Source organism: Staurois parvus, unplaced genomic scaffold (assembly GCF_062004578.1).
Source record: "Staurois parvus isolate SC_StPar_1 unplaced genomic scaffold, SC_StPar_1.0 ptg001003l, whole genome shotgun sequence".
NCBI lineage: Eukaryota > Metazoa > Chordata > Amphibia > Anura > Ranidae > Staurois > Staurois parvus.
The window spans coordinates 647,571-719,659 of record NW_028318799.1 but is presented as its reverse complement, the minus strand read 5'-3'; the positions used below and the strand labels follow the sequence as shown (position 1 = coordinate 719,659).

The 72,089-nt window shown below is 42.4% G+C and overlaps 2 protein-coding genes across 2 annotated transcripts; both read left to right on the top strand.

The window, feature by feature from the left end:
• The first annotated feature begins 1,623 nt into the window (after nucleotides 1-1,623).
• On the top strand, nucleotides 1,624-12,421 carry TPGS1 (tubulin polyglutamylase complex subunit 1). Its single transcript, XM_089657461.1, has 2 exons — nucleotides 1,624-1,958; nucleotides 11,461-12,421. Exons 1-2 carry the CDS (start codon nucleotides 1,630-1,632, stop codon nucleotides 11,984-11,986), a joined length of 855 nt encoding a protein of 284 aa, XP_089513587.1. The 5' UTR covers nucleotides 1,624-1,629; the 3' UTR covers nucleotides 11,987-12,421.
• A 22,069-nt stretch (nucleotides 12,422-34,490) lies between these two features.
• Nucleotides 34,491-58,645, top strand: CDC34 (cell division cycle 34, ubiquitin conjugating enzyme). The gene is made up of 5 exons (XM_089657460.1): nucleotides 34,491-34,820; nucleotides 42,160-42,246; nucleotides 43,321-43,418; nucleotides 46,951-47,085; nucleotides 57,847-58,645. The coding sequence occupies exons 1-5, from the start codon at nucleotides 34,494-34,496 to the stop codon at nucleotides 58,055-58,057; spliced, it is 858 nt and encodes a 285-aa protein (XP_089513586.1). The 5' UTR covers nucleotides 34,491-34,493; the 3' UTR covers nucleotides 58,058-58,645.
• The last annotated feature ends 13,444 nt before the right edge of the window (nucleotides 58,646-72,089 follow it).

The window sequence follows — 72,089 nt, the reverse complement described above, 5'->3', positions numbered from 1 at the left end:
TAGGGGGAACCCCATGCACTTTTCTTTTATTTTGTACCATGGGGTCCCTCCTAATATTCCTACCAGACTTAAATGGACTGGTAAGAATTGGGGGGGGCACCCCCACACTGTTTTTTTTAAATAAAAATATAATTTAAAACAAAAAAAAAGGTCAGTCCTGCTGCAGCAGGTTCTATACATTGTACAGATGTGCAACTTTGCAGGTAGCTTAAGGGGACCCCCGGACATGATATTTAAAGGAATTTTTTAATTTACTTTAAGCAATGAAAAATGACTGCCCCTTTAAAAACTGTACTTTTTGAGAAAAATTTTCACTGATTCATGTGACTCAGGGCAGTACCCGAGTCCCCATGCTTCTTTTATGGCTAATAACGTTCATATAAGTCTTCAAAATAAGCACTTTGCAATTTACAAGTACGAGTCCCATAGACTTACATTAAAGTGTTACTAAACCCACAATAGTAAAATCAGTCTGTATACGCAGTAAAGCATGCTTGTTATACTCAATGTGGGACCTAAGGGGTTATTCCTCCGCACTGTGTAAAAAGGATGTTTGATCTTGACTTCTCTGATCCTCCCCTTCTTCCTGTGTCTCCTAAATATCTCCTGATAGAACAGAGGCTTGGGGGCAAGCTGCACATGCTCAGTTTGGTGTGCATTGCTAGAGGGTTTTTTTTTACTTGGGAGAGTGCATGTGATCAGCACAGGGCCAATCAGCACTGTCCAGAGGTCAGGAATCCTGCAGCTTCCTACAGGAGAATGAAAACTCCAGCTCTGCTGGACACTGATAGAAGTCAGAAGACAGCTCTAACTGCTGATGAGAAAATGTATTTAGCAGTTTAAATTTATGGGCAACACAGTGGCTAAATGGTTAGCACTTCTGCATGGCAGTACTAGGCTCGTTGGTTTGAATCCCCACCATGGCACCACCTGCCTGGAGTTTGCATGTTGTGCCTGTGTGGGTTTCCTCTGGGTACTTCAGTTTCCCCCCACACTCCAAAGACATGCTGGTAGGTTAATTGGATCCTGTCTAAATTGGCCCTAGTATGTGTATGTATGAATGTGAGTTAGAGACCTTAGATTGTACACCCCTTGAGGGTCTGATGTGAACGTAAATATATATGTACAATTTTTGTTTTTGTTTTCATTCATATCGCAAAAAATAAAATCCACAGTGGTGATCAAAAGAAAGTTCTACTTCTGTGAAAACAAAGATTATAAATTTAGTTTGGATACAGTGTTGCATGACCATGCAATTAGCAGTTAAGGTAGCACAGTGCTAAACAGCAAAAAAATGGCCTGGTCATGAAGGGGTAAAATCTTCCAGAGCTCAGGTGGTTAAAGGATTTCTCATTGCTGCATTACCTATCAGCATATGTACATTAGTGGTGCTCAGAAACTAAACTACTTGTACTTGTGAAGTGACAGCTAATACAATGTAATCAATAGAAACAAGGTTGTAATAATGACAGCTCCTTTGTATGGTCCTTCTCTGGGTCACTGTCATGGTATGTGAATCGCGATTCCATCTGGCGTCCTTAGTCGTCATGGCCACCATATTTTTCCATAACTAAACATGGCTGAGGCGTTACCTTGCTGTGGGATGTAATAGCGTTGTCCTAGCTAAAGATGGCGCCTGACCGGCTTCATACGAACCCGGCTATGGCAGACAGGAGACGTGCTGCAGGTAGCTCCCCGGTCCCCCGGCCTCCTCAGAGGCAGACCAGCGAGGCAGATTTCTTGGTGCAGGCTGGAGTGCGGACTATGATGCGGGAAGCTGTCCTCAAATTGCTGGAAGCCAGGCCGGAGGATCCAGTGGCCTTTCTGGCAGATTACTTTGGGAAGCTCGGCCCGGGCCCTGCAGGTGGAGCTGCGGCTGATCACGGTCCGCTGTTACCAGGACAACAGCGCCTGGCTCGTGCCCTGTGGTACCTCAAGCTGGCTCATCACTCACAAAGGTGTGCGTCGTGTGTATGGTGACATGGAATGCGGATGAGTACAGAGGGAAGGGAGGGCTTCTAGATGCTAGGAGATTTCAGTGAGAGCTATGCTAGGGAGACCACCTTATGTTGGTTAAAGGCACAGGCCACCATTTGTAAAAATTAAATAAATGCAAGCACTTTGATCAATTAAAATGTACAGAGCATTGCAATCACGATCAAGGATGCAACACACAGGCTCCTGCCATGTGTACCCCCAGCCCCGGAGTCTGTCCCCGCAGGGGCGGATCATGAAATCGATGGGCCCTTGTGCAAGATCAAAAGTGGGCACTTGGCAGCGATAAAAATGTGAAGTGCGCCGCAGCAAAGAATGGGCGTGAGTTACATTGTGCTTAAAATTTGGGTGTGACTTAAAAGGGGTGTGGTTAAATAGTGTGTGAGAACTTGCATAGTGCAGAATGTGGTAATGTTAACTACTTGCCTACCGGGCCTTTTACCCCCTGCCTGCCCAGACCAATTTTCAGCTTTCAGCGCTCTCATGTTTTTGAATGGCAATTGCACGGTCATGCAATACTGCACCCAAACTAAATTGTTTTATCTTTTTTTTTTTTAGACAAATAGCACTTTCTTTTGGTGGTATTTGTCCACCACTGGAGTTTTTATTTTTTGCTAAACAAACTAAAAAAGTACAAAATTTTCGAAAAGAAAAAAAAAAGTTTTTCTTAGTTTCGGTTATAAAGTTTTGTAAATAAGTAATTTTCTCCTTCACGGATGGGTGGCACTGATGGGCACTGTTAGGTGGCACTGATGGGCACTGGGCAGCACTGATGGGGGCACTAATGAGCATTGATAGGCTGCACTGATGCGTGGCACTGATAAGCATTGATTGCCAGCACAGATGGGCACTGATGGACACTATTGGCCACACTGATGAGGCTACACTGATCACCAGTGTAGATGTTCCCCTGCGCAATGCCTCTTACAGGCTCTCCTCTCCTCACGCGCTGTCAGTGTGAGGAGAGGACTGCCGATACCCGGCATTTCCCATTTACCCAGTGATCAGCTGTGATTGGAAACAGCTAGTCATATGGTAAAAGCGACTGTGATTGGCCCGTTCCGTAGCCATGTGATCAGTTGCGTCCAAAGGACACAGTGATCACAGATCGCGTGCAGGGGGCGTGGTTCTGGGAGGACATCCATGGACACCCTCCCAGAACTAGCCGACTGCGCTGTAGCAGTCTTTCGGCTATAGTGCAGTCGGGAACAGGTTAAATAGGAAATGTAGAGTGTATGGCGGTGGGTAGTATGTACAGGGAAAGGGGTGCGGAGCGTATGGCGGTGGGTAGTATGTACAGGGAAAGGGGTGCGGAGCGTATGGCGGTGGGTAGTATGTACAGGGAAAGGGGTGCGGAGCGTATGGCGGTGGGTAGTATGTACAGGGAAAGGGGTGCGGAGCGTATGGCGGTGGGTAGTATGTACAGGGAAAGGGGTGCGGAGCGTATGGCGGTGGGTAGTATGTACAGGGAAAGGGGTGCGGAGCGTGTGACGGTAGGTAGTATGTACAGGGAAAGGGGTGCGGAGCGTGTGGCGGTGGGTAGTATGTACATCGAAAGGAGTGCGGAGTGTATGGCGGGGGGTAGTATGTGCAGGATGGTGTCAGTAGTTCTTTATTTTTATTATTGCGCTTTTTTTTTTTTACAATTTTATTATTTTTTTACAATTTAATGTTTTATTATTTTTATAATTTTTTTCAAAATGCTTCTGGGTGGCCAGTGGATGGTGTCAGTAGGGAGTGAACAGGGAGCACTAGTATATATTGGGCTGTCATTAGATTGGGATGAATAAACATAACTTGTACCCCCTTATATCATGAGTCCCTCTCACAGTCTCCCTTACATCAGATGTCCGCACATGGGGCCAACTACTACCATAGGTTGATGACACAAAACTAAACTTCTTTGGCTGTACTCATACATGCTATTGCAGGAGCACAAAATAAGAAGAGGGAGGAAGGAAAGGGAGGGAGGAAGAAGAGGGAGGGAGGGAGGAAGAAGAGGGAGGGAGGGAGAAGAGGAAGAAAAGGGAGGGAATGGATGGAGGAAGGAAGAAAAGGGAGGGGAGGAAAGAAAGAAGGGAGGAAGGGGATGGAGGAAGGAAGGGAATGGATAGATGAAGGGGACGAAGGGGGGGAGAAGAGAGGGAATAGGGAGAGGAACAAAGGAAGGGAAAAAAAGGGAGGGAATAGATGGAGGAAGGAAGGAAGGAGGGAGGGAATGAAGGGAGGAAGGAAAAAAGGGAGGGAATGGATGGAGAAAGGTGGGGAGGGAATGGATGGAGGAAGAAAGGAGGGGAGGGAATGGATGGAGAGGAAGGAAAGAAGGGAGGGTGGATGGAATGGAAACGAAACAAAGAAAATTGAGGGAGGGAATGGATGAAGAAAAGGAGGAAGGGGGAGGGCAAAAAAGAAGGGAGGGAGGGGATAGAGGAAGGAAGGAAGAAAGGGGAGGCAGAGAATGGATGTAGGAGGGAAGAAAGGGTGGAAGGAAAAAAAGAAGAGAGAAAATGGAGGGAGATAATGGAGGAAGGAAAAAAGGTAAACGGGTGATGGAGGAAAGAAGGAAGGGAGGTAGTAGAGGAAAAAAGTGAGGGAAGGTATGGCTGGAGGGAGGGAATGGTTGGAGGAAGGAATGGATGGATGAAGGGAGGGGAAGGAATGGAAGGGAATGGGAAAAGAAGGGAGGGGAGGGAATAGATGGAGGAAGGAATGAAAGAAGGGAGGGGAAGGAATGGATGGAGGAAGGAAGAAAAGGGAGGAAGTGGATAGAGAAAGAATAGGGAAGGAATGGATGGATGGAGGAAGGAAGAAAAGGGAAGGAATGGATGGATGGAGGAAGGAAGAAAAGGGAGGGGATGGATGGAGGAAGGAAAAAGGGAGGGGGAATGGCTGGAGGAAGGAAGGAAAGAAAGGGAGTTGATGAAGGAAGGAAGATAAGGGAGGCAATGAAGGAGGGAGGGAATGGATGGAGGGAGGTAGGAAGGGAAGGAAAGGAGGGGAGGAAGGAAGGAAGGGAAGAAAAGGGAGGGAGGGGATGGAGGAAGGGAGGGGAAGGAATGGATGGAGGAGGGGAGGGAATAGATGAAGGAAGAAAAGGGAGAAAAGAGAGGGAATGGATGAAGGGAGAAAAAGGAATGGATTGAGAAAGGGAAGGAATAAATGGAAGGAAAGAAAGGGAGAAAGGAAACTAAGAAAAGGGAGGGAATGGATGAAGAAAGGAGGGGAGGGGGGGGGGGGGAGAAGGCAGGGAGGCAGAGAATGGAGGAAGGAAGGAAGAAAGAGTGGAAGGAAAAAAGGAAGAAAGAAAATGGCGGGATGGATGGAGGAGAGGGAGGAAAGAAGGGAGGGAATGGAAGGAGGAAAGAAGAAAAGGGAGGGAGTGGTTAGAGGAAGGAAGGAAGGAAAGAAAGGAGGAATGGAGGGGATGGAGGAAGGAACAAAGGAAAGGAGTGAAGGAAGGAAGAAAAGGAGGGGAGGGAATAGATGGAAGAAGGAAGGAAGGAAGAAAAGGGAGGAAAGCTAGAAGGGAGGGAGTGCATGAACAAAGGGATGGAATGGATGAAGGAAGGGGATGGATGGAGGAAGGAAGGAAGAAAAGGGAGGGAATGGAGGAAGGGGGTGTAAAAGAAAGCAAGGTAATAGATGAAGGGAAGGGAGGGAGGAAAAAAGAAAGGAAGAAAAGGGAGGCAAAGAATGGATGGAGGAAGGAAAAATAAGAAAATGGAGGGAGGGAATGGATGGATGAAGGAAGAAAGGAAAGGAGGGGAGGGAGGAAAGAAGGAAGGGAGGGGATAGAGGGAAAGAAAAAAGGAAGGTTGAAAAGGGAGGGAGGGAATGTATGGAGGAAAGAAGAAAAGGGAGAGAATGGTTGAAGGAAAGAAGGGAGGGGAGGGAATGGATGAAGGAAGGGAGAGGAGGAAGGAAGAAAAGGGAGGGAAGAAAGATGGAAGGGAGTGGATGGAGAAAGGAAAGAAAGAAAAAGGGAGGAAATGGATGGAGCAAGGAAGGAAAGAAAGAGAGAAAAGGGAGGGAATTGATGGAGGAGGGAAGGAAGGAAGAAAAAAGGTAGAGGGGGGATGGAGGAAGGAAGGAAGAAAGGGAGGGAGTGGCTGGAGGAAGGAAGGAAGATAAGGGAGAGAATGGATGGAGGTAGGAGGGAAGGAAAGAAAGGGAATGGAGGAAGGAAGAAAAGGGAATGAAGGAAGGGAAGGAGGGGAGGGAATAGATGGAAGAAGGAAGAAAGAAAAGAGGACAGGGAGGAAAGAAAGAAGGGAGGGAGTGGATGAAGGAAGGGAGGGAATGGATGGAGGAAGGAAGGGGATGGATGAAGGAAGAAAAGGGAGGGAGGGGGTGGATGAAGGAAGGAAGGGGGGTGTAAAAGGAAGGAAGGGAATAGATGAAGGGAGGGGAGGGAGGAAAGAAGGGAGGCAAAGAATGGATGGAGGAAGGAAGGAAAAAGTAATAAAATGGAGGGAGGGGATGGATGAAGGAAGAAAGGAGGAGAGGGAGGAAGGAAGGGAGGGGATAGAGAAAAAAAAGGAAGGAAAGAAAAAAGGAAGGTAGAAAAGGGAAGGAGGGAATGTATGGAGGAAAGAAGAAAAGGAAGGGAATGGTTGAAGGAAGGAAAGAAAGAGGGGAGGGAATGGATGGAGGGAGGAAGAAAAGGGAAGGAAGAAAGATGGAAAGGGAGTGGATGCAGAAAGGAAAGGAAAAAAAGGGAGGGAATGGATGGCGCAAGGAAGGAAAAGAGAAAAGGGAAGGAATTGATGGAGGAGGGAAGGAAGGAAGAAAAAAGGTAAGGGGGGGATGGAGGAAGGAAAAAAAGGAGGGTGTGGCTAGTGGAAGGAAGGAAGATAAGGGAGAGAATGGATGGAGGTAGGAGGGAAGGAAAGAAAGGGAATGGAGGAAGGAAAGGAGGGGAGGGAGGATGGAAAAAGGGGGGAAGAAGGATGGAAGGAAGGACTCACATGGATGGTTCCTGGCTCACTGTCACATTCAGAAGTATCACACAGCTGCCAACTGCTCTGTACACAATTTCCCGCCCACTCATCCTCTTCTCAGAAGCTGCACAGACTGGAGTGTGGGTGGGGACGGGGAGGCAGAGCAGATTCAGCCTTTCTCCTCTGATCTGCCATTGCTGTGGAGGATGGGGGGAGGGGCTGGGCACTGTGTCAGAGAGAAGACGGGGCATCAGAGATCTGGGGGGGGGGCTTGAGCACACGGAGGGCCCAGAAAGGGAATCTGATGCCCAGTCAGGGGTGATCAGTGCAGCAGTGGGGATAGGTACAAGCATGGCTTTCAATGAAGCAGCTGGAAGCTGCAACTCCTCCTCTCCCTCCTGCAGCTTTCAGCTGTTTCATTGAAATCCTTACAGGGAGATTGCTGCTTGTAACTGTCCCCACCGCTGCACTGATATCCCTGGCTGTGCTTCTGATACATTTCATCCATGGGTGCTGGGTGTTCAGAGCAGAGAGGGCCCCCCCAATCCTCAGGGTCCGTGTGCAGTGAACACCCTGCACCCATGGATGATATGCCACAGTGTGACTTGTCGTGATTTGATAGTTTAAAATAGCATTACAAGTCACACCCTATTGTCCATAATGGAATCAGTCAAATTGGTGCAACTCCTAAGGAGTTGCACCGATTTTGAAAGTAGTTCATGTACTACTTTTTACAAGTTCAGGAGTGACTTGCATAGACACCTGTGCATGAAGTCGAACAGATGTCTTCCAAGTCGCGCTAACATCCAACTTAGAAATCATGTGACTTCAGGTTAGAATTCCGTATGACCGAAGAATTACTCATTCTGGGGCTGGAGGAAGTAAACTGCACCCCTGCCGCAGTGCCAGAAGGGACCTGTAATCTTCCCATTCATAGGTCCCTAGGAATGGATGTGGCAGCGATATGGGCAAAGCCATGCACAGCCAAAATCTGAAGGCTGTAGGGAGAGGCTCCCTGTGATTCAGGTAGGGAGTGCAAGGAGAGTGGAGGCTGGGGAATGCAACCATTCTTAATATTACACGCTAAGTCCTGGTTCACACCTATGCAGTTTGCTTTTGACCCATTTCTGCAGTGCTTTTTGCGGTGTGTTTTGCATTTTTGTACAAGTGTTTTGTGATGCATTTTCTTTTTAATGTTTTTATTTGAGACAATTTGTTGTTGGGCAGAATAAAAAAGACAAAACATACTACACTTTTCTTCAGCGTCTCTATTAAACTCTTTGGAACCAAAAATGCACCGTTTTGTGTTTCATAAAGTCCCTGACCCTTTCCAAACCCGAAGAGGCTGAAAAAAGCATAGATGTGAACGTGTGCCATAGGAAACAATGTTAAATGGACTGTAGTGCGTTTCTACAAAAAGCATAGGTGTGAACCAGGCCTGAGGGTTGGTTCACACCATAGAAACACAGCCTGGATGCATTTCTGCTTGTGCATTTTTGATGTGTTCCCGATGCTTTTTTCCCTGCTTTTTTGGGTCATTTGGGATTTAGTGTGTTTTTGATGCATTTTACCATGATCCAGTACAATTCTGTGTAGGAAAAATGCAGCATGTTCTACTAGAACGCATGTAGTGTGAACTAGCCCTGAGCCCTGGCGTTCACGCCACAAAAACACACTCCAGATGCGATTTTGCTTACAGTTCATACCACACTCTGTTCCGGTGCTTTTTTAAAGCGTTTTACTGTTTTCCAGTACAGTTCTATGCAGAAAAAATGTAATGTTCTACTTTTTTTTTTCTGTGCCTGGAACTGACTGCATTGGTGTGAACTAGTGCCATTGGAATACATGGAAAACTCTGTGCATGCAGTTTTGATGCAGAAAAAAAAGTACTGGACTGCATCTGGTGTGAACCAGCCCTAAGAGCAGCTTCACACTGCCTTGCTGAGCTTTTGCTAAAGTGCGGCTAACCCATTATTTTTATGGGGGATAACTGTGACAGAACAATGTCTGTTGTTGGACATTGTTCTGAAATGCGTTGGTTATTCCAACTGAAGAAATATTCCTTCTCCTTTTTTTCAGCCAGTTGAAGTAGAAGGATTCACATTCATATAAAGCTTGTATAACCTATTCAGCCACTTTATATGCAGTGCCTTGAAAAAGTATTCATACCCCTTGAAATAACCAAAAACGTAAATGTACTTTATTGGGATTTTATGTGATAGACCAACACAAAGTGGCACAGAATTGTGAAGTGGAAGGAAAATACTTTGCAGAACCACCTTTCGCTGCAATTACAGGTGCAAGTCTTTTTGGGTATGTTTCTGCCAGCTTTGCACATCTAGAGTGAAATTTTTGCCCATTCTTCTTTGTAAAATATCTCAAGCTCTGTCAGATTGGATGGAGAGCGTCTGTGAACAGCAATTCTCAAGTCTTGCCACAGATTCTCAATTGGAATACGTCTGTACTTTGACTGGGCCAATCCTAGCACATGAATACGCTTTGATCTAAACCATCCAATTGTAGCTCTGGCTTTATGTTCAGGGTCGCTGTTCTGATGGAAGGTGTACCCCCATTCCAGTCTCAAGTCTTTTGCAAGCTCTAACCGGTTTTCTTCTAAGATTGCCCTGTATTTGGCTCCATCCATCTTCCCATCAACTCTGACCAGCTTCCCTGTCCCTGCTGAAGAAAAGCATCCCCACAGCATGATGCTGCCACCAACATGTTTCACGGTGGGGATGGTACCTTCAGGGTGATGTGCGGTGTTAGTTTTCCGCCACACATGGCATTTTGCTGTTAGACCAAAAAGTTCAGTTTTGGTCTCATCTGACCAGAGCAGCTTTTTCCACATGTTTGCTGTGTCCCCCACATGGCTTCTCGCAAACAGCAAACAGGACTTCTTATGGATTTCTTTCAACAATGGCTTTCTTTTCGCCACTCTTCTATAAAGGCCAGATTTTTGGAATTCACGACTAATAGTTGTCCTGTGGACAGATTCTCCCACCTGAGCTGTGGATCTCTGCAGCTCCTCCAGAGTTACCATGGGCCTCTTGGCTGCTTCTCTGAATAATGATCTCCTTGCCCGGTCTGTCAGTTTAGGTGGACGGCAATGTCTTGGTAGGTTTGCAGTTGTGCCATACTCTTCCCATTTTGGGATGATGGATTGAACAATGCTCTGTGCTATGTTCAAAGTTTGGGATATTTTTTTTATGACCTAACCCTGCTTTTAACTTCAGCACAACTTTATCCCTAACCTGTCTGGTGTGTTCCTTGGTCTTTATGATGCTGTTTGTTCACTAATGTCCTCTAACAAACCTCTGAGAGCTTCACAGAACAGCTGTATTTATACTGAGATTAAATTACACACAAGTGGACTTTATTTACTAATTAGGTGACTTCTGAAAGCAATTCGTTCCACTAGATTTTGGTTAGGGGTATCAGAGTAAAGGGGACTGAATACAAATGCACGCCACACTTTTCAGATATTTATTTGTAGAAAAAAATTTGAAAACCATTTATACTTTTCTTCCACTTCACAATTATGTGCCACTTTGTGTTGGTCCATCCCATAAAACCCCAATAAAATACATTTACGTTATTGGTTGTAACATGACAAAATGTGGTAAATTTCAAGGGGTATGAATACTTTTTCAAGGCACTGTACATTATATTGTTTTTAACTGTATATGTTCTGTGTGATGGCTTAATGCCTTTTACTGTTCTGTAATAAAAATGTTATTCTTTTTACTTTGGGTTTTGTTGCCTTAAAAGTCCCATTATTTGGTGAAAAATCTTTGTCTACTTTTCTTGAGTAGCATGGCTAGCACATTGCATTTGCCTGCACAGCGGTAGCAGAACGTTTGTAGCTGGTAAAGGTAATTGACCATATGCCGTTTTTGGCTGCAGGGTTGAGAAGGGGATCTGTGGAAAGCATTAAAAAAACTTGATATTATGGAATTGTCAATCACTACTTTAATCACTTGTACAACAAAGAACCAGTACTGTTTCTCTGTACTTTTACATGTTACTGTATTTGTTGAAAAACTAGAATAAAAAATATTTGAATATAAAAACAAAACTTGATATGGGTTTTAAAAGAAAAGTATGGCCTAAGCTCTTTTGGCCATACTTGTCATGTGAGTCAGGCTAAATCCCACTTTCGGCTGACATCACAGAGCCAGTCCAAACTCTGGATGTTCCAACAATAATGTTGGGATCCTCCTAGATTCCTTACAGGCAGATGGCTTGGCCTCTCAGTACACCAATGAGAGCCTGAGCCAGCCGCTCCCACTCCTTCTCCTGCCCCGCGCTCCAGTGAGTGCTGGAAGGGCAGAATAGAGAGAGGTGACTGACAGTCACTGCTCTCTGCTCAGAGCGGAGGGGAGAATTTAGTGACCACTCAGTTCTTGTGCTTAGAGCCGGCAGGGGGCAGCTTGCTGCATCAGATCAATGAAGCAGCAGGTAGGTAAGTGTGTATCTTTGTTTCCCACACTTCTCCTTTTACTAACACATTTATTTTTATGTATAGGACTGCCTTTAACAACAATCTGAGTGTTGCTTATGACTGTCTCAGTGCTGGAGGAAAGAAAAAAAAGCCAGGTTTAAATGGCAAGACTCACACTGACTTACTGACCAAAATTTGTCAAGATGGTGATCTACCTAAAGAGACTTTGGCTGCTCTCCTTAAGAAGATACAGTGCCGAGACCATGAAGCTGTGCCATTTGATGTTTTCCGTTATGGAGTAGTGACCTGCTTTGTATTGATAGAGTTCAGATCCAAAGTGGACACTTTGTATAATATTCTAGATGATGATAGCAAGTCGGACCAAAAAGTTTGTCAAACAGTACTGGACACTTTGGAAGAAGCTTTGGTTGCCAGTGGCTTATCAGTCCCTGCTAGTTATTTGGAAGCTGGTTCAAAACTAGGACCTGATTGTTTGGCCGTTGCCATGCACCGTGCTCTTTTAGGTAAAACGGGTATCCCTATGAACCGCAGTGAATTTTTAAAGGCAGCATGTTCCCTCTTTCTTGATAAAGTCAAACCAATGCATTGAATGACCTCTGATCTTCTGTGTTCTTTATTCTCAATAATATGCTGCTTTCATAATTTCTACACTCCAGCAGCAAATAAGCTTTGTAGGAATAAAAAACAGAGAGATTGTTCCCTCTGTACAGAGCCCTGTGTAGACTGTCAACACAGTGCTGTTGGCTGTGATTGGACACAGCAGTTCCCAGCCATGAATCATTGTCCAAGACCTGCTGACAGATTCCCGCTGTGTACAGCCACAGCAGGTGTTGACAGGGAGGAGCCTAAACCCAGACGCAGTCAGCAACATACCAGTACATCACTTTGCCTGCACAGGCTGCCTATCTGCAGTATATTGCGGGTGGGCGGTCCTTCAGTTGATATTTAAATTCTCATGTAATGCATCAGTAAATGTAATGTTGCACACTGTCCTTTTTCCATGAAAATATAATTTATTTTGAAAGTCTTGTGTTTAAGGCCTGCTTTTGTCTTGTGCCCTGTAATATTGCCTGTTCATACAGCAGTGCGAAAAGGTTATGCAGTCTTGCCCTTCACTTGTGTCTGCATGAAACACAATCTCCTGCTTATGTTGCTATAGAAGCTGTTGCATTGCAAGAGCTTCTGAAGCTGCCAGAAGAGGGATCATTGGTTTTAATGAGAATGAGAAGAGAGAACTGCAGTGTCAAAGAGCTATATGATTCCATTTAATAAGTTGTATTATTTCTGGATAAGGTTCTGTTTTAAAAGCCCAAATCTAGGAAGTATTTTATGAGCAGAGTGGGTTATAACATCTGGCAGGTTTCTTACATTTCCCATTACATGTTTTGCCTGTGACACCAGTTAAATGAGTTTTTTTTTTTTTTTTTTTAAAGTAGCCATAATGTAACAGGTTATAACTGATTCCAGATTTTTATTTCTATCTGTATCTTTTGGTAAGAAATCCCCCTCCCATTCTATGCATGAAGGTAAAAAACCTTCACTATGTAGCGCCCCCAGCAGTCCCCCCCACAATGCCCAATCCTGATCCAGCGATGTGTACAAGAACGGTTGCTGTCCTGACTCTCTGCCTGATCATTGGTTCAGAGACAGCAGCAGGAGCCAATAGTCCCTGCTGCTGTCAATCGCAGCCAGTGAAGAGGGAGCAGGGGTTGTGTCTTATGGACATACAGGGTGGGACTCGGGAGCAAGCACGCACTAGTGCCGCCATAGCAAGCCACTTGGCAGGGCGAAGGAACCCAGAGCAACGGCAGGAGACCCGAGAAGAGGATCAAGGCTGCTCTGTGCAAAACCCTTGCACACAGCAGGTAAGTATGACATGTTTGTTAATTAGAAAAACAATTAAGCTGTTAATTGTGCTGGGTGAATGCTTGTCACAGTCATGCCACATTTTTTTTTTTTTTTAAACAGGGCCCTAGAACTGTTATTGGTGTATCTTCATTAATTTTGCTCTGGTGCTGTGTTGAAAAAAATTGAGATAAAAATTAAAAAAAAATACATTTTAAGTGTTAAGCATCACTGAATAGTTAACACAGTTGTTTTGTGTCTTTTTTTTTCTTTGACTATTGACTATTTTTTACATAAATACCACAAGTTGTTTTTTCAAAAACCGTATTTAACTCTGCGCACAGTGCGCAGAAATTGCCAGCTGTCTGCAGAGTCAATAGTTAAAGACCTCCAAACTGTTTGCAGCCTTCAGATTAACACAACAGTGTGTAGAGAGCTTCATGAAATGAAGCAGCTGCATCCAAATCTTACATCACCAAGTGAAATGCAAAGTGGCAGGTGTAGTGGTGTAAAGCACGTCGTCACTGGACTCTAGAGCAGTGGAGATGTGTTCTCTGGAGTGATGAATCAGGCTTCTTTGGCAATCCGATGGATGTTTCTGGGTTTGGCGGTTGCCAGGAGAATGGTACTTGCCTGACTGCATTGTGCCAAGTGTAAAGTTTGGTGGAGGGGGGATTAGGGTGTGGGGTTGTTTTTCAGGGGTTGGGCTTGGCCCCTTTGTTCCAGTGAAGGGAACTCTTAAGGCGTCAGCATACCAAGACATATTGGACAATTTCATGCTCCCAACTTTGTGGGAACAGTTTGGGGATGGTCCCTTCCTGTTCCAACATGACTGTGCACCAGTGCACAAAGCAAGGTCCATAAAGACATGGATGAGTGAGTTTGGGGTGGAGGAACTTGACTGGCCTGCACAGAGTCCTGACCTCAACCTGATAGAACACCTTTGGGATGAATTAGGGCTCGTTCACACTAGGCTGTTTTGGCAAGCGTTGGTCCGGCGTTTGCGGAGCGTTTTTTAACGCTCGGCAAACGCTCCGCAAACGCCGCATGCGCAGTTTAGCGGCGGTTGCTAGGCGTTTGCCGAGCGTTAATAACACCCCACAAACGCCTATAATGCAGTTTGAGTGGTGTTACCGCTCCACAAACGCCCCGCAACCGCGTCGCAACCGCACCGTAAACGCCGGCCGGGCGTTTGCGGAGCGGCACCATAGACGAGAATAGGAGGCTTCAAAGCCTCCTGACTCGTCCAGAGGCGTCTGTTTTGACGCAACGCGACGCGACGCAAACGCTCCCGTTAGAACAGCACCATGTGCTGTAATGTGCAGAATTGGCAGAGGCGTTTGGGAAGCGGTAAAAACGCTTCCCAAACGCCTCTCTGCCGCCTGCACACAAGGCTAGTGTGAACATAGCCTTAGAGTGGAGACTGCAAGCCAGGCCTTCTCATCTGACATCAGTGCCTGCCCTCACAAATGCACTTCTGGAAGAATGGTCAAACATTCCCATAGACACACTCCTAAACCTTGTGGACAGCCTTCCCAGAAGAGTTGAAGCTGTTATAACTGCAAAGGGTGGGCCAACTCAATATTGAACCCTACGGACTAAGACTGGGATGCCATTAAAGTTCATGTGCATGTTTACACCTTTAGGTAGGCACCCCAATACTTTTGGCAATAAATTGTAGCTATATGGCCAATGCTGTAGTTTTTCTCTTTAATGTTCTTGGCTTTCTTATTTCCCCTCAAAGTGTAATGTAACAGCTAGCTGAGAATTAGAATTGTATTTCTTTTTATTTATCTTACTATAACACAGATTTGTACTGTTCCATTGTGAAGCTAAGAATTATTTTGCACACATGCGTGCTACATAATCATTGTTTATGCTATTTGTACCCTAAAGTGATTGTAAAGGTTCAGTTATTTTCTTTAAACGACAAACCTGGTATACGTACCTGCTCTGTGCAATGGTTTTGCACAGAGCAGCCCTGATACTTCTCTTCTGGGGTCCCCTGCTGTTGCTCCTGGATCCTCACCCCTACCCCTTGTGCCTCCATAGCAAGTGGCTTGCTATGGGGGCAGTCGTGCAGGCTTGCTCCCTAGCTGGCCCTGTGTGTCCATATGTGCACACTGTGCAGTTCGGCTCCATCCCTGCTCCCTTCTCACAGACTGTTGTGTTTTTCCTGCTTACTTGAAGATGCCTCTCCTGCTTGGATCCCTGTGTGTCCCCAGCTCCTTAGTTTTAGGGTGCATTGCTACCTGCAAATGCAAACTGCCTCTGATTACATGTCAGAATCCCAGTGGAGTTACCGTAAAGATTTGTGGAAGACTGCCCTATTGAAAGCAATGTGAGGCTGCTGGCTTCTGCAGCTATTCACAGCCTCCCGCAAGTAATCTCTCATGCCACGTCCACATGTGAGTGATTGGCCCTGAATGCATTCACCTTGGAGTTCTTGCATCTAATTGAAGGCAGGGTGCATTCATAAGTGTGAATGCACCCTTCTCAGGACCAGTGATTCCAGATGTTCCCTGCTGTACCACATGAAGGTGAGATCTGTTTTGTGGAATACACAAGTTATGAAGGACATTTTTTGTTAGCAGATAAATGGCAACAGGTAATGAGTCCTAAGCAAACAAGGTATGGACCTGTGTAGACGTGCCTTGCAGAAACCTTTGTTCATCATAGATCTCAAATAAATGATGGTCAGTTTTGGCCAAGGATTATTTTTGGCATGAAGTGCTCCCCTAAACAAGGAGAACCTTTTAACCCTGACCCCCCCTTTCTAATTTTATTTGAGTTTGGTCTTTGGTTGCTGTGAGTTTAGTGTACTTGCACTTTTCTCCCAGTTTAGTAGATCTTATTATGGTAGAAAGCATTGTGGAATATACCCATGAAGTAAAACAATTGAAGAACTTACATCTGTGGACTGAACTTGCATTCCTCTATACAGCTGTCTATCTGCTTAATATGCATTATGAACATTTTTTTAAATTTATGTTTTAATATTTATGATGAATGAAATAAAATATTTCTCAATACGCCTCAATGACATTGTTTTCTATACATTACTTACATCTCAAATTAGGAGGCAAACCGCATTGTTATACATCACTTACATCTCAAATTAGGAGGCAAACAGCATTGTTATAGTGTATGAATCAAACGAACCATGATGCCACAAGAGTCTTATTAAACTTGGCCATACTTTTGGCCAAATAAAAAAAAAAAACCGTAGTACTGTGCAAAAGTCTTAGGCAGGTGTGAAAAAATGCTGTAAATTAAGAATGCTTTCAGAAATAGATATGTTAATTACATAGTCTGGCTGAAAAAAGACAAAAGTCCATCCAGTTCAACCATTAAAATTAATTATAATCCTTTACCCACAGTTGATCCAGAGGAAGGCAAAAAAAAAACAGCAACGCATGATCCAATTTGCTCCTGCTGGGTAAAAAAATCCTCCCTGATCCCCCAAGAGGCAATTGGATATTCCCTGGATCAACTTTATAAATGTTAGTTATTAGTTTATTTTTGTCAATTAACAAAATAGAAAGTAAATGAACAGAAAAGAAATCAAATCAATATTGTTGACTGCCCTTTTCCTTTAAAACCGCATCAATTCTAGGTATACATAGTACTTGTGCACAAAGCTTTTGAAGATACTCATCAGGTAGATTGTTCCAAACAGCTTGGGGAACTGCTACCTTTTTTCTGCACCCCAGTTCCTGTTTTCATGCATAGGATGTGGAAACAAGACAAAGCGACTCAACTATGCATGAAAACAGGAACTGGGGTGCAGAGAAATGCAAGCAGGTGCTCTGGACTGATGAGTCAAAATTTGAAATATTTGGCTGCAGCAGTAAGCAGTTTGTGAAGGGCTGGAAAGCCGTACAATAATGAGTGTTTGCAGGTAACAGGAAAGCATGGTGGAGGTGCCTTGCAAGTTTGGGGCAGAATTTCTGCCAGTGGAGTTGGAGATTTGGGTCAGGATCAGTTGTATCCTCAATGCTGAGAAATACAGGCAGATACTTATCCATCATGCCAAACCATCAGCGAGGCATTTGACTAGCCTCAAATTTATTCTGCAGCAGGCCAACCGACCCCAAACATTCAGCCAATGTCATTAAGAATTATCTTCAGTGTAAAGAATAAGGAACCCTGGAAGTGATGGTTTGGCCCGCACAGAGCCCTGATCTCAATATCAGCGAGTCTGTCTGGGATTACATGAAGAGACACAAATAATATGAGGTAGCTACAGCCACAGAAAATCTGTGGTTAGTTGTTTAGAACAACTTACCTGCTGAGTTCTTTCAAAAACTGTGTGCAAGTGTGCCTAGAAGAATTGATGCTGTTTTGAAGGCAAAGGGTGGTCACACCAAATATTGACTTGATTTGGATTTCTTTTCTGTTCATTTACTTTCCTTTTTTAATTGATAAAAATGAACTATTAACACTTCCATTTTTGAAAGCATTGATTTACAGCATTTTTTTTTTTTTACACCTGCCTAAGACTTAACAAAAGTACTGAACAACAGTACTGTAAATGTATGGCATTGAGTTGATTCTTAGGAGCCATAAGTCCATAATGATTGCAAAGACAGCCAGCTGTAGGGACCAGCTGAGAGTCTATCCATTTATTGGAAGACTGGTTGTACTGAAGTCAATCCAGGACTTCAGTATAAAACGCCTGTCGGATATTTCAGGTGCAGTTATAGCCACTAGCAGTAATCGTGTTTTGCTAGCCAGGAAGGCTCCCTGCCAGCATAGCTCAATAGCTCCATTGGAGGGATTCTATTAATCTACAGTGAAGGAAAAAAGTATTTGATCCTCTGCTGAGTTTGAATGTTTGCCCACTCACAAAGAAATGATCAGTCTAAAAATCAAATGGTAGGTGTATTGTAACACAGAGACAGAATAGCAACAAAAAATTCAAAAGAAATGCATATCTAACAAATTATGCACTGATTTGCATGTTCATGAGGGAAATAAGTATTTGATCCCCTATCATTCAGCAGGATTTCTGGCTACCAGGTGTCTTTGATACAGGTAACAAGCTGAGATTAGAAGCAGTCTCTTAAAGGGAGTGCTGCTAATCTCATTTTGTTACCTGTATAAAAGACACCTGTTCACAGGAGCAATCAATCGGATTCCAAACGCTCCACAATGGCAAAGATCAAACAGCTGTTTAAGGATGTCAGGGACAAGATTGTAGACATACACAAGGCTGGACTTGGCTACCAAACTATCGCCAAGCAGCTTGGTGAGAAGGTAACAACAGTTGGTGCAATCATTCACAAATGGAAGAAAGACAAAACAACTGTCGGTCTCCCTAGGTCCCATGCAAGATCTCACCTGGAGTGCCAATGATCATGAGAACAGTGAGGAATCATCCTAGAACTACACGTGAGGATCTTGTCAATAAGCTCCAGGCAGCTGGGACCACAGTCACCAAGAAAACAATTGGTAACACACTATACCGACAATGATTGAAATCCTGCAGTGCCCGCAAGGTCCCTATGCTCAAGAAAGCGCATGTCCAGGCCGTCTGAAGTGTTGTGGTCAGATAAGACCAAAATCGAGATCTTTGGCAACAACTCAACTCGCTGTGTTTGGAGGAGGAATGCTGCCTATGACCCCAAGAACACCATCCCAACTGTCAAACATGGTGGTGGAAACATTCTGCTTTGGGGGTGTTTCTGCAAAGGGGACAGGACATCTGCACCGCATCAAAGGAACGATGGACGGAGCAATGTACCGTCAAATCTTGGGTGAGAACCTTCTTCCCTCATCCAGGGCATTTAAAATGGGTCGTGGATGGGTGTTCCAGCATAACAATGACACAACACACACGGCCAAGGCAACAATGGAGTGGATCAAGAAAAAGCACATTAAGGTCCTGGAGTGGCCTAGCCAGTCTCCAGACCTTAATCCGATTGAAAATCTGTGGAGGGAGCTGAAAGTTCGAGTTGCCAAATGTCAGCCACCAAACCTTAATGATTTTGAGAGGATCTGCCAAGAGGAGTGGGCCAAAATCCCTCCTGAGATGTGTGCAAACCTGGTGGCCAACTACAGGAAACGTCTGACCTCTGTCATTGCCAACAAGGGATTTGCCACCAAGTACTAAGTCATGTTTTGTGAAAGAGATCAAATACTTATTTCCCTCATGAACATGCAAATCAGTGCATAATTTGTTAGACATGCATTTCTTTTGAATTTTGTTGTTGCTATTCTGTCTTTCAGTGTTACAATACACCTACCATTCGATTTTTAGACTGATCATTTCTTTGTGAGTGAGAAAACATTAAAAATCAGCAGGGGATCAAATACTTATTTCCTTCACTGTATACTATCAAGTTGGAAGGCTGCCCCACAATGTTGCTCCTAAAATATTAAAGCATTCTTTTGATAAAAAAAGAGGTCATACTGCAAGGATTCAACCTATGTCTGTAGCCCCCTTGTCCTCGTTATTTTCACCCTCAGGCCTGGGAGAAATAAAGCTCCGACACCAAAGTGTGCAAGCTAAATCTCTGAAAGTTTAATGCATGACTAGAACGGCTATACAGAACTCAGTAGGCATGGCTTAATCTCAGGATGACCAAAGAAACATTCCATTCTTATCAATATAGTTACATGAAGAACAGAAACTGTAAATAGTTGAGGAATACCATATAAGGTAGTTCCGTTTACAGAAATGAAACTAGTCTAAGGAAATGAGAGAGGAGTTACGAAACTCAAACTAACTGTTCACACGTCTAGAAATGGAGGCATTATACAAAATGGATGACCGTTAATAAAACATTTCCTTACCCATACTTTCCTGCTTTGTGCAATGGTATTGCACAGAGCAGTCCCTTACCTCTGTTTCTGTTTTGGGGTCCCCCGCTGGCACTCTTCACTTCTTCCTGCAGACGTCGTGTACTATAGGGGCACCTGTGCTTGCATGCTCGCGATCCAGGCTGTGTGCTCAGCCAGTCCCATGGATTTTACCGACACCATCAGGAGCCTAGGTCTTCTGTGAGACCAGGAAGTGAAGGGAGAAGTGCTGAAGCTGGGACAGAGCTGGATTGCTGAGAGGACTCAGGTAAGTGCTTGGGGGGGGGGGACACTTAGTGGGGAGTTTATCACCTTGTTGCAGGGAATGCATTGAATATGTTAACACTCACATTGTAAAACAACCCATTCAATTTGAAATGAAAGGCAAAACAGTTGTGTATAGGCATAAAAAAACAATATAAATACCTTTTTTTTTCCCCTGTTTTTTAAGTGATCACATACCCTCTAAGCTCCATATGCAGCTGAGAACAGAGAACTGGGAGAGGGGAAACTGCAGCACACTAAACATCCCATGAATGGCTGTGTAGGGGGGCATGTGAGCAGAAGTATGATCACTGGAGAACAGGCTAAGTATCCAGAACAACTAGAGAGCTGATCACACTGTGTTCTCCTGGTTAGCGAGTCAATTTTTATTAGGAAAGCAGATAGACTGGCAGGAACAATAGGGATTTCACACAAACGAAAAGCAATACAAGCAACAGAATATTTTTTTCACAAAAGTACATGGTGCATCATGCATATATCAGGAATATGAAATGTTGGGTTTATGTATTCTTTAGCCCTTTCACTCCCAGGTCCGTATTTCATACGGACCTTACAGCAGGGGTTTCATACACAATACAGTGGCTCCAGCCAGCGGGATTGTGTCTAAAACTGACAGTGCAGACTCCTGCCTATCAAGTGAAAGCAGTTGGGTGGCTAAGCTGCCACCCGATTGCTTCTACAGCCCCCAGTACCAGTGCCCCCTGCTCGCGCCGCCCCCCATTGTGTAATCCAGGCTCTGATTGTCCATCTGCGGGCCCAGGGCCAACAGGGCAGGTACCAGTGGGTGGAGGGGAGAGAAAAAAAATTATGAACGTAAACGTATGCTTCAGGGGCGCCTATGTGTAAAAACGTAGATTGTGATACACGTTGTATATCACCGTGTGCGCCAGAATGAGAGCAATAATTCTCACACCAGACCTCTGTAAACACTAAACTGATGACCTATAGGGGGCTTTTGAAGCGTCGCCTATAGAAAATATAGGATACTGACGTTTTTGCCATTTCACGGGCACACACAAATTTAAGGTTTGACATGTTGGGTATCTATTTAGTCAGTACACCCTCTTATTTATATTTTACCAAAAATGTTGGTAATTTATTGCGTTTGATTGTCCTACAATTCACTTTAGTGTGTTTTTCACTGAAATTTAGCATTTCTTAGACCTTCGCGGTAATATCGTGTGACATAATAAAATTGGAACTACCACTATTTTATTCTCTAGGGTGTATGCTTTCAGAAAATAGTGTGCAAAAAAAAATGCAAAAATGGGTCTGGCAGCAAAAAGGTTAAAGTGGTTGTAAACCTCAGACATGAAATATGAACAGAACATATCCCTCTATAGTGTGTACTTGTCTCAATTAGGAGCACTAAGCAACATTTCTGTCTGTTGCTTCTATCCTCTGCTATCAGCATGAATCACTTCTGACAAGTTTTCCTGACACCAAGAGAAAAATGGTAACTGGGAGAGATCTCCAGCAGATTGACAGCCTCAGCTCTCTTTCTGTGTGGAGGGGGTGTGTGTTCCTAATTTCCCCCCTTTTTTCTAAACTCTCAGACAAGCTTTATAAATTCAGCACACTGAACGGCTGTAGAGAACAGGACTGTAGATAAATAAGTACAATTTATGTAGGAGGCTTGGTTTCATCTCTGTGTACCACCTGAGGTCAGCTGACCCCCTACCCCTTCAACCTCTGCAGCAATCCGTTTCCCAAAGACAGCCTCTGGATATGACGCTGAGTACGTGCACTCAACTTGGTCGACCGTGGCGAGGCCTGTTCTGAGTGGAACCTGTCCTGTTAAACTGCTGTATGGTCTTGGTCACCGTGCTGCAGCTCAGTTTCAGGGTCTTGGCAATCTTCTTATAGCCTAGGCCATCTTTATGTAGAGCAACAATTATATTATTCAGATCCTCAGAGTTCTTTGCCATGAGGTGCCATGTTGAACTTCCAGTGACCAGTATGAGAGAGTGAGAGTGATAACACCAAATTTAACACACTTGCTCCCCATTCACACCTGAGACCTTGTAATACTAATGAGTCACATGACACCGGGGAGGGAAAATGGCTAGTTGGGCCCAATTTGGACATTTTCGCTTAGGGGTGTACTCCCTTTTGTTGCCAGCGGTTTAGACATTAATGGTTGTGTGTTGAGTTATTTTGAGGGGACAGCAAATTTACACTGTTATACAAGCTGTACACTCACTACTTTACATTGTATCAAAGTGTCATTTCTTCAGTGTTTTCAAATAAAAAGATAGAATAAAATATTTACCAAAATGTGAGGGGTGTACTAACTTCTGGGAGATACTGTACATGCTATGCCCTTAACCTAAAATCACACTTGAGCATAAGCAGCTTCATGTGACTTTAAAAAAAAGTCTTTTTACACATTTCTTGTGCAATTTTCAGTTGTTTTCAGGCTTTTACGTATTGTTGTTTTAGCGATGGAAATCTAGTTACTAAGAGGGGGAGACAGTTGATAGGCATGAAATAAAAAAAGTATGTTTTTCAGGTGCTCCCACAGTGGTCTATTGGGGCCAAAAACATATGGCTTTGCTTCAAAGAAGCTCCTTTATTTTTTCTGAATGTTGAGTGACCGTACAATGCTAAGATGTGAATGGGTGCAACAGAATAACGTTGTCGAGCATTGAAGCGCATATAGGAAACATTATTTCAAAATGCCCAGGTGTAAATTGGGGCTTAGTTGCATGGACCATGAAGAATACATTTCCAAAAAAATGATTTGTGAAACTCACAAGTAATCATTTTCCTATAGGCCTTATGCACACAGAACATTTGCTTAGCCCCTCTGAACACCTTTTCTCTTAGCAGGAGAAAAAGCTGCTTAAAAATGCCTTAAAAGAAGTGTATTGCACATGCAACCACGCTGGTGTAGTAACACAATGTAAAGCCTTTATTAAGTGTTCTTGCATGGCAAGACCACTTGCTGTTATCTCACATATATATTCTTATTATTATAGCCAAATTTACCACCCTAACTCCTCCTGCAGTTTTTACACTATAGACAGTAATATACTGAAACGTGCGGATTGTTCCCGATTGGTGTGCTATTACTTTGTGGAACGTTTCACCGAATGGTTCACGAAATATCGGCATTTTTGTGGTGAAATTGGTTCCATAGGAATGAATGGCGGAATGTTCAAAACTAGAGTGGGAGCTGACAAAAGCTAGAGTGTGAGCTGAAAAATCAGGACATGATTTCTAAACTGCCATCACTCCCTCATTTTCAATCTCACCTACACAAATCTTATATCAAAATGTTCAGCTATCCCTGCTGCCACTAAAAATGCCCACAGCTAAGCCACAGTCCTGATAGTTTTCACAATATCACCATTTGTTTGCAACTCACACCGCCCATTGACATTCATTGAAACTCCACTCTAGCCACCTCAAATTTGAAGGGCAATTTTTAAACTGCGACCACTCCAGTTGTAGACTACTGGTGGAGGCAAGAACACTTCACACAATTTCCCCAGAAATTGTAGCTTTTCTAGTTACATAAAATTATCCTACTCACAAAAGGTGGAAACAAAGGGGTCAGTGTAGTGTACAGAGGAGCAAGCCGCTGTCAGCTCACTGTTACTATCCTGGCGTGCAGAAAGAGAACAGTCAGAGGCTCAGCGTCCAGATCGCTGAGTGTATGCCAGCTCCACGATGCAGCTATAAAACCATTTCGTGTCTTGGCATCCTTGTCCCTCATAAATGACACAACGGGACTTCCATCAGAGATCCCCTTCACTGCAGAATACACCTTCCATCAAACACCCCCTTCATATCAGAATCCTCCCTTCGCATCAGAAGTCTGCCTTCACATCAGAGCCTCCCTTTTAATCACAGTCCTCCCTTCGCATCATAAGTCAGCTTCACATCATCCATAGTGGATCACATTTTGTAGGGAGGCAGAGCAGTGCCTGCCAGATATTCAGCAGGCAACACTAAATACTTTATTATTTTGTTGTAAATGTCAATACCGTGCTGGAACTGTGAGCCCACAGGCCTGTGCTTGTGGTGCACCTTCATTCCCTTGAAAAGGTCTTATTAGGCAGCAGTACTGCCTGTTGAACACAGTGTGAAGTATAATTTTTGCCATAATCACGTAACAAGGAATGCATAAGGCCCAGAGCAACTGCACATTACTTTTTTAAGCCTCATTCAAACAGCCCTTAAAAAAACAACACATATACACTTTTTTTGTGTTTTAACCACTTGACCTCTAGAAGGTTTTACCCCCTTCATGACCAGGGCACTTTTTTTTGCTGTTCAGCACTGTGCTACTTTAACTGGCAATTGTGCGGTCATGCAACACTGTACCCAAATGAAATGTATATAATTATTCTCACATGAATAGAGCTTTCTTATGGTGGTATTTGATCCCCACTGGGTTTTTTTATTTTGTATTATATAAACAAAAAAAAAGACTGAAAATGTTGTGAAAAAAAAAAAAGATTTTCTACTTTCTGTTATAAAGCATGTATCATGACCCCCTTAGGGGAGTTTCTGAATTATTTTTGGCCTCCCTGTGGCTCTGGACCCCTTTCTGAAAACCCAACCCCAGCTGACACCACAGTCCACTCTTATCTGAAATAAATCACCACCAGAAAGTACACTCACATACAAATTGAAGCAAACTAATAAGAGGTTTATAGCAAACTTCAATATAGCTTGGTTACACAGTATAAACAGAATCAGCATGTGTAAAATCAGTTGTTACTTGTGCAAGTTTCAACTAAGTAAAGACAACAATTACCACAGAATCTCAGTTAGTGTTAGCAGGCCTGCTTTCAGAAACTAACTCAACACCTTCAATCTGAGGTGACTTTACAGTCCCCAGTGAGCAGCGAGAACTATCTATGTCTATGAGGTAGACTAGCTCACTTTGGGCCCTCAGGACCTGATGGCATGGAGATAGCCTGAAATAAGGAAAAGAGCTCTTTACCCCAAAACAATCAATGTTCTTTAAAGGCAGTGAGTCTTCTGCGTACATGATGGGGCCCAGTTGGTGCACAGTGTGGATTATGATTCTCTGAGAAATAATGCAATAAAGAGAGGGAAGAACAGCACTCCCCCTGGAAGCAGCAATTTTCTGGTGTAATGTTTGTTTAATGCACTAGTCACTGGTGAATCTAAAGCAACAAGTGACTAAGCTGGTAAAAGTGATTGTTGGCACAGGGCAACTATTCTCTGGACTGCTAGATTATTGGAACAATAGAAAAAGGCTTCTTCGTAGGGTGAATTGATGATACTCTGATGATAAGGCTGTGCTAAGCATGGTCAGACAATAGCGGCTGATGGAACTAGGCTGCAACTTTCAATAACTATGTGCAATGTCCGTGACTGTGTACAGGAAAATAGCAAAGGTGAAGCAGGTGGCAGTGTACCTGATAATGCTTGGGACTCTCTCGCTTGTGGGTTGGCGTCTGGCGAGCACTGCCGGTGTCTCTCCTTTGATGAGGCCTCCACCGACTCTCTGGTCCCACCAACAGCATCCTGTCCAGCCATCTGCTAGCAGATCAGCTCTCCCCACGATGCAGCAAGGTTGGTGATCAGCAGACACTCATTGCCTCCTCTCTCTCCACAGCCCAGTCTGGCCCTCCCACCGTCAGCACATTCCTCTCCCCCTCCCCAGATCTCTCCCCTCTCACTTCCTGATTCAGCTCCCGGGCTTTCATATATATATATATATATATATATATATATATATATATATATATACAGTGGGGATCGAAAGTTTGGGCACCCCAGCTAAAAATTTGTATTAATGTGCATAAAGAAGCCAAGGAAAGATGGAAAAATCTCCAAAAGGCATCAAATTACAGATTAGACATTCTTATAATATGTCAACAAAAGTTAGATTTTATTTCCATCATTTACACTTTCAAAATAACAGAAAACAAAAAAATGGCGTCTGCAAAAGTTTGGGCAGAGTTAATATCTTGTACTGCCCCCTTTGGCCAGTATCACAGCTTGTAAACGCTTTTTGTAGCCAGCCAAGAGTCTTTCAATTCTTGTTTGAGGTATCTTTGCCCATTCTTCCTTACAAACGTCTTCCAGTTCTTTGAGATTTCTGGGCTGTCTGTCACGCACTGCTCTTTTAAGGTCTATCCATAGATTTTCAATTATGTTGAGGTCAGCAGTCTGTGAAGGCCATGGCAAAACCTTCAGTTTACGCCTCTTGATGTAATCCCCCGTGGATTTCGAGGTGTGTTTAGGATCATTATCCATTTGTAGAAGCCATCCTCTCTTTAACTTCAGCTTTTTCACAGATGGCATCAAATTTGCTGAAAATTTATTGAAATTTTATTGAATCCATTTTTCCTTCTACTTGTGAGATGTTCCCTGTGCCACTGGCTGCAACACAACACCAAAGCATGATTGATCCAACCCCATGCTTAACAGTTGGACAGAGGTTCTTTTCATTAAATTCTGTGCCCCTTCTTCTCCAAACGTACCTTTGCTCATTCCGGCCAAAAAGTTCAATTTTAACCTCATCGGTCTACAGAACTTGTTTCCAAAATGCATCAGGCTTGTCTATATGTTCATTTGCAAAGTTCAAACAATGATTTTTGTGGTGAGGACGTAGAAGAGGTTTTCTTCTGATGACTCTTCCATGAAGACCAAATTTGTACAAGTATCTCTTTATAGTGGAATAGTGTACTACAACTCCAGTGTCTGCCAGATCTTTCTGGAGGGATCGTGCAGTCAAACGTGGGTTTTGAATTGCTTTTCTCACAATCCTGCGAGCTGTTCTGTCTGATATTTTTCTTGGTCTTCCAGATCTTGCTTTAACTTCCACTGTTCCTGATGACTGCTATTTCTTAATTACATTCCGAACAGAGGATATTGACATCTGAAAACGCTTTGCTATCTTCTTATAGCCTTCTCCAGCTTTGTGAGCGTCAACTATTTCCAGTTTCAGTTTTCTAGACAACTGCTTAGAAGAACCCATGGTGCTGATTGTTGGGGCAAGGTCAGATGAGTCTGGGCATTTAAAACCTTTGAGACTGACATAACCTGGTCTTCCCAGACGATGATTGAGAACAATCCATGACACTGGCAGGTCTCAGCTTGGCAAAGGGGGCAGTGCATGCTATAAATTCTGCATATATATACACATACAGTCAGGTCCATAAATATTGGGACATCGACACAATTCTAACATTTTTGGCTCTATACACAACCACAATGGATTTGAAATGAAACAAACAAGATGTGCTTTAAGGGAAAATGCCCCAAGAACAAGCAGGAACTGAAGACAGTTGCAGTAGAGGCCTGGCAGAGCATCACCAGGGGTGAAACCCAGCATCTGGTGATGTCTATACGTTCCAGACTTCAGGCTGTAATTGACTGCAAAGGATTTTCAACCAAGTATTAAAAAGTGAAAGTTAGATTTATGATTATTATTCTGTCCCATTACTTTTGGTCCCTTAACAAGTGGGAGGCACAGATACAAACTGTTGTAATTCCTACACCGTTCACCTGATTTGGATGTAAATACCCTCAAATTAAAGCTGACAGTCTGTAGTTAAAGCACATCTTGTTCGTTTCATTTCAAATCCATTGTGGTGGTGTATAGAGCCAAAAATGTTAGAATTGTGTCGATGTCCCAATATTTATGGACCTTACTGTATATATACGCCTCTGCCCACACACCATCTTCTCTGGGAAATGTAAATTACACTGTTCCTTAGCCAAGTCCTTCGGTTCAGCATACAAGTTTCATGGGGCTGCTCCACAGAGTGTGAATACCACTGTTCTGCATGACACTGCCATCTTGTGTTCGTTTTAACACCCTGCATCAACACTTGTAGCAGGGTGTTAAGCACATATCAAATAGAAAAAAAAAATCAAAATTCTTCATAAATGTATGCCAAAATGTATTCTGCTACATGTCTTTGGTACAAAAAATCCCAGTAAGTGTATATTAATTGGTTTGTGTGAAAGTTATAGGTCTAAAAACTATGACATATACAGGTGCATCTCAGTAAATTAGAATTTCATCAAAAAGTTAATTTATTTCAGTAATTCAATTCAACAAGTAAAGCTCATATTATATAGATTCATTATACACAGGATGATATATTCAAGCATTTCTTTCTTTTAATTTTGATGATTATGACTTACAGGTAGTGGAAACCCAAAAGTCAATATCTCAGATAATTAGAGTATTGTGAAAATAGTTCAATATTGTACTTAGCTAATTAACTCAAAACACCTGTAAAGGTTTCCCTGAGCTTTTAAATGACCTCTCAGTCTGGTTCAGTAGGTTAGGCAATCATGGGGAAGACTGCTGACTTGACAGTTGTCCAGAAGACAGTCATTGACTCCCTCCACAAGGAGGGTAAGTAACACAAGGTCATTGCTAAAGAAGCTGGCTGTTCACAGAGTGCTGTATCCCAGCATAATAATGGAAGGTTGAGTGGAAGGAAAAAAGTGTGGTAGAGAAAAAATGTGCACAAGCAACCGCAGCCTCGAGAGGATTTAGATGCAAAGGCCATTCAAGAATTTGATGGAGATTCACAAGGCGTGGACTACGCCTGGTGTCAGTGCTTCAAGAGCCACCACACACAGACATATCCTGGATATGGGCTACAACTGTCGCATTCAATGATATGTAATTTATTGAGATGCACCTGTATGCTGCAATTTCCACAGCTATGACGCTATATGGGTAATGACAGTGATCACCTGCCAAATTGGTGTTTTTGTAAACACAGAACTCTGTGTGTGATTGGACGCAGCCAATCAGTTGATTTCAGCCAAATTCATTGGCTGAAATCAGCTGCCAAACTCTTGTTGTGTCCAATCACAGCGCGGGTCAGCAGGGGGCATGTGCATGTGTGCCCCAAACTTGGAAGAAAATGATCAAGTACATGTATGTAATTGTGCCTGTACCTGCCGCCCACTTGCAGTATATTTACTGTGAGCAGTCAGCAGGTGGATAACCTCCCTAGGGGTCTGATTATGTCAGTATTTCTGTGCTGAAAGCGGTACATTTTTTTGCATGGAAATATGTATTTTTTTTATTGTAGGCCTGTAATTTTTAGGAATACTTCACTGAAATCTGTCTGAACAAGAGTCTAGTAAATATCCCGAGTATGTTAAAATTTGAAAAACGAAATCATAAGTTACAATTTAATAAATAATCAAAAAATAATATAACAATAATAAATTTAATTCAATAATGTAATCCAACCAAAAACACTGAAATTTGAAATATCGCGCCAAGTTCACACATCACTGAGCAAAGTCTCAAAATCGTTTTCAGTGTCTGATGACGAATTTCCCCACGAATCATTATCACTCAATTCTGCAAGTGGTTCTGATTTACTATCGCTGTTTCCTAGCTGGTCTAAAACTGAGTTTTACATGTGATTAATGCTAGCAGCTATTAGAGTCGCTAGCAGCAATCACGTTGTTCTCCCGGCATGGAAGACTTCCCCCACCAGAAGAACACAATGGCTCTGCAGGAGGGATTCTCCCATCAACACTGACTGTGTTAACCTCCTTAGCGGTATTCCCGAGTGTAGCTCGGGGTAAAATTTGAGCACCACAAGCGGTAACCCTGAGCTACACTCGGGCTTACCATGCGGCGTTGCTCAGGGAGTCCCTGCAGCACTTACCTTGTCCTTCGCTCCCACGATGTGTCCCCTGCAGCATCCCCGTCCATCTCCTCCGGCCGATGTCGGCATCCGGCTTCCGTGTTTTGGTCCCTGTGACGTCGGGACGTACAGGCGCCGGAACCGGCGGCAAATTTGAAATTTTTAAAAAATGTCATTTTTTTTTAAATGATTATTACATAGTAAAACATTGCTGTTTCAATGCATTTCACATACATTTTGTCCCTACTGCTTTGTCCTGTGCCCTGCCTGCATTTTGACTGTTCTTTCTGCCTGGAAACTTAGAAAAGTCCATGGAGTCCAAAAAGCGTCCCTTTAGGTCAAAAGTGGTTTTAGACCAGCTAGAGAACAGCGATAGTAAATTAGAACCACTTCCAGAACTGAGTGATAATGATTCGTGGGGAAATTCGTCATCACTGAAAACGATTTTGCGACTTTGCTCAGCGATGTGCAAATTTGCCTCTGTATTTCAAATTTCAGTGTTTTTGGTTTGATTATATTATTGAATTAAATGTATTATTATGATATTATTATTTTTTATGATTATTTATTAAATTATAATTTATGATTTCGTGTTTCAAATTTTATCCTACCCGGGATGTTTACTAGACTCTTGTTCGTACAGATTTCAGTGAGTTATTCCTAAAAATTACAGCCTACAATAAAAAAACTACATATTTCCATGCAAAAAAATGGTACCGCTTTCAGCACAGAAAATCGGAAATAATCATACCGCCAGGGAGGTTAACGGAGGAATCAAGTGATTGTAGGAAATAAAATCGCTCCATCTGTGGCAGACTTTACACATACACTATATTACCAAAAGTATTAGGACGCCTGCCTTTACACGAACATGAACTTTAAAGGCATCCCACTCTTAGTCCGTAGGGTTCAGTATTGAGTTGGCCGACCCTTTGCAGCTGTAACAGCTTCAACTCTTCTGGGAAGGCCGTCTACAAGGTTTAGGAGTGTGTCTATGGGAATGTTTGATCATTCTTCCAGAAGTGCATTTTGAGGTCAGGCACTGATGTTGGATGAGAAGGCCTGGCTCGCAGTCTCCGCTCTAATTCATCCCAAAGGGTTGAGGCGCAGGCAAGTCAAGTTCCTCCACCCCAAAGTGGGTCATCCATGATGTCGGACGTGAAGGCTTAGCTCACAGTCTACATTCTAATTCATCCCAAAGGTGTTCTATCGGGTTGAGGTCAGGACTCTGTGCAGGTCGGTCAAGTACCTCCACCCCAAACTCGCTCATCCATGTCTTTATGGACCTTGCTTTGTGCACTGGTGCACAGTCATGTTGGAACAGGAAGGGACCATCCCCAAACTGTTCCCACAAAGTTGGGAGCATGAAATTGTCCAAAATGTCTTGGTATGCTGATGCCTTAAGAGTTCCCTTCATTGGAACTAAGGGGCCAAGCCTAACCCCTGAAAAACAACCCCACACCATAATCCCCCCTCCACCAAACTTTACACTTGGCACAATGTAGTCAGGCAAGTACCGTTCTCCTGGCAACTGCCAAACCCAGACATGTCTATTGGATTGCCAGACAGAGAAGCCTTATTCATCACTCCAGAGAACACATCTCCACTGCTCTAGAGTCCAGTGGTGGCGTACTTTACACCACTGCATCTGATGCTTTGAATTGCACTTGGTGATGTAAGGCTTGGATGCAGCTGCTCAGCCTCAGAAACCCATTTCATGAAGCTCTCTACACACTGTTGTTGTGCTAATCTGAAGGCCACACAAAGTTTGGAGGTCTTTAGCTATTGACTCTGCAGACAGTTGGTGACGTCTGGGCACTTCACCATGTGCTGACCCCGCTCTGTCATTTTACGTGACCTACCACTTCATGGCTGAGTTGCTGTTGTTCCCAGTTGCTTCCACTTTGTTATAATACCACTAACAGTTGACTGTGGAATATTTAGTAACAAGGAAATTTCAAGGCTAGACCTATTGCACAGGTAGCAACCTACCACGGTACCATTCTTGAATTCACTGAACTCCTGAGAGTGACCCATTCTATCACAAATGTTTGTAGAAGCAGTCTGCATGCCTAGGTGCTTGATTTTATAAACCTGTGGCCATGGAGGTGATTGGAACACCTGAATCCAATGATTTGGAGGGCTGGCCCAATACTCTGGCAATATAGTATATAAATCCATATATATGTATGGGCAGCACAGTGGCTAAATGGCACTTCCACCTGGCAGTACTAGGGTTGTTGTTTCAAATTCCAACCCCGGCACCACCTGCCTGGAGTTTGCATGTTCTCCCTGTGCCTGCGTTGGTTTCCTCCGGATACGCCGATTTCCTCCCACACTCCAAAGACATGCTGGTAGGTGAATTAGCTCCTGTCTAAGTTGGCCCTAGTATGTGTATGTATGAATGTACGTTAGGGACTTTAGATTGTACGCCCCTTGAGGGTCTGATGTGAATGTACAATATATATGTAAAGCGCTGCGTAAATTGACAGAACTATACAAGTACCTGAAATAAACAGTAACTATAATATTTACAATTCCATGTTGTGTGTACTGTGGGAGACCAGATATATTGAACGCAGGGTCCTGGGTTTAGTAACACTTTAACTTTGAAGTTCGCGGTTGAACTTTCATTAGGTTTGAATGTTTGACCGCGAACCGAACAGGCGGGTGTTTGGCCCATCACTAATAGAGACCAATCAGCTTCCAAGTTTTATTGCCAAAGCTTAATTGAACAAGCCCAAGTTAGAAGTTGATTGGAGACCAGATTAGGATTGCCACCTCATCCCTTTAAAACCGAACACATTAATTACACAGGTTAATGCAGGCCATAGATGGGTGGAAAATCGGCCGATTTTTTCGGCCGAAAATAAAATCGGATGATTTTCGGATCGTTAGTGGGCTAATTGTTTGGCCGTTTTTCGGTATTTTGGCAGATTTTTTTTATCGGTAAAGTTGGAGAAAAATCGGCCGATTTTGCCGATCGGCCAATTTTCGCGGCAATTATGGGCAAATTGGCCGATCTTTTTACCGATAAAAAAATCTGCACATGAGCAGTGACCTGCAAGAGGAAGACAAAAAGAAGAAGAGGATGATGAAGAAGAGGATGATGAAGAAGAGGATGATGAAGAAGAGGATGATGAAGAAGAGGATGAAGAAGAAGAGGATGAAGAAGAAGAATAGGAAGAAGAGGATGAAGAGGATGAAGAAGAAGAGGATGAAGAAGAAGAGGAAGAGGATGAAGATGAAGAGGATGAAGAAGAGGATGAAGATGATGAAGAAGCAGAAGAAGAGGAGGATGAAGAAGCAGAAGAGGATGAAGAAGCAGAAGAGGAAGAGGATGAAGAAGCAGAAGAAGAAGAAGCAGAAGAAGAAGAAGAAGGATGAAGAAGTGGAAGAGGAAGAAGAAGAAGAGGAAGAAGAAGAAGAAGAGGATGAAGAAGAGGAACTCCAGTGAGGCAAAAAGTGTCCCTGCAGAGAGCTCCGCTATTTCTTTGACAGTTCCTTGACATTTATAGCAGTCGCAACAATGTATCTATTTGTTTCCGAATAAAAACATCTGTATCCTAAATGGATACAAATACATTGTTGCAACCACTATAAATGTCAAGGAACTGTCAAAGAAATAGCGGAGCTCTCTGCAGGGACACTTTTTGCCGGCTGTAGACTGGATGAAAATTGGCCGATTTTTTTTTTTTTTACCGTTGCTGGTAACGTCGACCGCTTGAACGACCGATTTTTCGTTTTTTTAAAGAAAAATCAGCTGGTTTTCTCCCCATCTATGACCTGCATAATTGGCTCCTGTCTAAATTACCCCTAGTATATGTATGTATGAATGTGAGTTAGGGACCTTAGATTGTACGCCCCTTGAGGGTTAGGGACCAGTCGCGGACTGACAACTCATTGGGCCCCCAGGCAATAGGGGTTCATGGGGCCCGTGTCCTTGCCCAAACTAAAAAAAGCCTATGAAAAAGGTACCAGGGGCATCTCATGGGGCCCACTACTGACCCCGGGCCCTCAGGCGGCGCCTGAGTTTCCAAATGGTCAGTCCGCCCGTTAGGGACTGATGTGAATGTACAATATAAATGTAAAGCGCTGTGTAAATGGACGGTGCTATACAAGTACCTGAAATAAATATGTATTTGTAAGAACAGAAGTCAAAACAAATGATGTACACATACTCGTCTTTACGCATTGAAACGCAAGTATTTTACTGATCATTACTCAGGACGGTTTCCCCTAGAAATCACGCGTGTAATAACAGCAATAACATGTTACAGCCATGTGAATACGACCTTAGTGCAGTATAAGACTTTTGGTGGTTGAAGAAATCAGAACAAAACCAGGAACACATTAAAGTCCCCTCTTGTGTTCCTTTCCAGTTGGGAGCTTTGTCTTCCTATGGCCCCTGTCATCAATATACAATACCAGGCAGCACTCCTCCACTGAGGGGACACACTCTCCCCTCCCCCACCGCACAGCTTTCTTGTGTTCCCAACACCCCTCGCACATGACACAACAGCAGCGCCGCTGAGAGGCGTCATGGCCCCGCCCCCCGGGCTGCTGGGAGTTGTAGTTCGCGCCTCCCCCTTTCTGTGGCAGTTAACCGGAGAGCCGTTGTGGGTGCTATGCCCTCCTGAGGCGCCGAGTGACCGCTGTAAAGAGAGACTCCGGAGCACAGCCGCCATGGCCCGGCAATTGATGCCGGTGCCCAGCTCTCAGAAGGCGCTCCTCTTAGAGCTGAAGGGGCTGCAGGAGGAGCCAGTGGAGGGGTTCCGGGTCACCCTGGTGGATGAGGGGGATCTGTACAACTGGGAGGTGGCGATCTTTGGGCCCCCCAGCACCTTCTACGAAGAGGGGTACTTCAAGGTGAGCAGAAGAGGTGATGGGGGCACAGCTGGGCTGCTTCTTCCAGGCCTGGCCAGGGCAGGAGATGGGGCTGAAGACTCTGGGCCTGAGGAAGACTAACACAAAGTAGGGTTAACGACAAAACTTTTTCTTTTTGTTAGTTTTGGATAGGGTTATGAAGGGTTAAACCCCTGTCTGTTTTTTTGTGTCCTGGTAGAGAGATTCACCTTCACTTCCTGTTAGCGACACAACAGGAAGTGAGAGAGAATCTCTCTAAGGCCTCTTTTACACTGATTTGGTGCAGTTTTATGGCAGCTAACCGGTACCAAACCTGTGGGGACCCTGCCGTACACCCACAGCGCCATCAAACCACACCACATCAATGTGAAAGCTGGCTCTAGAAAAGGCGTCTGCATTGCAGGATTTTCTCCTGCTTCCTGTTCTAGTGACAACTCAGTTTTCGATTTTTTCCCTCGCTTTAAAGTGGTAAACCTCAAACATGAAATGTGAACAAAGTATATATCTCTATAGTGTGTATTTGTGTCAATACAGAGCATTAAGTGACATTTCTATCTGCTGCTGCCTTCCTCTGATGTCAGCTTCTGCAGGTTTGTCTGACACCAAGAGAAAAATGGTGACGGGAAGGGATCTTCAGCAGATTGACAGCCTCAGCTCTGTTCCCATGAGCTGTGTGAAAGGGGATGTGTCCTTTCCCTCCAATCAGCTCTCAGAGCTCATCTCACTGAGCTCTGCTGTGTGTAATTTCAGCTCTCCACCCTCTGTTGTCTGAACTCTGAAAGCTTTATAAATTCTGCATTTTGAGCAGGTGTAAAGAAGAGAACCTGTAGCTAAACAGGTACAACTTGTGTAAGAGAATTTGTTTAATCTCTGTGTATCACCTGAGGCTAGTCACGTCACTGGGTGTATGCAAGGCTTTACAAGTGGATCTGCACAGCCAAGTAGGACTTTTCACCACAATTTGAAAAAAGAAAAAAACAAAAATGTTTTTGTTTTTTTTTTTGACAATGCAGCCTGCTCCCTCCCTTCATTGTCACCTAGGTGAGCATGAGGTAACCCTGCTCCATTAGCTGAAGCATCCTGATGGCATAAGAGAAGAAGATGCCAGCACAGGACTTGCAGTATAACAACGCTGGATTTGCTGGGCGTGGGAGAATATTTATTAAGAGTAACCCAGGGAAAAAGGTAAGTGGACTAGGGGTGACTGTGACAGAGGGTAGGCAGGACAGAACACACAAGGCAGATGGCAAACAATTAAAGCTTTATTAAAACAAACAGTCACTCAATGGGAAGTAGTGCAGAGAGAGAGAGCCCAAAATACTTGTAATCCAGCCCCGGTGCGCAAAGGTAAAGTCTCTACAGCAGTTTGTAATCCAACAGGGTGGTAGGAGGCAGTTCATAAACAGTTCAGATAACACAGGGGAAGCATACACTCACGCAGAGCTGATGTGGTAGTCTCAGGCAGAGCTGATGTGGTAGTCTCAGGCAAAGCTGGCAGCGTCTCAGGCAGGGCTGGCGTAGCTTCTGGGGTCCCCTTTACTCCAATGGGGCTTAGGCAGAGTCTGGCCACTAGAGTCCCGCCGCAGCTGGGATCCCTCAGTGGCTGCACAGCAGAGTGGATGATCGGGAGAGATTAGCACCGGTCTCTTAAACCGGTGTTAGACACTTCCCGGTTGTCCTGGTAACGTGGGCGGCGTGCCTCGTTGCTCGGCAACGAAGCACACACCCCTGGACACGGGTCACGCTCACATGAGCACGGCCTTTGTCCGGGCGATAAGAATGTCCGGACCGTGTGGCTTCACTGTGATGCCAGGACCCGGACATTCCCCACAGGAGGTTCGCACCTCTCTGCGGAGAGGTGTGAACCTGCTATCTCTGAGGAGAGATAGCGACAATTACATTTGGGCACAAACAGGCTGGACAGGATGGCCAAGGAAACACAATAATTGAAGTTGTAGCTGTAAACAGGATGACAGTGGGGAGAGTACTACATTTGGGCACACAACAGAATGGGCAAGATGGACAGGGAAGGAAACACAATAATTGAATTTGTAGCTGTAAACAGGATAACAATGGGGGAAATACATTTATTGAATTTGGGGACCTTTTGGCCAGAGGAGGGTGGAGGGGGCGCATTAATTACAGCTAGGAGCATTTGGCACACAGGAGTAGAATACTAATTTGAGGATGCACTTCCTCTGGACACAAGGGATTAATAACTGGGACTGGCAGAGAACCCATATCGTGACAGTGACATTGCTCTTAAGAGCTTCAGTATGTTTCTTCCCCTTTTTTTTTGTCATCAGCTTCATATACTAAAGCTGCTGACTTAAAAATCGGGTTCTTACCAGTGCCTGGGGTCCAGTGCTGTCTATCCTTACCACTTCAGGCCATCTGCGCCACCATCGTGGATACCAGAGCTAGCTGTGGCTTCCTGAGGAACCACAGCCAGCTCCCTACTGCGCGTGGTGCACTTTGTGAATGGTCCGGCAGCCTTCTGCAACATGTGACATGTTGTGGGAGGATACGGGGCATCATCCTCATCTGACAAGGAATGCGGAAGGGAGAGTGACCACTGATGCCTTTCCGCAAAAAAAAAAACTAACTCAGGTACAGGCTGGGGGAGGGAGCAAACCAGTGGAACTTCACCTTCAAGTGCGGCGGGGGAACAACCCCAAAAAACTACTCCTCTTAACCACTTGCCCTCCGGAAGATTTACCCCTTCCTGACCAGGCCACTTTTTGCGATACGGCATACACCGCTGTACGTGAATGAAATTTATGTAATTCTTTTCCCACAAATAGAGCATTTTTTCTATGGTATTTGATCACCTCTGCGGTTTTACTTTTTGTGCTATAAACAAAGACCAACAATTTTGAAAAAACAACTATTTTTGACTTTTTGCTATAAAATATATCCAATAAAAAAAAAACTTCATAAAATTTAGGCCAAAATGTATTTTGCTACATGTCTTTGCTATGCAAATTCCAATAAGTGTACATTAATTGCTTTACGTGAAAGTTATAGTGGCTACAAATGGCAGTATATATACTGGAATTTTTTTTTATACTAGTAATGGCGGCGATTATCGACTTCTAGTCACTGACATTATACACTGATATTTGACACTAGGTGGGAACTGACTTATTGCCACTGACATCTCCAGTGATATGAATGCAGTGATCATTGCTAATGAAAAGCACTGACACTGTACTAATGACACCAGGCAGGAAGGGATTAAAAGGTCATCAAGTGGTTAAAGAGGAACTTCAACCTTTCCTTCTCCAACATTTTTAATTTTTTTCACAATTGCTTATATTTTACCGTCTTCTGCGTCTGGCCTCAAGTACATATAAACGCCCCTAAACATTTAGCTCTCTTGGCAGCAGAAAAATGGTACCACGTTTACCTGCTTTTAGTGCTTGGCCATTTGTTTGGCCAGAGTTTTATTCATTGACATAAATAAAAGCCCAAGCATTAAACGTTTCTAGCATTTACATGCATTTTTGCCATGTTTAGCGTTTATTGGCCAAAACGTTCTTCTCCTGAACGCAATTCTTCTGCATTCAGGAGAGGAAAGTTTAACCGCCCCTAAACTCTGGTAAAAGCCTATGTATACATGGACACATAGGGGTTCATTTACTAAAGGTAAATAGGCTGTGCACTGAAAGTGCAGCAGCTCTAGATCTGAGGGGAACATGCAAGGAACATTAAAAAAACAGCATTTTTGCTTGCACATGATTGTATGAAAGAAATAAGCAGAGCTTTGCCTCATTTCAGAGCTTCCCCTTGGATCTAAAGCAACTGCACTTGAAGTGCACAGTATAATTACCTTTAGTAAATCCACCCCCATAAGCTTTTACTGAGTTGATTTTAGGGGCTTTGGCAAAAAAACGTCAAAAGCTTCTAAACTCAAATTTAGGCGCAGCAGTGTACATGAGGCCTTAGGATACTCACCTAGCTAGTGGGTCCAGCGTTGAGCTGCTAGGATCTCCTTTCTGCAGATACTGCACGGATCCGGCGCCACCATGCTGCCTGTGACAGCTGCCAGCTCTTCCGGGTGCAGGCTCCTCTAGTCCTGTCCCCCTCCTCCTTACTGAATGGGATTGAACGTCATGCATCTTAGGAGGCACAGAGGGCATCATGTCACTCGCCTAGGTGATTTCCAAAAGTTGGGGGGGGGGGGGGGGTGGATCCTTTTAAGCCTAAATATACTAGTAAGGAAACACAAAAAAAAAAAAAAAAAAAAAGTAACCAGATATTGGAGCTGCAGAGGGGGGTGGTATGGAGAGCAACAGAATGCGACAGGAGGGTGAAGGTCCGCTTTAACCTTTCATGCTGGCCAGACAAGGTGGTACACATGCCGTGGCCATGGTGCTTTGCTTTACAGCATATTATATCCCATGCTACATTCAGCAGGCAATACTATTCTCAAGCACATCTGATTTAAGTTAAAGGGGCTGTGCTGTAACTCCGGTTTAATGGCATTGCTTTAAAGGCCAGGCCAGTTTTCATCTTTCATCGCTGTTGCACTTTGAATGACAATTACTTAGTCATGCAACACTGTACCCATATGAAAATTTGTATCATTTTGTGGATAGATAGATAAAGCTTTCTGCTGGTGGTATTTAATCACCACTGGGCTTTTATTTTTTGCTAAGTAAATGAAAAAAGACTGGACATGTTGGGGGGGGGGATTTTTTTAGTTCCGGTTATAAAATTTTGTAAAATAAGTAATTTTCTTCTTCGCCGATGGGCACTGAGGTGGCAGCACTGATAACCAGGGCACTGATGGGACTGCACTGATGATCACGGCACTGTGTATCAGTGTAAAATACTTTATTCACTGTGCCCATCACAGATCCGGCTCTCCTTCCTGCACACGTGGTCTCTGTGTGAGAAAAGGAGAGGCGATAACTGGCTAAGTAATTAAGTCTGTTTACACTGTGACAGCTGTGATTGGACACAGTTAATCACATGGTAAAGGGCTGCTGTGATTGGCCCTTTATCCCAATTTGTGTTCCACTGTGGCCAAGGCACACAGCAGTAACAAAGCACTGCCAATGCATGCCCCAGGGGTTACACAGGAGGTGTGTACGTGGGAGGACGTCCAGGGACGCCCTCCCAGAACTGGAGGGCTGTGCTGTAGCGCAGTGGAGAAGTGGTTAAAGAATATCTAAAGCCAAACCTTATATACATTTAATTTTGAATAGTTGAGAATGGATAAAGACCATGCTTAGGCAAATACTAACCCCCACCCCACTATAACTAAGCAGACATGACAAAAAAATCTAAATGGCCTTTTTTATTCATCTAAATCTTTAGCGATGCAATTCTACGGTCCCCATTTTCCACTATTCTTTTCACGTGAGGGTTTGTCTTTAGGTGTCCACATGACTGCCTATGTGATGTGAACACTTTCTATTGACTGTCTAGTAACAGGGGCCTCAAGATCCTGAAGAGGAGTGACATCAACGTGAAGTGTTAGTGGTCTCCTGCATTTGAAAATGGAACTGGTGAGGGACGCAGATGTGGTTTTAGGTGAGTAAATCTTGCTGCACCAGGTAAACAGGAAAAAGAGACAGAAACCCTACTCTAAGGCTGGCCATACACTATACAATTTTCTGTCCAATTTCTACCAAATTTCCTTTAGATTTACCTTCAACTATGTAGTGCAAGGACCTGCCTAACTGAATACAACGGAAAGTGTAGTTTAGGTTTGACCTCATATTATATGGTTTTTGGTAAATCTGAAGCAAAATTCTCAAGAAAATTGTATAATGTATGGCCAGTCTAAGAAAGAAAATTAGAATAAAATGAATAATAAAACAAAAGAAAAAAAAAGGTTATGGAAAAGCTAAAGGAGCTGAAAAAAATAGCGACAAATAATGCAACAGATTATATTTTTCTCTATTGGCTAATATAAAAAGCCAAAGCTCAAAAATGCTGTGTGAAAACGTGCAAAAGTCATGGGAAAAAACAAGCGAAAATCGCTCTAAGACGCTACACTCAAATGTGAATCCAGCCTTAGAAGCAATTGGTCAGTGGTTCTGTTCTCCTCACCCTACTGCCTCAACTGTACTTTGGGCATGCGGAGGGGCAGTGCCAGTGATATGTAAGCTCAAAGCAAAGAATCCACAAACCCTGAATTTATTGCAAACGGAGACTAGTGGTGAGCAGGAGTGAGGGGGGGGGGGAAAAAGCCACTACCTGGTCCTAAGGACACAAGATACTGCATGCTACTTGGCTCTACTCCAGATTTAATGTCCTGCCAGATATGTTTTCATAACTATCCTTACTAAATCATTTATTCAAACCCCTAAAGTGCTTTTAACTGTGGTTATTGTTTTTTTTTTTTAAGTCCCAACCTAAAGCCCATGGACACCAGTAGCCAGCAGTGGGAGTGTTTTGTAAAGGAGCTGTAAAGTAGGAATGTCCACCAGTCTCATGTAACAAGGTCCCTGTCTCTTGTATCCTGCTGCATGTATCCAATCTCCACACATGAAGCTTGGCCATAGTCTTTTTACTTCATCAAGTCGTCATTCTATGGTCATCTTTTGTAGTATTATGTATACTGAATGTTAATTGTAGCCCCTTAGTGATTTCAAGGGCCACAGTAAAAGCTATGTATACTTCATTGGTTGAAATCAACCATTTTTTTGTCTTTAAATCAGATTTTAATTTAAATGTGGAAGTTTTGTGGTTTACTAGTTTACGGCTACATTTATATGGTCACAAATCTGTAGATGGTTTGCGGTGTTCAGAAGTGAGTAAAAAGCACCTCTGAATGCAGCAACATTTTGTGCCCTGGACATATAGGGGTTTATTTACTAAAGCTGGAGAGTCCAAAATCAGACTCCCTTCTGCATAGAAACCAATCAGCTTCTAACCTCAGCTTGTTCAATGAAGCTTTGGCAATGAATCCTGGAAGCTGATTGGTTTCTATGCAGAAGGGAGTCTGATTTTGCACTCTCCAGCTTTAGTAAATAAACCCCATACTGTCTATATTCAAGGTCAGTCAGGGACTCTGTTTGCATGTAACTGCTTGGATGAACAGCTACATGTGAACGGAAGCGTTGCCAGTCATTAATTTGTACAGAGTACAAATCTGACAGCCTCTGCTAGTCATACACAGTGTGTGCATTTACAACTGATTCTTGCTGGCAGCCACCCCTGGACACTGCTTGATTGCAGACCTATGACTCTGCGATCAGCAAAGCACATGCACTCTGCTAATTGGAGATCTCTAGCTTCTTCCTTCCATTAAATGCCATTTATGTCGTTTTTATATGTATATTTTCATATAACTTATTGTTTTTATTTCTTTTTCATTTTGAAACAGGCTCAACTGAAATTCCCAATAGATTATCCATACTCTCCTCCAACATTCCGATTCCTTACAAAAATGTGGCATCCAAACATCTATGAGGTAAATAAGGTTGTTTACCTGCACAGGGATTTAAGAAGTGAACAATGAAAACCAAAAATTTTCATTATGAGCAACGGAAGGAAAGCTTCATGTTTCAGTTTAATTTAACCCTTTGACTTCTCAGGATGCATTACATACATACATACACGCGTGTGTGCATGCTTCTTGTCCAGGGGCGGACCGACCATTCGAGCACTCGGGTACTGCCGAGGGCCCGGGGTCAGTAGGGGGCCCCATGAAATGCCCCTGGTACCTTTTATAGGCTTTTTTTGAGCGTGGGCAAGGACACGGGGCCCCATGATCCCCTATGGCCCGGGGGCCCCATGAGTTGTCAGTCCGCCCCTGTTCTTGTCTGTACCCCTTCTTAAATGGACAATTATGTATGCAATCAAACTAAGCTTATGGCTAGAAAAGCAGCCTTTAGCTTTATTAGTTCATACAAAATAAAGATAAAGGCCACCCTCCTTTTCTATTTAGACACCTATAAAAAGATAAGAAATAATAAAATAAAAAACCCATGCACATGTTATGCATATGTGTGTGCATGCATAATACGGACATAGACATCCGCAGGACCGTATTGCAGTACACAAACTATCTGCACAAGTTTGAGGTTTAGAACTAATTTCAAATTCCTCCACAATAGCAGCCCTGACAGAGAGGTTGCTCCTCCTCCTCCTCATTCAGGGGACAGGATGTCCAAAAATTAAAAAGATACTCTCCAACGCTTCATATCGGCTTTTTCTGTTCCTTTCTTGGAGGCAGGAGCAACTCTCGAAAGATCCCTAGACAGGGGCCATGAAAGTCCATCATCCCTTCACGTTTGCCTTACTTGGGGACCCATATAGTTGGGACTGCTGTTGGCAGAAAGGTAGGGTCACCAGTTGCATACATTTTAGTGTAAATTTAATGGTTTAGATTTTATCCCAGAAGCTGTTCATCAGGAAACCCAACTGAATCCATTTAAATATTGATGGAAGCTAGAGGAGGATTCGACGAATCAAATCATGCAGTAAAAAACAATAATGTTGAGCTATTGTAGAGTTTGTTTCATATAAGCAATTTTCTTAACAGAATGGAGATGTGTGTATTTCCATATTGCATCCTCCAGTAGATGACCCCCAGAGTGGAGAGCTTCCTTCTGAACGGTGGAACCCTACTCAAAATGTGCGGTAAGCCTTTCACTTCCATCAGCTTCTTTATATGTCTGACCATAGACTCTTTATTGCAGTAATGGATTTAACTGGTCTGTGTTATAGAAGCTCCGCCCAGAAAAGTATGGAATCCATCAGATTTAATCATTTGCTGGATTTGTTTTGTTTTAGACCACTTTGAGTGTACGCAAAATCAACAGTTTTAGTCAAGGTCAACAATAAATACACTTCTTCAAAGAAAACTTCTGCCTGCATCATACTAAATCATAATTCTGTTTGCAATTGCCATCACAGGTCTTGTCTACCCTTCTAGTGACTTTGTGATTTTAAAGCTGAACTTTGGGATCAGCAATACAATCTAAAAACAAGAGCCATAGGCTCACTATTGTGCATTTTTTAGCAAGCTATTGCTGTGCTCTGTGGACAGGTCTATATGTAGAGCTTTTTCAGTGGCTGATGATTCTGCTGCACAGATACCTTGGGGAATATATCTAATGTGTTGCCTTTCTCATTGCAGAGGGCAGGTAAACGGTTTAGGAGCCCTTCTTTTATTTCTTCCATGGCCTGTATACGGTTTTTGGTGGCTGGGTTCCTTAGACAATTTAAACTTCCCGTCACCTTTCTCTGCAGTCAGGAACCCTCGTGACACACTTTGTTTCATTATGCACACAGTAGCTGTTTACTCTGTGTTTACAGCATCCTGTCACCCTTGTCCTGTGGCCGGGACTCAGTGATGCGGTTTCTTTATATTTTGCATGCATTGGCTACTGGAATCCCTCACTTTTGCTTTTCAGAAGTTTTCACTGATAGAGGCTAGGAGCACCACCAACCACTTTATTTATGCCCTATTCTCTTCATGCAGTGATTTTATAACACAGCTTCTGGTATTGGTATTCTGATTTTCCCTACATACCACCTGAGGAACAGTGGTCTGGTCACAGAGCCATTCTGGATGGTTAACCCCTACCACACCAACTCCAGCCTGGCTCTGTAAACTGTCCTGGCGGTTTTGGGTTGCTCCTTTTAGTAACAGTATGCACCCCTTTTTTTTTGTCAATGAAAAACATCTAGATCTAAGTGGAATTCCTTGTCGGATGCTGAATTGCTCCCTTCTCAGGAGAAGGTAGCTCCGCCAGCTATATTTCAGGCAGCAGATATTTTGCCAAAAGAAAAGCAAACTGTTTACTCTCTTATTGAGGCTGTACATTCCACTTTACATTCAGAGCATTGCCCCATTACTTCACTTACCACAGCACCTGGCCTTGATTCTAATGGACCCAAACCAAGGTTTTCCTCTTCATTCATTATTCATGGCATTGATTTACAAGATTTTGAAACAACTGGACAAACAATTCCTTGTTCCCAAATGGTTCCAGATACCCTGTCCCTTTGCAGAGAACTAGGGCACCAAAACTATCTACTTCTCCCACGTTTAGGATGTCCTGTCTTAATGAACTATGACCAGAGCTATCTAAGATGCTCTGTCTTAAGGATCCTAATGACAAAAAGTTAGAAGTACTTCTTCATTTTTTTGCTCATCGTGTCTCTGCAATGACAAACAGACCTTTTTTTTAGCCATTCAATGTTGGCTGGGGGAGTTGGTGTACCAATTCCTTTTATATAAACCTTTTAGTGGATCTGAAACTTTCCCTGTATTGGATTTAAAGGCTCTAAATGCCTTTGTTCATCCTCAAAAGTTTTGGTTGGATTCTGTTTGGTCGGTTACCAAGCTTTCAATCAATAATCTGGAGTTGCAAGTGATTTGTCCTTTCTTGCTTCACTAGACTCCACTTTCTTAACAAGTCATCCTGTCTGGGTTAAAGAGGACAGTGCCACTTCTTCATTGGTCAGTGTTTTAAATCAATCATCTAGGAGGCATCAGAAGTGTTGCAGTGGTGACACAGGTAGAATCTGTCCTGTCATGGGCAGACCTTCATGTTCCAGCAATCTTTGTGGTTTACATTCACCAAGGGAGAACTGGCAGACAGATTTTATCAGCAGAGAACCGGGGCTAGTCTCTTCATCTGGCAGGGTTTCAAGTTTCTCTGCTTTGGGTGTTACCGGATGTGGTTCTGCTCGTGTCTCGGTTCAACAAGAAGTTTGACAGGTCTGTTTTCAGAACCTGGCAACGGATGCCTTGGGTAGCACCTTGGAATCGGCGTTCTCTGATCAATGGCTTTCCTCCACTGAAGCTACCACTTTGTCTCCTTCGAAGGATAGAAAGCAAGGGCATTCCATTCATTCTCATAACTCCAGATTCACCTCGCAGAGTATGGTACACCAACCATATGTCTATTAGCAACTCCTCCATGACCTCTGGCTGATCAGCCAGATCTATTATCTCAAGGACCAATTGTTTTTCCACCTTTTTTTCTTTGGCGACCTGGGTGTTACAACCTGTGTTCTGAGACACAGGCATTAAAGATTCTGCTATTCTGACCATGCTTAAAACTCAAAAATCTACATCCCACAAGATTTATCACTGCACATAGAAGACTTCTTTTCACTGGTGTGGGACTGGGGGTTTCCTTACTTGGCTATTTGGTGGGCTTTGTTCTACCTCCAACTGGAAGAAAGAAAGAGAGAACAACATTTAGCCCTTAGCAAGGTCAAGGGTCAGGCATCTGCCCTGTCCTTTTTTCATTTCCTCTTGCTACTAATTCACCAGTTCATACTTTCATTCAAAAGGGATACACATAATATGCCCCATTCAGCCTCCATACCATCCATGATATTTAATCTTACTCTTCTCAGTGTTACAAAAAGCCCTACTTATGCCTATTTGTCACATGCTGCCATCTAGATAGCATTTTTTGTGGCCATCACTTTGGCTAGAAGGGTGTCTGAGTTGCCAAGGAGTCTCATTTGATTTTGCACTAAGGCAAAGTTATTTTGAGACCAATAACCTTTTCCCTTTTTTTTGTTTGCCCAGTGGTCACTTCCTTTCACCTTAGTGTGGATATTGTGTTACCTTTGTGTCCTGCACCAGTGAGATCTCTGTACATGATCTGAATGTGGTAAAAGGGGTGACCCCCTCAGCCACCACCTTTTAGGCACAGATTTCCTATTTGTTATTCCAGAAAGTCCTAAAAAAAAAAGTTCACCGGCTTCCAGATCCACTATTTGTAAGGGGATTAGAAAGTTCTACTAGTGGCTATTTAGCACCCCTGCTCCTCCCTTTGTTCTCAGCTTTTCCTGTGTTTTTTGCGTGCCTGCCCCTCTGAACTGCTTTTGGGTGTCCTTTGGTTGCTTATTACCATAAAGCTGTTTCCGTACATGGACAATTATAGAACATGGCTTGCTTCACCTGAGCAGGTTTGAGGTAGCAGGCGTTATAGCTTCTAGGGCAGCGGCCTTCAGCATGTAGGTTGCAACATAACCCTTGGTTTATTACCAAAAAAGTGTGTCCCCCAGAGAGCTTTTTAGCTTTAAGCTAAATTGACTCTTTTTGCCAGTTAATTCATTTTTACAGCTTGATTTTTACTGTTCTTATATACAGGGACAATCAAATGGTTAATGTAACTTGATATTGTATAATGAATTTTCACAGAACAATTCTTCTCAGTGTAATCTCTCTTCTGAATGAACCAAACACATTTTCTCCAGCTAATGTGGATGCATCTGTCATGTATCGAAGATGGAAAGAAAGCAAGGGATGTGATCGAGAGTATACAGATATTATCAGGTGAGGTCACTTATTGTGAATATCTAGTATGTATATAGTCTAAGTGTATTTAAAAAAAAAAAAAGGCTCTAAAAATGATAAAAGCTGATATATATAGTGTATACATTTTAGCTAAAATCAGGTTCTTATAGTAACAGTGTTCAAAGTTACAACCATCCTTAGCAGGAATGCCCTGAGGGTTCTACATATAGCTAGGTTGTAACTTTGAACACTGTTACTATAAGAACCTGATTATATTTACAATCACGCATGTTGATTACAAAATTTACAAAGAAGTCACTCCCAAGGTGAGGCATTACACATTATGTCAAATTTCAGCATCAGTATTGCAATACATGCTTAAGCTGGCCAACTGCGTCAAAGTAATCCCTCTATGGCCAGTCCTACTCTGCTCTGCCTACGCAAATGCTACTGTGGACACAATGCACAATGCTAGGGGTTATATGTGGTTACACCCCTTTAGCACCTGATCGATAAATGCATGCACTAGCTGTTGGGATTTGAGCACAGGGATCTCTTGCTTGTTGTATTGTTGGGTCAGTAGCCAGACCTGAACCTTGTAGCTCTCCCCATTGTGTCTTTTCCCCTATGCTAGCATTGTGTCCACAGTAGCATTTGCATAGGCAAGGCAGAGTAGGACTGGCCATAGAGGGATTACTTTGACGCAGTTGGCCAGCTTAAGCATGTATTGCAATATGTGTGAACCAAATATCCCTATTTATTGCATAGTCTGCTTGAAAAGGTATATACCAGTGTGCAGAGGGTCCTTCAGAATTTCTAGAGTTAATGTGGTTACGCCCCTTTAGCACCTGATGGATAAATGCATGCACTAGCTCTTGGGATTTGAGCACAGGGATCTCTTGTTTGTTTACTTTAACTGACTATGGCGCGGTCATGCAAAGCTGCACCCAAATTAAATTTTCGTTCTTTTTTTCCCCACAAATAGAACTTTCCTTCGGTGGTATTTGATCGCCTGTGCGTTTTTAAAAAACTTTTTTTGGACTATAAACAAAAAAGAACGCCAATTTTGAGGGAAAAAAACAATATTTTTTACTTTTTGCTATTAAACATGTCCAGTAAATTTTTTTTTAAAAAATAAAATTTTTCGCCATAAATTTAGGCTAATATGTATTCTGCTACTAGTAATGGTGGCGATCAGTGACCTATAGCGGGACTGCAGCGGGCATTCTGACACGGGGGAAATGATTTGGTGTCAGTGACATCCCCAGTGACACCAATACAGTGATCAGTGCCAATAAAAAGCACTGGCACTGTACTAATGGCACTTAAAAGGAAGGGGTTAACGTGGGACGATCAAAGGGTTAACTGTATCTGTGTTTCACTGCAAGCACACTACTTTGTATGGCTCTGCAGAGCCATACAAAGCAGTGTGCAGGAGCTGACAGGGGAGAGATCTGTATTATTTATACCTCCTCCCTGGGTCATTTGATGATCTCCAATGGCTTCCAATACCATTTCTACACTGATGACACTCAAATCTATTTCTCTACCCATCAGCTCACTCCATCAGTCTTCACATGCATCCCTAATTTACTAACAAAACATATCACTCTGGATGTCACATCACTTTCTCAAACTCAATCTAGCCAAAGCTGAGCTCATAATATTTCCTCCCCACATGCCTCTTCCCCTGATTTCTTTGTCAAGATCGATTGCACAACAATCAACCTGTCCCCACATGCCAAGGTACTAGGTGTTACCCTGGACTCTGAACTATCTTTTGGGCCCACATCCAATCGTCCAGACGTTGCCTTCTCAACACCTCCAAAATATGCCCCTTCCTAACCAATGACACCACAAAGCTTCTAATACATTTCCTGGTCTTCTCTTGCCTCAACTACTGCAATTCCCTCATTGGAATACCTTTTATATAGGGTATCCCTCTTCCGGCCATCTTGAATGCAGCTGCTAGACTTCTTCACCTTACCAACCGTTCAGTGTATGCTACTTCTCATTGCCAGTCTCTTCACTGGCTTCTGCTCACTCAGTGAATTAAATTCAAAATAATAACAACTACATACAAAGCCATCCACAACTTGAACCCCAGCTACATCACCAACGTAGTTTCAAAATCCCAACCAAATTGTTCTTTTTGTTCCTTCCAAGATGTCCTTCTCCCTTGTTTCCTCCTCCCTTGCTTGCTTTCAGGAATTCTCCCAAGCCTCTCCCATCCTACAAAACTCCCTACCCCAATCTGTCTGACTATCTCCTACTCTATCCACTATTAGATGAACCCTGAAAACACTTCTCTTCAGGGCAGCCTATACTGCTTACCCAACAACTGTACTTTTATATTCTCCAACAGCTCATTCCCCACAGTTATTACCGACCCTCTCTCCTAGATTGTAAGCTATAATGAGCAGGGCCGTCTGATTCCTACTGTATTGAATTGTATTGTAACTGTTCTGTCTGTCCTTACGTTGTAAAGCCCCGCATAAACTGTTGGCGCTATATAAAGCCTGTATAATAATAATAATTATAAAAATGATGTTCCTATTTTTGTGTTTTTTGTGTGTGGGGGTTTTTTTTTCTAATAGAACCCCTGTCCGCTTTTTATTGTCTGTCTCCATGGTTTCAGATGTGTTTTGAGTGGGGAAGAATTAGAACTTATGGCAAACTTTGCTGCCATCAGGAATCTTTCACTTACTACCTGGCAAAAAAAAAAAAAAAGCTGTTCCTAGGATAGGAAGTCAGGGGAACTCTATCTGTAACAGCAACAGAGACAGGAGTAAAATGTGTTTTTTGTTAAACAGAGCTAATAAAGTCTCCAATTAAAAAAAACTGAGCAGACTGGCTCTTCATTGCAGAAGAGACATATGATGCATCTTTGGTAATAAACTTACCTGCTTCTATGAGTACCTCCATTTCCATTCTAAGATCCTGTGTGTGGGGATGACTTTGAGTGGGGAAAAGTTAGTACCCCCACCAGCGTTTTATTGTCTGCTTCCATGGTTCCAAATTTTCCCTTCCTGTTTGTTGTCCCCAGAACAGAAAGTGAGGGGAAATCTACTGCATGGAGCCCCAAATAGCAGTAAAACCAGACAGGCATTCTAACCTCCCATTCAATCCAAAACAAAAATAATTTTCAGGTATATATACACTTGAAATCTCTGGATCCAGTTCATTTGTGTGGTAGCTTTTCTCTAAGAATTAGTTCTGAAAACCTTTCCCTCCTTTCAGTAGAAAGTACATCAGCACTGCATCTTATTCATTCATCGGATACCTACTTGCCATTCGGCTGTTGTATAGCTGGATGGCTAATGCCTCATGGTGAGAGGCCAGTTAAAAACTGCCTCCCATTTGCAACACTTGTGTGCACCCTTTAGCATGCACTGCATTGGACACTGCAGATCACAAAGCAGGGTACAGGGCTAATGAAAGTGGCCCTGTACCACATGATTTGTTACTAGTCATAGCAATCACACATGTAAGACTGCATGTTGCAGCCAGCACTCTGTTTCCTCTCACACCGATCAGCTGTCAGAGGAGACAGAGTTTGGCGGAGGTGTTTTTTTTTTTTTTTTGCTTGCTATGATCACAATGTACTGGGGTGGCTATTGATCAGGGACACTGGCTGGCTTCTCTGGCGATGCTGCATGCCTCTGCAGCCAGCTAGTGTCCATGAGCACAAACCATATTAGTAATGTGTCACCATACAAGTGTAGTCAGACACTGATTGCTGTTGCAGCAGACCAGTGCAGATAGCAACAGTGTTCCAGATGGCTGCCATACCAGTTCGTGTCACCTGACCAGTGTGAGCCAGTAACAGTATTCCTAATCACTGCCACACCACTCCCAAGTGTCAGCAGACCACTGTAAGATATCAATCATGTTTGTTATCGCCGCCAGACCATTGTAAACCAGAAACAATGTTCCTGATTGTCACCAGCCCATTGTAGCCAGCACTAGCATTCCTGATTACTGCCACATGAGTTCCAGTATCACCAGAAGATTGTAAGCCAGCAACAGTGTTCCTGATTGCTGCAACACCAGTGATCGTGTTGCCCGACTAGTGCAGCCATAAACAATGTTCCTAATAGCTAGCCACAGTGTCTCCAGAACCAGAGCAGGCATCAACAGTGTCCCTGAATTCCGCCACATTAGTACAGTGTCACCAGAGCCAATGAAGCCAGCAACACTATTTTATGATCACCGTCACAATTGTTTAGTGTTCCCTCTGCCTGCCGCCTGTAATGAACCTGGTCTGTTGGTGAATTGACCCATCTACATGCCACACTGACTAGGTTCCTGTGAGACACCAGTCCCAGCCATCCCATGTGGACAACCACTCCTGGAACCACAGGAACTCTTTTATTTACCCTTTATTGCCAGGGTAACATAGCATTCCTTGGGGCAGCCATGTACCAACAGAGTAGGTGAAGCAGTACAGTACACTGTTCTGTTTGATACAGTTGGTTTATTAATTTTTGTGATATGGAAGATGCAATGGAGTGGATTTACTAAAATATGGAAACCTGCATTCCATATTCAAAACACACTGCACTTGCGATCTGCAGTGGGAGTCCGTGTTAACAACACCCCAGACGCAGTTTGCAAGTGAAGTGCACCAGTTCATACTGGTACAGTAGTACCGCACAATCTGATTGCTGTGCTTTTTGTAAAGTAGTGCTTGCACTACTTTTGGTGTAAACAAATGGGCTGAAATTGTACTGCGCCCGTAATACATGTGAATTGCACAGCGCAATTTATGGTGTGAACTGCCCCTTTGAAAAAATGTATACTTGCTTGCTTTTTCAGTTTTACTTACTCAGTATGACCAACTTGAGTGAGAGAATGAAGATCACCTGATGTTAATTTGCTATCTTGTCAGTGGATTAGTCTCCTATACAACTTTAAGGCTAGGTTCGAATTTACACGGCTGTGCAGGCCACGATTTGCACAGGCATGACAGCCCATTAATTTGAATGGGCTGCCATGCCCGGTGACATGCAAGAAAGAAGTCCCAGCACTACTTTGGAAATCGCAGCACGTACAGGAACAGAGGTTCCTATTGCAGGTGCGATTTCCAGTGCAAGCGGCGTGCCATTATGATTAATGGCACCCTCCCAAAAGTCCCTCATTTTACTGTGTGCGTGGTTGCAGCTGTGGGAATTTGTGTGGGTCCCGCAAAAAAAATCGGATGATCGATCGTCTGATTGTCCATGAAAGTGCTTATCATGATGTAGTTGGAATGGTATTGACTTGTAAGAGAGTTCTTGGCCGATAAAGGCAAACAAAGCACAGTAGAAGAGGAAGTGTGCTTCTGATCATGTAGTTTTTGTTTTTTTTCTATTTGATTACTTTCGTACAATTACCATACACATTAAAACAATAATCTGACATTGTGTTCGCGTACGGTAAAAATTTTCTAGATTGCACCATTTTTTTGCCGTTCAAAAAGTTGGAACTGGCTGTGGAAAGCACTATACTATCAAATAATCGTCCGATCGTTCTTCATATAGAAATACTTGTAAGATTTTCTGTGTACAGGCCATAAGGCTGGCCATACAGTATACAATTTTCTTATTCGTTTCCTTTAGATTTACCTTCAACGATCTAATCTAGTGCAAGAGCCTGTCTGATTGAATACAAATTGAAAGTGTTAGGTTTGACCTCATATTATATGGTTTTGGTAAATCTAAAGGAAAATTGTACAAGAAAAAAAAATATAATGTATGGCCAGCCTTAGGTGAGCATTGTGTAGTCTTTGGTGGTTGCCAAGTTAGCAACTGTGAGAATTTAGGTGACTTCTCATCCTTTTTGATTTTAAATTTAAGAGTCAGACAGATAAGAAAAAAAAAAAAGGAGGCAAAATAAGAGTAAATTAAAGCTTTTATATGTAGGCTTGAACAGTTAAAATAATTTAGAACAATAATATCAGAAGAAAGAAATCGAAATAGGTTGCCAATGATCAAAAATACAAAAAAATAAACATTTTGTTCGATAAATATGTACTATAATACAGAGTTGGGATTCTCAGAAGAATCAGAAGTCAGAGGATTGTTTTGACTAAAACAGTTGGTGGATTGTCCATGTACCTGGCACACACACCATTTTTATCTGACTGCAAGTATAAAATGGAGTGAATTTGCCTGAAATACATCTATAGAGCCATTGGAGTCTAGCACTGACCAGCAGTGATTAATTATACTGGCTTTTGCATTTCCTCAAAACATGTCTGTTTGTGGAAGATGGCCCTGTGGTGAGGAAATGACGATTTTCAGGGATGAATTGCACTAAGAGCAAATCTGGTAATTACAGATGCACTGGGTAGATTTCCAGAGACTGGATGACCACAGTATGGATATTCACAGATGAGTGACACACACCTTGGACATCACACAGGTATAACAGTATTAAAGTATCCTCCTGCGCTCAATATAGGCACAATCCCTATCTGAAACAGCTGCTGTCACTTAAAACTTAACCATTCAGTAACCAATAATATATATCTTAAACAGTGAAGCGCTAAATTAAATAAATAAATAAATACATATATTAGGTGCCGTCAGTGAATATAAGTGCTTTAGTGTAATAATTCCTTGTAAATCACTGGAACATGCCAACCAATGGTGTATATAACTGGAAACAAAACTGAATACTTAATATATCAGTGAGAAATGCTAAATAGATATATAAATAAATATAAACACACCAGTGATGAATAATCTAATACCTCCAATAAAAACTTCTTCTCATTCACAGAAGAATATAAATAAATAAAAAAGTGCTCATTAAGTGAACAAATGATCACAAACTCAAAAAGTGAACAAGTGTATAAAAAAACTTTTCTACGTGCATATACCAAAAATGTATATACATATAACATATATATAAATAAATAAAGTCCATGCAGGTGTAGCTTGTGAAAAAACGTGGTCTTCACTTCTAGTGCGCACACACACACAAATCCTCAAATGGCAGCAGTGCCTGCTCACCTCCCCGCACTGACCCTCAAGGGGCCAAAAGGCTACTTAATCTCCTCTATGGCCAATCTTTCTCCTTCGGTAGCTCAGCAGGGGATCACAGGGTCTCCACTTCTCCTCCACTCATACGTCATATAGGACATAAAACAGAGCTCCCATAGTGTAATATTGTTTATTATAGGCCACTTCTATTACATATTGGTTGTACTCACAATTTTCTCCCTGGTTACACAGACTTTCCACCTCATCCCATAGGTGTATCACATGAATCACAGGGGAACACCAATATGGCCGCTCCGTTCTTGTGCCCCAATCCCTGCAGTCGTGGCCCAGGTGCTCCTAGGAGGGTGACATGTCCAAGCTACTCTCCCTGGGGGCAGACAGGAACTGAATATAACAGTTATAACAGCCATATAAACAGGTATAACAGCCATTAAGGTGTCCTTTTATGAAACGGAGATCAGCGGCGACCCTGAGTATCGTGGCTGATCTCCGATCATTTGTGGTTTAGGAAACAGAGATGATCAGCGGAGAACATGTTCTCTACTGATCATCTCAGCACACAGATGGCCAGTGTATGAAGGAGCGATGTCAGCCCTTCACTGGTGATCTGTGTTCTCCCTCCAGATTCTCCAGCCCAGAGCTGGAGAATCTGAGGAACCGCAAACGAAGCAGAGATAAATTTACCGCTGCTTAGTAAATGGTGTTTGACTGATCCCTTCTGTAATCTCATGAGATTATAGTAACAGCAGCCATTTTCCAGTGTTTGTAGATTGCTTCTGCCTTCATTCGGAGAACTGATCTACACCGCTTCATAAAAAGGCATTCAGAGGAGAACTGTCTTCTCCGAGAATGCCGGAGAACTGAGCAGCGGTCATTTACCACTGCATGATAAAAGGACACCTATGTATGCTACGGTGATCCCTACACTAATATATCAGTGAAAATTTAAACAAGACTCCAATATGTGCAATGCTGCTCTGCCATAGCTACTTTGGTGATATCAGCCTGTGCATGTGGTTGAGATAAAGATCATACATCCACCTAAAAGTAAAATGCTGGTCTGTCTGGCTCACAACTGATATACTGTTGCACTACCCATATGAAGAGATTAAGGCTTGTTTCACATTAGTGCGATTTCATGAGCAACTTGAGTCTCACAGAATTGCACGTTAATGGAAATCAGACTGTATTCAGTGATGTCTGTTCTCATTAGTGTGACTCAGCAGAGGGATTTTTGAAAGTTCCTGTACTACTTTGAAATTCCAGTGCGATTTTGGCCCCATAGACTTTACAGACCTTATCCAAGTAGTACTGCATAATTGCATTGAAAGTTGGATGAAAAAATCGCATTGCAGCAGTGTGAACCTAGCCTAAATTCAAAAAGCTGATTCGGATACATTCTGTGAAAACTACACAAACAGTGTGCACACTAAGGCCTCATGTACACTGCTGCTCCTAAACTTGAGTTTAGGAGCTTTTGGCAGTTTTAGTTTTGTTTTTCCAAAGCCCCTGAACTCGATAACAGCCTATGTGTCCATGCACATATAGGCTTTTACCAGAGTTTAGAAGCAGCAGAGTTTAGGTGCAGGTAAAAGTTCCCGTCTTGAATGCAGAAGAATTGCACTCCTGAGTGAAACGTTTTGGCCAAAAAAAGCTAAACATGGTAAAAATGAAACGCTCAACAAATAGAAAAATAATCCCCCTGCGCTCCACTGGTATGAACAAACAAAACCCCAAATATATGCAAGCTGCTACTACCTATTCCCAATACCACAGGATGTATAACGTAAAAAACCAATGTTGGTGAAGCACTTCACATAAAGAACTAAAATATATAAAGTACAATAATATAAAAGCATATAAAGTGACCACGCTGTATTGAAAGATACAAATGACTAGTGCTAAGTATTCCCCCCCCCCCAAAAAAAATATATAAGTGCCAAGTGCTGAGAGTGCAAGACAGGTCATGCGTTTGCATATATTGTATTTTGGCAAGATCTAGTCAGCAAAGTAAAAGTAATACACAATGACATTGCACACTCTATATTCATACTGAGCACCTGTCACTTTTAGTTAGAGTGTGAATTGTCATTGTGTATTACTTTTACTTTGCATATATTGTATTTTGGCACGATCTAGTCATCAAACACATGACCTGTCTTGCACTCTCAGCACTTGGCACTTATATATTTTTTGGGGGGAATACTTAGCACTAGTCAATTGTATCTTTCAATATAGTGTGGTCACTTTATATGCATTTTATATCATTGCACTTTATATATTTAGTTCTTAATGTGAAACGCTACCTGCGCTTAGTGCTTGGGTATTTGTTCATGTCAATGGAAAATACTGTGGCCAATCAAATGAGTAAATGTACAAGTGCTACTGCGTTTACATGCGTTTTTGCGGCGTTTAGCGTTTTTTTGCTGCCAGGAGAGCTGAAAGTCTAGTTGAGTTCATGTGTACATGAGGCCTAAAGAATACTATTCTTGTGATGGTGTACAGCATTTAAACATTCTAACAAAGCTCTGTGTCTGTCTGGAGCAATGTTATTTTTTTTTTCTCTATGGTGGTTGTTTACAATAGAACATGTTTTTATTATAGTTTGTTTGTGACATTTATAGTACATTTTATGTTTTATCGTTTGTATTTTTGATAATACGGTCGGAAACATTTCTTTCATCTGGTTATGTTACTGTTTGGTGAGTTTTGTAAACCTTTTTAAAAAAAAAAAGTGCTTTTCAGAGGTTATTATCTTACAGGGACTTCGTCTTTTAAAATTCACTTGGAATTCTTACTAGCAAATCAAAATCCAGCAGCTGGGGTTTTATTCATAGCAACCAATCTGGTGCTAGCTTTTGGTGAAAAGATAAGTTGGACTGTTGACCCCAGCAAAACTATTTCATAAACTATTATTTCAGGTCAGAGAATGACAGTTTGCTATATACAAAAAAAAAGCTGGCTGCTGTGAACGAAAACCTGTCCACAGAATGCAGAAAGTCATTTTTTTCTATACATTAACAGACCTAACCTTGAAGTAGTTGTGTGATTCTAAGCAGGCATTCAGGAAGGTGGGAGGAGGTGTTGGAAACATCATAAACTTATTTGTTGGCTATATTTAGGTCTCATGCACACAGGACGGTTTTACTGCCGCTTTTAGGGGCGTCAGGAATTGTTTTTTTCCAACTTCCAAATGCCACTCCTTGCTCGCCAATGTGGCAATGCTCACATAGACTTTTAGCAGCCTTTAGAGGCAGGAAAAAAACCCCACTGCCAGTGCATCCAGAACAGCAGCATTTTGGCAGAAAAATGCTTGACGTGTAAACACATCTGGCCAGTGAAACGAATTAGCGCCCAAAGTCCTTGACGCCTGTAAATGCGCCTAAATGCTTGTAAACACTTTTATAAGCGTCTTGTGATTTTTTATTTTTTTTTTCTGCCAAAACGCTGCTTTTACACATCTCCTGAACTTTAAACAGAATAAACAAACACTTTTTAATACCTTTTACTGAGAGACCTACAAAGGCTGCCTCTTCCTGAAAATGCTAGGTTGTCTACAGCTTGATTGTGTTGTCACTGACCCAGAATAAGTATGCAGCAAGTGAAGTCACTTGAGGTCAAAACTCCTGATTAAACAGATTTGTTCTGGGTCAATGACTGTTGATCACAGGGAGAACCAGGCACACAACCTTGTTTTGTTAGTAGGTGGCGGGTGTCAGCAGTGTGCACCTTTTGTATTTCTCTAAATACAGGTTTCCTTCAGCACTAAAAAAAAATAAAATGTACCCATCCTTTTTGTTTATTTTTACAGAAAACAGGTTCTCAGTACAAAGGCAGATGCAGAGATGGATGGAGTCAAAGTCCCAACAACACTGGCTGAATATTGTGTAAAAACAAAAGTTCCAGCTCCAGATGAGGGATCTGATCTTTTGTACGATGACTACTATGAAGATGATGACATGGAGGATGAGGGTGACAGCTGCTATGAAGATCAGGATGACTCTGGCAATGAAGAATCCTGACCCTTCTGCTTCCAGCAAGTTCTTCCTGCTGGTGCCTACATTTTACCCTTTCTCCCTGTTAAAGCAGATGCTGAACATTTTTCAGTCTTTATTTCTGTGGCCAGGCTGCAAGAACTTGAGCAAATGATTTTGTTAGCGAACAGTGACCTGATGTGTGCAGTGGTAGAGAAAAGAGGGAATTCTGAGATTTTTAATTTGAAGTGCCAGGAATGCTTCTTGAGCTTTAGAAGTGTCTTAATACTTGCAGTACAGGCTTCTGCCACTTGAGTGCACCAGAGTGCTCTGCAAGTCCTGCTGCTTTACTCACCATTACCAGTGCTGTTTCAGGCTGCAGTGCAGGGCTGAAAGTGCGCTGTGAGGGGAGGGGGTGGGAGTTGCTTACACTGAATTGCTTCTTTCCTTTTGAGGGTTGTTTGTGATGATTTTACTATTCTGAGACATACATACTGTTTTACTTTTTGGTTGGGGTAGGTTAGTTAACAGCAGTTTTGTGTGGTTTTCATTTACCACAGTTTGTGGGTGGGTGGGTTTTTTGCAATTTTTCTGCTTTATTTTAAAAATATTTAATAAAGAAAATAAAATATCTGATACAGTGTGCATTTTCTTTCTACTGACCAAGATAGAGGAAGTACTTTTAGTATAGGACAATATATATGAAAAGTTACCTTTAGCAAAAGTCAGTAAACAGATGTTGAGATTCCTTTATAAACCTTGATTAAATCACTACATAGAACTTTGTTTTATTGGCTGAATGAGTATAGTGTAAGCTGTGCATGTTTGTGCATTCTCCTAAATGTTAACAATCTGCTCAGTTAGGACAGTCGGAGTTGCATAAATCAGCATTTTTCATCCACATGCTAGAGAATTATTCATTATACTTCAGATGGAATGGTAAGAACTGGGTTAAGGTTCACACCACCTCTCCACGTGAATCAATGTAACTGCTGCAGCTCACAAAAAAAAAATCCAGTAATTCTCTGGGTGGAGTTATTTTGTACATGCGTTTTAAGCAAATGCCTACAAAAAATATTTCTTTAAGAATTTTTAAATAGAATACAAATTGTCTGTAGAAGTGCACATATGATTAACTTCTCTTTTGTGTTAGCAGACTTTGAACTAGCCTGATTTTGTGCTTTTACTTTAGTCTATAGAATTATTTTTAATAACTGCTCCTTGTTGACATGTGGAATTCCTGTCACATGCTATATGTTCCCCAGCATGCTAGTTGCGAATCACAGCTATTATTAAGGAATGTCTTTGTTAGATTTGCTGTTGGAGAATAGAATTGTATATCCTTGAGCATAAAAATAGTACAATATTTTTTTTGTTCAGATCAACTCTATGATTATGCCTGGTTAAAAGGGATACTACAGAGTTTCCAGGTAAATCAGAGTTTGGGGTTTTAATGAAGAAAAAAAAGTGTACTTTGGGCAAGTTTCATTGATTTGCTCAGTGACTTGTAGCCTAGTAGCTGTCTGGATTTTGGACAAATCTAGTTCTCACCCTTGATGAAAGACTTGCAGGATGACACCCAGGAACTAAATTCAGTTTCACACAGGCTTCAGCTTGTAGAAGAGCAGTGTAAACAGCAAGCTTTTGTAAAACTTTCAGCAAGCTTCGCGTAACTTCCTCTAAGGCTCCGTTCACACCTGCAGTGGTTTTTTTGTCCATTTTGCAGTGCTTTTCATAGTTCCTTTTGCGTTTTTCTACATGTGTTTTTTTTTAATGGGGTTTTGACGCTTTTTACAGTGTTTTTGTTCAGCTCTCTTTTTTTTTTTTTTTTGGTAAAGTGGAATTTTTTTTTTGTTGCTGGGCAGAATAAAAATGCAAAACATGGCAAACACTCACTACCATGCATTTCAGCAGCATCTCCATTGAATTCCTATTGTAGCAAAAAATGCTGCTTTTTGCTTTAAAAAAAAAAAAAAAAAGTCCCTGACCCTTTCCAAAAACTCAGCAGCTCAAAAAAGCATAGATGTGAACATATTACATAGGAAACCATGTTAAATGGACTGTAGTGGGATTCTGCAAAAAGCACTAAAAAAAAAAATGCATTAGTGTGAACATTAGGCTTGTGGGCTCAACCGTGCATTTTTGCCAGTTGCTTCCCCCCCCCCCCCCCCGCCAAGCTAGAGGAATGTTTACATGTCGCAGTCTCCATGCCTTGCACCCACAGCAAAGTTTACCCGACATGTAGCAATCAGCAGGTGGCAAGCCCGGCGACCACTACACACTCAAGCAAATAGGGAAGCGCCACAAATACCCTGCAACCACTTGGTTATGAGCAAAGCTGGTGTACCATTGAAGAATCCACTTACATCAAGGTGCGACAGCCAGGCACTACTTTCAGAAACTCTCTGCAACGGGATCATATGGTACTATGCAATCTGGTGCAGGTAAATGCACTGCATTTGCAAACGCAAGTTAATATTGACACCTGCTGCAGATTGCATTCAAAACACAGTACAGTTGGAATGTGGAAAACACGCACGGAACTCTGGTTTCCTGCACCTCATTTTGGTGTGAACGGGCTCCTTAATCATTTGTTTCTTTTTCCACCAAGTTTTAGTATTAAAAATTATATTAATTGTGGGTCCAGCTTTGTTACTTATCTGATACATTGTTCATGTTCTCTACAGTATGTAGGTTGTGCAACACACCCGTTAAGAACCCAAATAGTGGAACACTATTGTGATTTATTAAATGCTAATGGCGAAATCAGGCTCACTTCTGCATAGAAACCATTTAGCTTCAAACCTTGGCTTGTTCAATTAAGCTTTGACAATAAAACCTGGAAGCCGATTACTTTCTCTGCAGAAGTGAGCCTGATTTTGCACTCTCCAGCTTTAGTAAATAAACTTCAGTATGTCTTCCTCTCAATTTTGTGGCATATAGTGGGTGTTTTTCTCGGCAACAGGTGGCAATCGTCACCACAAGCTCCTGGAAAGGAGGAGGCGTGGTGGATACACAAGTTGCAGTCCTATGTCCCTAATGGTCTAAATTTACATTGGGACTTTGATATGTACCTGAGTTAATATTTTTCTGCATTTTTAATATTTATTTTGTTCCCCCTGCCCATGATTTACGTAATTAGTCTTTTCTCTGCATGTGTTCTTTTGCACATTTTTTTCTGCACATGCATTTTTCATACTTTGGTCCTATCCTTTTGTATTTCCATATATCTTTACATGTGTTTCCTGTAATTGTATTTTTCATATCTTAGCTTTGCATAGGTTTTTAATTTATTTTTGTACTTCATGTTTAATGTTTTAACTTGACATCTTGCTGGACTTCGAAGAGCTATTTATTTACCCCTCCCCTCTGATTGTAGAAATAGAGAAGGGTATAAGAGGATGTGAATGTGCATGCTTTTTTATCCATGACCTTGTGGGCTAAAATGCGTTAGCACTTTTGTATGCTGGTTTGTACACCGTTTTACACCCTGTTCCAAATTATTATGCAAATGATATTTTCTCATTTACCTAAATAATTGATGTACATAACAGTCAGAATAATTCTCATGTTATCAACTATTAAGAGTACAATTCAAATTTTATTGAACAAACTTCCTAATGATAACAGTATTTTTTTTAAACATAAACTTACAATGCACTGTTCCAAATTATTACGCAGAGTAAGTTTCAAAACACTTTATAGGTTGTAAAGAACTGAAAATTGTCATTTGTTGTGTTTGCAGCATATTTACTGAAATCAAAAGCTATTCCAATCAAACTTTTAACATTTTAACATAAGACCCCTTATTTGATAGCAGCTTCACAAGTCTTGCATCCATTGAACTTGTGAGTTTTTGGACAGTTTCTGCTTGAATTTGTTTGCCAAATGTCAGATTAGCCTCCCAGAGCTGCTGTTTGGATGTAAACTGCCTCCCACCCTCATCGATCTTTTGCTTGAGGATGCTCCAAAGGTTCTCAATAGGATTGAGGTCAGGGGAGGATGGAGGCCACACCGTGACTCTCTCTCCTTTTATCCCCATAGCAGCCATTGATGCAGAGGTATTCTTTGCAGCATGAGATGGTGCATGGTCATGCATAATGATGATTTTATTACGGAAAGCATAGTTCTTCCTTCTGTACCAGGGAAGAAAGTGGTCAGTCAAACTCCACATACTTTGCAGAGGTCATCTTTACACCTTTGGGGACCCTAAAGGGGCCGACCAGCTCTGTTCCCATGATTCCGGCCCAAAACATGACTCCACCACCGCCTTGCTGATGTCACAGCCTTGTTGGAACAGGGTGGCCATCCACTACTCCATCCATCTGGACCATCCAGGGTTGTACGGCACTCATCAGTGAACAGGACGGTTTGAAAATTATTCTTCATGTATTTTTCTGCCCAATGCAGCAGTTTCTGCTTGTGAGCATTGGTTAGTGGTGGCCGAATAGAAGGTTTATGCACAGTTGCAAGACTCTGGAGGACTCTACACCTTGATGTCCGTGGGACTCCAGAGGCACCAGCAGCTTCAAATATCTGTTTGCTGCTATGTAATGGTATTTTAGCAGCTGCTCTCTTGATCTGATCTGGCAAATATCTTCCTCAAATGTGCCTTTATCTGCACGAACCAGTCTGTGCTCCGAATCAGCCACAAATCTCTTAATAGTGCGATGATCACGCTTACGTTTTCGTGAAATATCTAATGTTTTCATACCTCGTCCAAGGCATTGAACTATTTTACTCTTTTCGGCAGCAGAGAGATTCTTTTTCTTCCCCATATTGATGGAAAATGGTGCTTTGCTTAATAATGTGGAACACGTCCTTTAGTAGTTTTTCCTTTAATTGGGCTCACTGGCCAATCTAATTATCACAGGTGTCCGAGATTGTTTTCAGTGATCAAAAGAGCCCTGAGACGCAATGCCATCCATGAGTTTAAGTGTGACAAAGATGAAATATTTTGTTTTTCAGTTTAATTGAATTTGCATAATAATTTGGAACAGGGTGTATAGAAGACAATAAAGATAGCTGTTTTCTGCAGAGTCACCAAGTTGCTGGCTCTTCCTTTTACCTGTTCATGGTTGCTGTGGCTTGTTGAGGCTGGGCACAGGTATGAGATAATTCCTCCAGATGAGAGTGGGGAGATAGGAGCGCTGCCTTTGATTTTCACTGCTCTTATAGAAGATGAAGCAGGCCTAATGGTGCCCATAGTCAGATACTTCTGATCCAGCCAGACTAGAGACAATGCAATGTCTATGGGGAACAGACAACAGTCCTAAGTTTGTATTCTCTAGAAACAGAATGAACAGGCAGATTAGAAAATCTCAAACAGTCCAGGGAATGGAAAAAGTTATTGGGAGGCTCCTTTATTCCCCGGAAAACAGGAGCACTTGTGTGACTAGAGTGCTTCTTTTTCGGGGAGTGAATTCCCCAGGAGACCTCGAGGAAGTCAGACCACACTTGCAAATCTGACCGTTCTTTGTATCCAGCTTAAGGCTCAGTTCACATCGCATGTGATTCACACAGGAATCACACCACATTCCTGTGCAAATCACATGCAATTCTGTGTGGTGTGATTTGACACCATCATTTTGTATGGCTCAAATCACACCACATCTGCATGAAAAAGGTTCAGGCTCCTCCCAACCCCCCCCCCCCCCCCCCCCACACACACACACACACACACACACACACACGAATAAGTTTGAAAAATAAGTGTGAAATAGGAAAGCAGGACGACTGGCAGGATCACCAGGTGTCTCATAGAGTTTTACACAAGTGTCAAGTGCCTAAAAAGTCCATGTGTGGTCTTCCATCCTTTCCTTTTTTGGTAATATTTCACATAGGGCTCACCAGGTACTGCACAGCAATACAGTATACTTTTAAAACAAGTACATATCAGAAATATGAAATGTTGGATCATATTTTTTTAGTCACAACAGATTAGTGTGATTATACCCGACTGGATATCATTTAGGTTGCTAAGACATGCCCTCACTCAACAAAAGCTTTATTTATGGGGGCCATTCCCTTTTTAACTCAAATTTGTGGGTAATTAAAGGATGCAATACCCAGGAATTATTAAATAATCTTCAAACGTGGAAACATTTCTAGTGTTAAAATGATTATTTTAGCAAAACTATCAAACTATTACAAGAATGTGACCCGTGTTTTCATTAAGTACAGGTTGTTTGATTATCTAATAATAGGGCTAGCTGGCAGGAAAATATTGATTTAGGTCTCGCTGATCGTTTAAAGAGCAAATCTGTGGGAACTCAGCAGTTCAACTTTTCCTTAACAGTAATGTCAATATCACACCCACATCCAGTAATTTTCCCTGTGAATTTAATAAACCTGTTATTAACGCAATACATGCTAAATTATAGGGGTCAGTTTCTCAATATTTCATTCTGGTGAGGTCTTTGCTGACTTGCCTTTGGAGTTTTCATTTTTTGTCATTTAACAAGACATCCCTAGGGATAGGACACCAGCAGCTGATGACTAGACACATATTTACGCAAGGTGACTTTTCAACTAGAGCCGACCTTTCCTGCACCTGTTTTTTACAATGTCATGTTGTAAAAAAGAAGCACTACCAAATACACCTGCAGACCTTTAGGGATCATCTGTACACAAAGCATTAAGTTACAATGACTGTAGGAGGAGCATAGACTATAGGGGTCATAGACAGGAGCTCATGGAAATGGTTGTGTTCTCTGTAATGCACTATGGAATATGATGTTGATATGTAGACAAAAAAAAAAAAAAAAAAAAGATGTAGCAGAAAACTATAGATTATTTTTAGCGAGCATAAATTTTTATTCTGGCAGTGTTAACTTAGTTTTAACTTCATTCACATGGGCAAAAAGCGCCCTCCTGCAGGAGGTATACTGTAGGTACTTCTGGATGTGATCCCAAATTCTCTGCTCAGTGGTAGCTGCTCAGTCTGTGCAACTGAATAAAAGGCTGGCAGGAACTGTAGCTTTCTGCCCCTGTAAGCATACATAAGCCTGTATCTTAGAAGTGGAAAACACAGATACTCCTGTGCTTGGGGATGGACTTAATGTCATTGGGACCACAATGAAATTCTTGAGATATGCATGCCTTGCTGCCCTCAAAAGGACCGGGGAGTCCAAATATACTGAATAGAGAAAAACAAGAGGGTGCACCGGCCTAGTGCATTACCTTAAAAGTATGTTTATTGAATGTTAAAAAAAATAGGCATTCTACTCACAATAGTCAATAAATAAAAGGCACATCATGAAGGAACAGCTCTGTCCAATTTACACTGCGTATCTGTTTTGTGATGAGAATTCTGGACATCCAAAAGGCTGACACGTTTCAAGAGCCCTGAGGAAGAGGCTAGCCCTCGAAATGTGTCAGCCTTTTGGATGTCCAGAATTCTAATCACAAGACAGATACGCAGTGCGAATTGGACAGAGCTGTTCCTTCATGATGTGCCTTTTATCTATTGACAATTTTGAGTAGAATACCTATTTTTTTTACATTCAATAAACATACTTTTAAAGGTAATGCACTAGGCCGATAAGCCTGTATCTGCAGATCCAGAGATTTTCTGCAGTTAGAGACAGATGCAATCTATCTGCGTCCAGGAGTGGACTTCTGTCCTTAATCGCAGATAACTTTTGGTTGTGAGGATACATGTGTATATAGATGCTTACAGCGGTGGATAGCTGCTCCTCCTGTCAACCTGCTGTTCATTTGCATAGCCTGAGCACCTGGGATCTTGTCTGCAAGTATCTACAGTGAACTTGCCACAAGTATCTGCAAAAGGGCACTTTTTGCTCACATGAACAAGGCCTTCAAGCTGAACTGGAAAACTACTAAATAAAGAGATTAATGATCAAGCCCTTATTTGGGCAAAACAATTAATTCTTCTGCTTTGGGTAAAATAAAACTGCAGCTCTAGCTCCTACACTCAGCTAGTCTTTGGTGCCGTCTTCTTGAACTAACTTATTTATCATGCCAGCTACATTTATAGTCTAGGTTAGATTATGCTGCGTCTAGGCTCCACTCCACCTTGGACTCACAGAAGAATGCTGCAGAGGGTGGCACCCTGTCGTTAGAATCTACCAAAGGATGTCGAGAACAAAAAGGACTTGTGTCAATGGATTGGACTGCAGATCACTGCAGAAAAGTTATATATATAGGCTGGGGAGGGGGCAAAGGAGCCTGAGGATCCCAAGCCTGGATTTGAGCTTTAAATTCATATATGGGAGATCGTTTACATGCCAAAAGGATGTGTATTTCTGTCCATCCAGTCTTGAGATTTAAACAGCTTAGCTATACAGTACATCTCTATCTGGCAGGTTGGGAGACCTGATTTTTCTCCACTGCAGTTAGGTAACATTTATTGGTCTTGGTCCCTCCCAGCCTATGACAGGGCAGTGAGCAGAGAAAGGAATGATCAGCTCATCTTTGCCGCTCTGCTAACTCCTGCTATAAGCATGTTTCTTGTTAGTACATGATCACTGCAGTACAGCTGACTGGTTCCTAGTGCTGCTTTTCCTTCTACCACCCTTAAGCCTAGGGTTGCTACCTAATCCATTTAAAACCAAACACATTAAATACACAGGCTCTGTGGCGGATTAAGGTTGTAACTAAACTCAAGTGGTACCTTATTTGCACCAATTAGCCTCAGAACCTGTGTAATGAATATGTGTTCTGTTTTAAAGGGATGAGGTGACAACCTTACTTAAGCCACTTGATTCCCCCATCAATACAGTCAGTGCATGTAAAATCTGACAGACTGGTTGTACCAAAGTTGATTGATCGATTAATTTGGGTACATTCAGCCTGCTAAATGCTCATGCATGGTTCAAAATCTTGGCCAGTCCTTGATGAACCGGCTTTAGTTATCTTACAAGAGGCTGATGGCAGATCAAATTCAGATACTTACACTGCTAGCATTTTAAAAATAAAATACATTAAAATATATATTAACCTCTTCCTGACCGCCCTATAACAGAAATACTGCTACAGGGCGGCACGGGTACACAAAATCACATACAGTCATGGCCGAAATTGTTGGCACCCTTGATATTTCTCCAGGAAATCATGTATTTCTCACGAAACGTATTGCATTAACACATGTTTTGCTATACACATGTTTATTCCCTTTGTGTGTATTGGGACAAAACAAAAAAAGGGAGGAAAGAAAGCAAATTCGACATAATGTCACACAAACCTCCAAAAATGGGCTGGACAAAAGTATTGGCACCCTTTCACAACTGCGGATAAATAAGAATGTTACAAGCATGTGATGCTCCTGTAAACTCACCTGGGGCAAGTAACAGGTGTGGGCAATATAGAAATCACACCTGAAAGCAGATAAAAAGGAGAGACGTTCACTTAACCTTTGCATTGTGTGTCTGTCTGTGCCACACTAAGCATGGACAACAGAAAGAGGAGACGAGAACTGTCTGAGGACCTGAGAACCAAAATTGTGGCAAAATATCAACAATCTCAAGGTTACAAGTCCATCTCCAGAGAACTAGATTTGCCTTTGTCCACAGTGCGCAACATTATCAAGAAGTTTGCAACCCATGGCACTGTAGCTAATCTCCCTGGTCGTGGACGGATGAGGAAAATTGATGAAAGATTGCAACGCAGAATAGTCCGGATGGTGGATAAGCAGCCCCAAACATGTTCCAAAGACATTCAAGCTGTCCTGCAGGCTCAGGGAGCATCAGTGTCAGCGCGAACTATCCGTCGACATTTAAATGAAATGAAACGCTATGGCAGGAGACCCAGGAGGACCCCACTGCTGACACAGAGACATAAAAAAGCAAGACTACAGTTTGCCAAAATGTACTTGAGTAAGCCAAAAGCCTTCTGGGAAAACGTCTTGTGGACAGATGAGACCAAGATAGAGCTTTTCGGTAAAGCACATCATTCTACTGTTTACCGAAAACGGAATGAGGCCTACAAAGAACAAAACACAGTACCTACGGTAAAATATGGTGGAGGTTCAATGATGTTTTGGGGTTGTTTTGCTGCCTCTGGCACTGGGTGCCTTGACTGTGTGCAAGGCATCATGAAATCTGAGGATTACCAAAGGATTTTGGGTCGCACTGTAGGGCCCAGTGTCAGAAAGCTGGGTTTGCGTCCAAGATCCTGGGTCTTCCAGCAGGACAATGACCCCAAACATACGTCAAAAAGCACTCAGAAATGGATGGCAAAGAAGCGCTGGAGAGTTCTGAAGTGGCCAGCAATGAGCCCAGATCTAAATCCCATTGAACACCTGTGGAGAGATCTTAAAATTGCTGTTGGGAAAAGGTGTCCTTCCAATAAGAGAGACCTGGAGCTGTTTGCAAAGGAAGAGTGGTCCAAAATTCCGGGTGAGAGGTGTCAGAAGCTTATTGATGGTTATAGGAAGCGACTGATTTCAGTTATGTTTTCCAAAGGGTGTGCAACCAAATATTAAGTTAAGGGTGCCAATACTTTTGTCCAGCCCATTTTTGGGGTTTTGTGTGACATTATGTCATATTTGCTTTTCTGCCTCTGTTTTATATTTGTTCCAATACATACAAAGGGAATAAACATGTGTATAGCAAAACATGTGTTAATGCAATACCTTTTTTGTGTGAAATACTTGATTTTCAGGAAAAATATCAAGGGTGCCAACAATTTCGGCCATGACTGTATATAGGTAATTTTGCATTTCTGGGTAGGGGGTGTGTGCTCTATCACCCGGCCAGTGATTACTCGCCAGCGCACGGTGATTTCTGAGGATCTCCGATGGGGAGGAGAACTATTTTGTTTACTAACAGTTCTCCCTGTCAGGTCGGGCATATTGCTTTGGACGCCTGTGCACAGCACAGCCATCCAAAGCAGTGTGATTACAGTGAAGCACATTGACACAGCTCCCTAATAAAACACTCCAAGCAAACAGTTAACCCTTTGATCGCCCCTCATGTTAACCCCCCTTCCTGCCCAGTGCCATTAGTACAGTGTCAGTGCTTTTTTTTTTAGCACTGATCACTGTATTAGTATCAATGGGGATGTCAGTAACACCAAGTCAGTTCCCCCCAATGTCAGAATGTTCACTGCAGTCCTGCTATAAGTCGCTGATCGCCGCCATTACTAGTTAAAATGAAAAAAAAAAAATTTCAGTATATATACACCACCATTTGTAAACAGTATAACTTTCACGTGAACCAAATTAATTTACACGTATTGGGATTTTTTTTCTAGCAAAAAGACATGTAGCAGAATACATTTTGGCATTTTCGAATTTACTGGACATGTTTAATAGCAAAAAGTAAAAAATATTGTTTTTATTTAAAAAAAAAAAAAAAAAAAAAAAAAACCACGCACAGGCAATCAAATACCACCAAAAGAAAGCTCAATTTGTGGGGGGAAAAAAAAGGATGTAAATTTAGTTTGGGTGCAGCGCTGCATGACCGCGCAATTGTCAATTAAAGTAACGCAGTGCAGTTTCGCAAAAAATGCCCTGGTCAGGAAGGGGGGGGGGGGCAAATCCTCTGGAGGAAAAGTGGATACTATAGGGATGCATTAACTTGTGGCTTCAAGTTTTAAAGTAGTTTATGATGTAGCTTTCTCATTTGTAATTGCTGTGTTAAATATATAAATTTTTAAATTCACAATGAGTCAAATACAGTTCTCCCTCTGTTTGTTAATCAGTCTTACAGTTTAACAATTGTTGAGATAACATATCAGCCACAGTCTTTTTCAGGAAGTTGGCCAAATCACAGACTTGCATTGTGAGATATAGTAGTAGAACAGAACCATTGTGCAAACCAGAAAGCCAGTCTTACATTCTATGTACATAAAAGTTGCTGCGCTGACTCTACTGAAAAAGTAACTATACCACCCTAGTACATATAGGAGCCCCACAGATGTGCGTATACTTTAATGAACTATGGGCTGACAAATATATCCCTCCTGCCCAGTGACTAAATCATAAATAGGGAAACCAATATATATACTCTGCGTGCTCAAACAACAATTGTGCTAGAAAATGAATAATAGAATATACAACAATACCATCAAATTATGTACATTACACTTATATGCAAAAACTAATATATATATTTATATTAAAGTCCCAATCAGCGTGCAAACATAGAAGAGTTCCAATGTGAAAAAGTCCCCATCCGCATCCAAAGTGAATACTACGTGATACAATAGTTAATCTTCTTATTCATAGCAATCCTCTGTGTTAAGTGCTCCAATTAGTGCTCCCCCTCCAGAGCCCCACTCACCACAAACAATTGACCACCTTGAATGGTAGGTCAAATAGCGCATTGGATGTTGCAGCACTCTCCTGCAGCAAGTTCGCCGTCTGTATGATCTTGATACCTCTATTCACTGGTAACGGACTCCATATGTGAAAACACCTCCAGATCAATCACTTGTGAAAACTCCTCCAGAACATCCACAGTACTCCTCCACCACATAAACATGTATGGCACTTTAAATCCCAGTACAAAGCAATTCCTTCTCAGAGGACAAGTGTAGCACTATCATGCCCCTCCCTACCCTCTTCATTGTATGACGTCACTAGGAGCATGATGACCCCCTAGACAGGGCACTCCTCCTGCAGGACTGGACCCAAGAAACTCAACTCCTGCTCCAGGCCTCATACTATTTATGAGCTCTCCAGCCACCTACTGGACACCTACCCAGAGATTACCTGGGTCCCAATAAATATTCAGACTGCCCTTCTGTCTTTCTCCCACTGTGATTCCAGCATCTTCTAGAATGCAGGGGGAAATTAGACCAGTATCCAGTGAAACACTAAGCAGGCAAAAGCCATCAGCAACTGCTCAACTGGCTACAGAAAAGCCATGCTAAATGTAACTAGCAGACCATACTCCAACTAATAGGGTACTACACACATGAAATCAGTTATTTTTTTCAAATATTTTTATCCATATTAAGACTATATGAATCTAGAGGATTGCTATATTATTTTTTTAAATTTTCATTTGTATATTGTCCAACATAGCAGTGCCTAGCTACCCAGGTCCTTTTTTTTTTACAAAAGCTTGCAAATTAGCATTGAAATAGCTCCTAAAGACACAAATAGGGTTCAAGGCTATGTTTGAGGTTTGCAGACTTCCCGCTGAGTTCGCAAAACCTCCTACTAGCTGGATATTGCCCAGTTTGTTCTTTCTTACTTGTATATACAGTATGAGTTTTACTCAAAAAACATTGATGGGTTTTTTGTAGTTATTTTAGTGAAACAGATTACAATAAAAGTTATAAATGAAAGCCAGCCATAGATGGTTTGAATCTTGGACAGTTCATCAAGGATAGGCTGAGATTTGAACCATGTATGAGCAGTCTGAATGTACCCAACATGATGGATCTATCAACTTGGGTACAACCAGCCTTTTGGATTTTACATGCAATTATTGCTAGCGGCTATTGTGTAAATGTGATCTCCTGGTGGGGACGGCTCCCTGCCTCCCCCCCCTCCTTTCATCCCGCTGAGAGAACACAATGGCTCTGCAAGAGGGATTCCAACAATTTTCTTTCCTGTAACCCGTGGTTGCAGGAAACAAAATCTCTCCATATATGGCTGGTTTAACACCAACTGTATTAGGTTACTGCAAATGTAGATACAGTAAACTGTGTTATTGTCTAATGTACTATTGTTGGAAGCAGCCATAACACAGGCGATTTGTATTTAACACACTACCTCTTTACTTTTTTTTTTAGGATGAGGTTCTCAAGGTTGTGTCTGCATTGAATCAGCTGTCCTTATCAAGTAAAAAACAGGCTGCTTATCATGTTAGACAGACATATGACAAAAGTATGATAGTGTGCACATTAGCTGTTTTGGGAATATTTGCAGCAGATAAAGTATGGCTATATTTCACACAGAGGGTACTTGAAAGAGTCACTATACACGACATTTAAGTTTTTTCAGTTTCACCAAAAACAAATCTTTGGCTTTTGCATAATAGGCTTCCTTTAACCCAGTGGTCTCCAAACTGCAGCCTGAGAGCCAGATGTGGCCCTTTGCTTGCTTTTATCTGGCCCTTGAGGCACTATTTTCATCCACTGATATCAACAATGGGGCATAATTCCC

Excerpts from the sequence above, each read along its gene's own strand:
- TPGS1 (XM_089657461.1), top strand. The coding sequence starts at position 1,630 with ATGGCGCCTGACCGGCTTCATACGAACCCGGCTATGGCAGACAGGAGA. Across the intron at positions 1,959-11,460 it reads CTGGCTCATCACTCACAAAG|GACTGCCTTTAACAACAATC; the intron begins GTGTGCGTCGTG and ends TTTTATGTATAG.
- CDC34 (XM_089657460.1), top strand. The coding sequence starts at position 34,494 with ATGGCCCCGCCCCCCGGGCTGCTGGGAGTTGTAGTTCGCGCCTCCCCC. Across the intron at positions 34,821-42,159 it reads ACGAAGAGGGGTACTTCAAG|GCTCAACTGAAATTCCCAAT; the intron begins GTGAGCAGAAGA and ends ATTTTGAAACAG. Across the intron at positions 47,086-57,846 it reads GAGTATACAGATATTATCAG|AAAACAGGTTCTCAGTACAA; the intron begins GTGAGGTCACTT and ends TTATTTTTACAG.